This window comes from Hordeum vulgare, chromosome 2H, assembly GCF_904849725.1.
Source record: "Hordeum vulgare subsp. vulgare chromosome 2H, MorexV3_pseudomolecules_assembly, whole genome shotgun sequence".
In the NCBI taxonomy this organism is placed as follows: Eukaryota; Viridiplantae; Streptophyta; class Magnoliopsida; order Poales; family Poaceae; genus Hordeum; species Hordeum vulgare.
In genome coordinates this window covers 634153579-634225667 of record NC_058519.1, presented here as the reverse complement: position 1 = coordinate 634225667, position 72089 = coordinate 634153579, and the positions used below count along the sequence as shown (strand labels likewise).

The window sequence follows — 72089 nt, the reverse complement described above, 5'->3', positions numbered from 1 at the left end:
AACCCTACCGTTTTATTTTCTCTTTTAAAAGGCTCTTGTTTATCCTTTAAATGGAGAGGTTTTATTTAATTCCTTAAAAGGGGTTATTTTTATTTTCTTGTTAAAAGAGTTTTAATTTAATTCTTCAAAATGGTTCTGATTTTTAATTCTTTTAAGAAGGGTTTTATTTTAAATCTTAAAAGAGTTTCATTTTATTTGTTTAAGAAAATGCCCGAACTATCTTTAGAGTTGGGGTATAGTTTTTTTTTTCAAAAGGGGTGAAACATTTTTTATTTTATTTGGTTAAAAGCCTTTTTTTAGTTAAAAAACGGTTTGTTTTAAAAGTGTTTTATAAAAAAAATGTGAGAGGGGGCCCAACCGGCCAGGCCGAGGCCCAGCCAGCCCTCTCCCTTGACCTAGCGCCGCCCCCATCCCCTCGTGGCTCCCGTCCCAGCGCCTCCTCCCTCGCCTCCTCTTCCCCGCAGCGCCAGCAGCTCCTCTGCGCGCGCCTCCGCCGCCATGCCCCGTCCTGCCGCCGCCAATATGCCGCCCTAGCCCCAAGCTCCTGCGCCGCCCTCCTGCCGCCGCTTCCTCTCCCCCGCTCGCCTCCCTGCATCGCAGCGCCGGCCCCCCCCCCCCAGCGCCATGGCCGCCGCCCGTGCCGCTGTCGCCTCGCCGCCGGAGTCCCTCGTCGGCCCCGCGCCGGCCTCAGCTGGCCGCCGTCGTCTTCCCCGCGACCCCCTCGCCCCGCCATGCCCGCCGCCGCGCGTCTGCACCCCAGCCCCGCGTGCTCGCCCGTTCCCCTCGCCTGGCGTCGCCCTAGCCGCGCGCCGCCGCCTCCAGAGCAGCTGTTGCCAGTGACCGAAGCCCCGGCTCGCCCCGGCGCAGCGAGCTCCCCTACCCGAGCCGATCGACATCACCCCGCCGGCGACCTCGACCCGGCCGCCGCCTCCACCTCAGTCCACCCGTCGTCTCTGCGTTGCCCACTGTTACGGGACCTCCTCTGCGTCCCCAAGACCTAGCTTCATGGAGTTGCATAGCCTGCCTCTGCTCGTCAGATTGAGACGGACGCCAGCACCGCTCGTGGTCTTTGACCTCGGGTTCACGCACCTGGGATCCATCCGAGTGCCAAGGCCTAGCTCCAGCCACCGCGGCCCCACGCCGGAGCTCACCGCGCCGCCTTGGTCCCGTGCGCGTTGCCATGCCGGATGTTGCTGTTGCTGCATTTTGCTGCTGTCCCAATTTGCTGCCTGCCTGCGTTTTAGCTGCTGCTGCAATAGAGGCGGATGCATGCCAGGTTGTGCTGCTGCCAGTTGCTGTTGGTGATGCGTGCCTGCGCATCATGTTGGTAGTTGCTGTAGGTGCTAGCCGCTGCCTGCTCGCGTCGCTGAGTGTGCCTTGCTGTTGCTGTGCCGAGCTGCTGCCGTGCCAGTGGTTGTGCCTGTTACCGTTCGCTGCTTGGAGCTGTCCTGCTGCCGCCTTGCTGGTTGCGTCGCATTGCTGTTTTCCCGTCGCTAGTTATGTCGCCAAAGTTCGCTAGCTCCAACCCCTCCTTCATGGAACCAACAAGTTCGGCGAGTACAACGACGACCTCGACGACCCCGGACATCTACGGATACGTGAACGACTACCGACGCCGAAGACCGGGAACCACGACGCCGAGCGAACGACTACCGTCGACGAGACCGTGTACCACTACTTCAACTACCAGCGCGTGTACGACTACTTCCACGACGACCACGACGATCTTGTACCCCTTCACCGCGTCAAAGGTATACCGAGGGGACATGTCGTGTACCGTGTGCTAGTGATGTACGGATGTATGAGTTGTTTGAGTTGAATGCATGTATGCACCGTATGTATGCACCGTTGTTTGCCCGTGCACGTTGTCTTCCTTTCCGTCGTGCCCTCGACACATGGGAACCCGGTAATCGGGATCACCCCACCTTTATTTAACGTACCCGCACACGCTCCCAATTCGTTGGCACGTTTGCTCGCCAAGTTGTCGTGATAGGAACGTTGCCGTGGCATCATTTCCGATTTGCCGCCATGGTTTCCTCTCGCTCGCCATGGCGACACCATGCTTATTTCCCTCCTTGTCGTGATGTGTTGAACTCGCATGCATAATGCATCCATGGAATATTTATTATGTGTTGCTTGTTCTTGTGCCGTAGCTCCGTTCAAAGTCCGACGTGCTGTCGACTAGGTTGTCATGTAGGATCATCGCTCACCCCTTGCCATGTTAACAACATTTAATTTTGCCGTGATAAGTAACGGGAGTTAATTAAATATTTTAAACGTAGAGTTTCGTCGATATGCAACCCGTGGCATATCGAGCTTCATTTAATGTGTAGTGTATGTGTGAGGTGTTTTGCCGTGCCATCCCGTGCATCGATGACCTGTTCATGCATCATATTAGGGTATGCATCATGTCTTGCTTTGTGGTGGTGAATACTTGTGTTGATGTTGTTTCCGGTTTCCTCCGTCTCGATAGAGTTCCGCAAGCGTGTCGAAATGTGAGGACCGTTCGACTACGTCGGTTCGCTGACTTCACCGAGTTGTTCTTCTTCCAAGCGGGATCTCAGGCAAGATGATCTTTTCCCAGATACCATTACTATCATTGCCATGCTAGTTATTTCGTTGCTACCGTTTACGTCTCGTTGCCTACCACCTGTTAAATATCAGCCTCTCAACAATGCCATGATCACCTTCAACCTGTTCGACCTAGCAAACCACTGAATGGCTATGTTACTGCTTCCTTAACCCTGTTGATAGCGTTGCTAGTTGCAGGTGCAGTTGCTTCCATGCAAAGCATGGGTTCCTTGTTATATCACCATATTAATGCTATTTAATTTAATGCACCTATATACTTGGTAAAAGGTGGAAGGCTCGGCCGTTCTAGCCTGGTGTTTTGTTCCACCTTTGCCCCCTTAGTTTTCGGCTACCGGTGTTATGTTCCATAAACGAGCGCTCCTAACACGATCGGGGTTGTTATGGGGACCCCCTTGATAATTCGTTTTAGATTAAAGCTGGTCTGGCAGGGCCCAACTTTGGTACTACATTTGCCTAATAACTAATGAACTGCGTAGGGAGTAATTAACCCGAGGAAATTTAATCAACCCCCGGGCCAGTGCTCCTCATGAGTGTTGGCCCCACCTGAGCTATGTCCGGCGCCCCTCTGGTCACCCGGAGGTTTAGCGATCCCGACGTCTAGCTCATCCGCCGTGTCCTGAGAACGAGGTACGCGACTCCTATCGGGATCGTCGACACGTCGGGCGGCCTTGCTGGATTAGTTTTACCTTTGACGAGATATCTTGTGCATCGGGATTCCGGTGATGCTTTGGGTAATCTCAGAGTTGAGGTTTTCCACTAGGGAATCCTACGAGATCGCGAGCTTCGTGATTGAGGATTTCTATGCGGCTTGTGGTAATTTGTGATGGACTAGTTGGAGCACCCCTGCAGGGTTAAATCTTTTCGGAAAGCCGTGCCCGCGGTTATGTGGCAACGTGGAAGCTTTGTTTAACACTGGTTCTAGATAACTTGAAGTTAACTTAATTAAAACATGCCAACTGTGTGCGTAACCGTGACTGTCTCTTTCGTGAGTTCCTTCTCCGATCGAGGACACGGTGGGGTTATGTCCGGCTTAGGTAGGTGTTCAAGATCATTCATTTGATCACCAGTAGTTCACGTCCGTTATGCGTAGACCTTCCCCCTCTTATTTTTCTTGTACTCGTAAGTTAGCTACCAAACATATGCTTAGCCGCTGCTGCAACCTCACCACTTAACCTTGCCTCACCCATTAAGCTTTGCTAGTCTTGATACCTTTGGAAATGGGATTGCTGAGTCCCCTGTGGCTCACAGATTACTACAACACCAGTTGCAGGTACAGGTAAAGGTTACGTGACGCGAGCGCGTTGACTGTTCATTTGGAGTTGCTTCTTTTTCTTCTTCTTCTTCTTCTTCTTCTTCTTCGATCTAGGATGGGTTCCAGGCCGGCAGCCTGGGATAGCAAGGATGGACGTCGTTCTTCTTTTGTCATTTGTTTTCGTCCGTAGTCGGACCTTGCTCTTACTCTTGATGTTTATGTAATGTACTGATGTGACTCTGATGTAGCTTGTGGCGAGTGTAAGCCAACTCTTTATATATTTCTTCTTTTCAGTACATGTACTTGTAACGATTTCCATTCTTGCGACACGACGAGATGCGCTTCTATCCCTGACGAGGCCCTTGTGCCAAATTGAGGATAGGGTCGCATCTGGGCGTGACAAGTTGGTATCAGAGCAAGGACCGACCTAGGAGCCCCCTTGATTGATCGAACATGGCCGAGTCGAGTCTAGTGAAAAACTATTTGAGTCTTAGTTATATATCGGAGAGTAGGATTCTTTTTTCTCCTCTTCTATGCTCTGGTGAGGAATCTTGACGTAATAATTTACTCTACTTCTCTTCTCACTCAAAATTTTTTTAGGATCACGCGGATATTTTTGAGATCTATATGATGCTGATGTGACGGAGTTCTGTCTTGGTGCCTCCTGTCTGACTTGATCTTCTTCCGGGGAGTTGAGCTCCAGGGGATTCTCGAGCACATCGTTATCATTCAGATTTCTTAGTATCTCAGAACGAAGGATGTTCGTAATTGCTTCAATACTAGTAGTGGCGAGATAACCCCGATGTCCCCAGTACTGGTGCAGATTGTTCGGGGGTACTGCCATACTTTGTATCGTTGTGATCACGAGGGTCTGTTGTAGATGAAGGTTCGAGATTCTGGCCGTGTGTTGACGGATGTGATACAAGTGACGGGTTAGTATAGGAGTTGTGTGGTTATTACTCCTTGTATCCGTGTACCAGATTGCATGACCAGATATTTCGGGAATTCATAGGTGGGAATTCAAGTAGTTGCTTATAGGATAATCTTCCAACAAATGAATGATGTTAGGTTGGGGTTCGACATCTAGTGGATTCGTTTGTTCACGGTCGACTTACAGCGGTACACGTTGTGTCTTAAAGAGTCCTTGTAGCTTGCTACGACTCGGGGACGCTTCGTATGTCAGGTGCACTGCCTTGCACTTGGTGACTACTGTAAATCGTGCCCGTGCGATCCTGTCCACGAAAATATCGAACGAAAATCTTTCTCATGAGTTTGTTCTGGCTTGTTTCATAAGCTGCACCTTTTGTTTTGTTGAATATGGTAATTCGTGTTGCTTCGATGTCAAGTGGTGTTTTCAGATCTTTCCTAATTGGTGTTCTCATATTTTTATGTGAGCGCTAATTCGTTTGTTCAATCAGTTGTCTTATCAATTCTTGTCAACCGGAGTCATCGTATCAATTCTTTCCAACCGGTGTGATTCTCTAGTGAATTCTATCCTCTCCAATTTTTTGCAGATCATTCTCTCATCTTATTCCGGAGTTCATCTCATCCGTCCCAAGTTGTCTTTGTTTTTCCCCGCCCTCCCCGCCCTTTTCTTCAGTGATTGGATTTCATCCAACTGCATTTCATTTCAGTGATGCTTCCGCTATCTCTTCTTTCTTTCGTAACCGGTGATTCGTTGTGAAGATTCTCAGGAGTCGAGTTCTTCATTTCTTCTTTTTGTTCCTTTTCGGTGAATTTAATTCAGTTCTAAGTGTTCGTTATATTCCTTTCGTCCTTGTAATTCTTTCCTGTGTTGGGAATTCTTATCTGGTATTCTGTTGTCATTTATCTCTATTCTTCCGGCGCGTTGAAGATATCCCAGTAGTTTCTTGGTCTCAGATCTTTCTTTATTTCGAGGTGCTCAACCTCATCTAGTTCTCTTCATACCGGTGCAATATCAATCTTTCTAATAATCTTTCAACGGTGATTTCTTTGAGTGGGCCCATAACCCACAGGTTCTTTCCCAGGATCTTACATGGCTCCTTAATCTTTTCCGGAGGTCTTTAATTCTTTTCAACTATGACGTATGTGTGATTTCGCCAGTCATATTCATTCTTCAAGTTCAATTGGAGTTAATTTCTCATATTTGGCTCAACCTTGCATTCTTCATTATTCCGGAGGTCTCAGTAATTCTTGGTGTTGTTCTCGATCATTCTCAGCTTGCTATTCGAAGGAGTGTTTCTCTCGAATCTTGGTTCATTCTCTTGGATATTCTTCATTTCAGCTTGGGGTCGTCATCTTATTTGTTCCAATCATGAGTATCCCTTTCTTGCTATCCGGTGCATTTCTGAGTTGTTTTTATTTCTCGTTCCTCCGAAGGCCGTCATTTCAGAAGACTTTTTCGTTCTCAGCTTTCAGCTTTCATCCTCAAATCTTCTCAATTGTTGTCTCTTCGTTCGTCTCTCAATTATTTTGGTGTCTTGGTTAAATTTCTCTCTCAGGTGGGTCAAGATCTCTTCATTCTCATGTTTATCCATGCTTTCTTGGTATTCCCATTCAATTGGAATTCTTACCCGTGCTTCTTTCATTTTGGCTTCACGTGGTGCTTATCTCTCTGCCTCTTCTAGATTCATTTTTAGAGGAATAAGTTGTATGCTAGATCCATTGCTTGTCATCAATTATGCTTGATGAAGGATGAGCATAACATAATTCTTATTGTTCTTCCTTCTTCCAAGAGATTTCAATTCTTCTTCCGGAGTGGCTCTTGATATAATTGTTTTCTCAAGTGCTCATATTTCTTGTCCGAAGTTCCAAGTCTATCAGTATCTTTTTGTAAAGCTTCATCTATATCATTGCAAGGCCTTTAATCTTATTCATTTCTACCTTGATATCTTTGCATCATTCTTGTGTATACGGAGGTCCTTCATGGTGCTTCATCAAGGTTTCAATTCATTCTCATGTGTTCTTCAAGATTCTTGTTGGAGTACCTCTAGCATCCTTTCTCTTGCATTCATATGTGCAATTGTTCTTCCTTTATCCTTTGAGGTGGTATTATAGCCTTCTTGTTAGTGTAGGAGCCTCGAAGAGATTTCCTTTCAAGTATGAGATAATTTAACCCACCAATTCCTTGATCATGAGATATCTGCAACCCATGATTTCTTCTTTGAGCTATCTTGGTTTGGATTTCACCTAAAGCCTTTCCTATGGATTGTTGCTATCATGGTGCTTGTCATCAATCCAAGTTTTCAATGCATCCTTTTGGTGTAAGAATTGTTCTTATCTTGTTGCTCCCAATACGTCCTTGTTTCTTTTAGTGGTTGTTTGTCACCTCATATTTGTTGAGATGATTTTCATAAGCCCACTACTATCTGGTTCTTTCGTTGTTGGTTTTCCAACTACTCCGTCTATCCTTCTATCTGGAGGCTCTTAAATTCTATTGTGATGATAGTTGGCATTCTTTTCTTCATTCTCTTCTTCTGCTTGAGCTAGCTCATATTCTCTTGTTCCGGAGGCATTGTGATATTGCTCTTTTGGGTCTATCTTGTTGTTCTAGCAAGATCATGGTCTTCCCTTGCTCTATTTAGTTGTTTGCTATGAATATTGTCTATTTCTTCTACCTTTTCGAATTTTTTGTCCCATTTTCCTACCGAAGTGCTGCTGAAATTTTCCGCGAATTTTGGCTTCTTTCTCATATCATTCCTCATCTCTCTGCAACCTTCAAGGATCGTTGGTTTCACTCGTTTGTCAAAGAAGCGACTAAGTTTTACCTTTTACTTTTCTCTTCCTCTCCCCCTTTCATTCTTGGATCTCGGGACGAGATCTTCTTGTAGTGTGGGAGAGTTGTGACAGCCCAAGACCGACGTTCCAGAAGATCCCCCCATTTATTCCATTTTCTCGTGTGTTTAGTTTTTATTCGTTGCATCGTCATGTAGTTGCATCATCGCATCATGCATGGCATCATGTCATCTGTGTTTTATCGGTGTTGTTTGTTGCTTCGTGTTGTTGGGTGTTAGTGTTTCGTGAGTGGCGTCGTTTGTTGGCGCGATGAGAGAGGGAGCGAGAGAGCCACCGTTAAACCCCGTTGCACCGCCGACCTAAACCTTCTCCCCTCCTCTCCCCTCCTAAGTTGTTTTGTGGTTTTGCTAAAGATTTCTAACTTTACCCCTCTTCCAAAATATTCGTCTTCTTTTTAGAAGTCCTTTTATTAAATGTAGGGGCAACCCTTAGGTTTTAATTTTAACTCTCTGTTTGTCTTATTTTAAAACCCTACCGTTTTATTTTCTCTTTTAAAAGGCTCTTGTTTATCCTTTAAATAGAGAGGTTTTATTTAATTCCTTAAAAGGGGTTATTTTTCTTTTCTTGTTAAAAGAGTTTTAATTTAATTCTTCAAAAGGGTTCTGATTTTTAATTCTTTTAAGAAGGGTTTTATTTTAAATCTTAAAAGAGTTTCATTTTATTTGTTTAAGAAAATGCCCGAACTATCTTTAGAGTTGGGGTATAGTTTTTTTTTCAAAAGGGGTGAAACATTTTTTATTTTATTTGGTTAAAAGCCTTTTTTAGTTAAAAACGGTTTGTTTTAAAAGTGTTTTATAAAAAGAAATGTGAGAGGGGGCCCAACCGGCCAGGCCGAGGCCCAGCCAGCCCTCTCCCCTGACCTAGCGCCGCCCCCATCCCCTCGTGGCTCCCGTCCCAGCGCCTCCTCCCTCGCCTCCTCTTCCCCGCAGCGCCAGCAGCTCCTCTGCGCGCGCCTCCGCCGCCATGCCCCGTCCTGCCGCCGCCAATATGCCGCCCTAGCCCCAAGCTCCTGCGCCGCCTTCCTGCCGCCGCTTCCTCTCCCCCGCTCGCCTCCCTGCGTCGCAGCGCCGGCGCCCCCCCAGCGCCATGGCCGCCGCCCGTGCCGCTGTCGCCTCGCCGCCGGAGTCCCTCGTCAGCCCCGCGCCGGCCTCAGCTGGCCGCCGTCGTCTTCCCCGCGACCCCCTCGCCCCGCCATGCCCGCCGCCGCGCGTCTGCACCCCAGCCCCGCGTGCTCGCCCGTTCCCCTCGCCTGGCCTCGACCTAGCCGCGCAGCGCCGCCTCCAGAGCAGCTGTTGCCAGTGACCGAAGCCCCGGCTCGCCCCGGCGCAGCGAGCTCCCCTACCCGAGCCGATCGACATCACCCCGCCGGCGACCTCGACCCGGCCGCCGCCTCCACCTCAGTCCACCCGTCGTCTCTGCGTTGCCCACTGTTACGGGACCTCCTCTACGTCCCCAAGACCTAGCTTCATGGAGTTGCATAGCCTGCCTCTGCTCGTCAGATTGAGACGGACGCCAGCACCGCTCGTGGTCTTTGACCTCGGGTTCACGCACCTGGGATCCATCCGAGTGCCAAGGCCTAGCTCCAGCCACCGCGGCCCCACGCCGGAGCTCACCGCGCCGCCTTGGTCCCGTGCGCGTTGCCATGCCGGATGTTGTTGTTGCTGCATTTTGCTGCCGTCCCAATTTGCTGCCTGCCTGCGTTTTAGCTGCTGCTGCAATAGAGGCGGATGCATGCCAGGTTGTGCTGCTGCCAGTTGCTGTTGGTGATGCGTGCCTGCGCACCATGTTGGTAGTTGCTGTAGGTGCTAGCCGCTGCCTGCTCGCGTCGCTGAGTGTGCCTTGCTGTTGCTGTGCCGAGCTGCTGCCGTGCCAGTGGTTGTGCCTGTTACCGTTCGCTGCTTGGAGCTGTCCTGCTGCCGCCTTGCTGGTTGCGTCGCATTGCTGTTTTCCCGTCGCTAGTTATGTCGCCAAAGTTCGCTAGCTCCAACCCCTCCTTCATGGAACCAACAAGTTCGGCGAGTACAACGACGACCTCGACGACCCCGGACATCTACGGATACGTGAACGACTACCGACGCCGAAGACCGGGAACCACGACGCCGAGCGAACGACTACCGTCGACGAGACCGTGTACCACTACTTCAACTACCAGCGCGTGTACGACTACTTCCACGACGACCACGACGATCTTGTACCCCTTCACCGCGTCAAAGGTATACCGAGGGGACATGTCGTGTACCGTGTGCTAGTGATGTACGGATGTATGAGTTGTTTGAGTTGAATGCATGTATGCACCGTATGTATGCACCGTTGTTTGCCCGTGCACGTTGTCTTCCTTTCCGTCGTGCCCTCGACACATGGGAACCCGGTAATCGGGATCACCCCACCTTTATTTAACGTACCCGCACACGCTCCCAATTCGTTGGCACGTTTGCTCGCCAAGTTGTCGTGATAGGAACGTTGCCGTGGCATCATTTCCGATTTGCCGCCATGGTTTCCTCTCGCTCGCCATGGCGACACCATGCTTATTTCCCTCCTTGTCGTGATGTGTTGAACTCGCATGCATAATGCATCCATGGCATATTTATTCTGTGTTGCTTGTTCTTGTGCCGTAGCTCCGTTCAAAGTCCGACGTGCCGTCGACTAGGTTGTCATGTAGGATCATCGCTCACCCCTTGCCATGTTAACAACATTTAATTTTGCCGTGATAAGTAACGGGAGTTAATTAAATATTTTAAACGTAGAGTTTCGTCGATATGCAACCCGTGGCATATCGAGCTTCATTTAATGTGTAGTGTATGTGTGAGGTGTTTTGCCGTGCCATCCCGTGCATCGATGACCTGTTCATGCATCATATTAGGGTATGCATCATGTCTTGCTTTGTGGTGGTGAATACTTGTGTTGATGTTGTTTCCGGTTTCCTCCGTCTCGATAGAGTTCCGCAAGCGTGTCGGAATGTGAGGACCGTTCGACTACGTCGGTTCGCTGACTTCACCGAGTTGTTCTTCTTCCAAGCGGGATCTCAGGCAAGATGATCTTTTCCCAGATACCATTACTATCATTGCCATGCTAGTTATTTCGTTGCTACCGTTTACGTCTCGTTGCCTACCACCTGTTAAATATCAGCCTCTCAACAATGCCATGATCACCTTCAACCTGTTCGACCTAGCAAACCACTGAATGGCTATGTTACTGCTTCCTTAACCCTGTTGATAGCGTTGCTAGTTGCAGGTGCAGTTGCTTCCATGCAAAGCATGGGTTCCTTGTTATATCACCATATTAATGCTATTTAATTTAATGCACCTATATACTTGGTAAAAGGTGGAAGGCTCGGCCGTTCTAGCCTGGTGTTTTGTTCCACCTTTGCCCCCTTAGTTTTCGGCTACCGGTGTTATGTTCCATAAACGAGCGCTCCTAACACGATCGGGGTTGTTATGGGGACCCCCTTGATAATTCGTTTTAGATTAAAGCTGGTCTGGCAGGGCCCAACTTTGGTACTACATTTGCCTAATAACTAATGAACTGCGTAGGGAGTAATTAACCCGAGGAAATTTAATCAACCCCCGGGCCAGTGCTCCTCATGAGTGTTGGCCCCACCTGAGCGATGTCCGGCGCCCCTCTGGTCACCCGGAGGTTTAGCGATCCCGACGTCTAGCTCATCCGCCGTGTCCTAAGAACGAGGTACGCGACTCCTATCGGGATCGTCGACACGTCGGGCGGCCTTGCTGGATTAGTTTTACCTTTGACGAGATATCTTGTGCATCAGGATTCCGGTGATGCTTTGGGTAATCTCAGAGTTGAGGTTTTCCACTAGGGAATCCTACGAGATCGCGAGCTTCGTGATTGAGGATTTCTATGCGGCTTGTGGTAATTTGTGATGGACTAGTTGGAGCACCCCTGCAGGGTTAAATCTTTTCGGAAAGCCGTGCCCGCGGTTATGTGGCAACGTGGAAGCTTTGTTTAACACTGGTTCTAGATAACTTGAAGTTAACTTAATTAAAACATGCCAACTGTGTGCGTAACCGTGACTGTCTCTTTCGTGAGTTCCTTCTCCGATCGAGGACACGGTGGGGTTATGTCCGGCTTAGGTAGGTGTTCAAGATCATTCATTTGATCACCAGTAGTTCACGTCCGTTATGCGTAGACCTTCCCCCTCTTATTTTTCTTGTACTCGTAAGTTAGCTACCAAACATATGCTTAGCCGCTGCTGCAACCTCACCACTTAACCTTGCCTCACCCATTAAGCTTTGCTAGTCTTGATACCTTTGGAAATGGGATTGCTGAGTCCCCTGTGGCTCACAGATTACTACAACACCAGTTGCAGGTACAGGTAATGGTTACGTGACGCGAGCGCGTTGACTGTTCATTTGGAGTTGCTTCTTTTTCTTCTTCTTCTTCTTCTTCTTCTTCTTCTTCTTCGATCTAGGATGGGTTCCAGGCCGGCAGCCTGGGATAGCAAGGATGGACGTCGTTCTTCTTTTGTCATTTGTTTTCGTCCGTAGTCGGACCCTGCTCTTACTCTTGATGTTTATGTAATGTACTGATGTGACTCTGATGTAGCTTGTGGCGAGTGTAAGCCAACTCTTTATATATTTCTTCTTTTCAGTACATGTACTTGTAACGATTTCCATTCTTGCGACACGACGAGATGCGCTTCTATCCCTGACGAGGCCCTTGTGCCAAATTGAGGATAGGGTCGCATCTGGGCGTGACAAGTTGGTATCAGAGCAAGGACCGACCTAGGAGCCCCCTTGATTGATCGAACATGGCCGAGTCGAGTCTAGTGAAAAACTATTTGAGTCTTAGTTATATATCGGAGAGTAGGATTCTTTTTTCTCCTCTTCTATGCTCTGGTGAGGAATCTTGACGTAATAATTTACTCTACTTCTCTTCTCACTCAAAATTTTTTTAGGATCACGCGGATATTTTTGAGATCTATATGATGCTGATGTGACGGAGTTCTGTCTTGGTGCCTCCTGTCTGACTTGATCTTCTTCCGGGGAGTTGAGCTCCAGGGGATTCTCGAGCACATCGTTATCATTCAGATTTCTTAGTATCTCAGAACGAAGGATGTTCGTAATTGCTTCAATACTAGTAGTGGCGAGATAACCCCGATGTCCCCAGTACTGGTGCAGATTGTTCGGGGGTACTGCCATACTTTGTATCGTTGTGATCACGAGGGTCTGTTGTAGATGAAGGTTCGAGATTCTGGCCGTGTGTTGACGGATGTGATACAAGTGACGGGTTAGTATAGGAGTTGTGTGGTTATTACTCCTTGTATCCGTGTACCAGATTGCATGACCAGATATTTCGGGAATTCATAGGTGGGAATTCAAGTAGTTGCTTATAGGATAATCTTCCAACAAATGAATGATGTTAGGTTGGGGTTCGACATCTAGTGGATTCGTTTGTTCACGGTCGACTTACAGCGGTACACGTTGTGTCTTAAAGAGTCCTTGTAGCTTGCTACGACTCGGGGACGCTTCGTATGTCAGGTGCACTGCCTTGCACTTGGTGACTACTGTAAATCGTGCCCGTGCGATCCTGTCCACGAAAATATCGAACGAAAATCTTTCTCATGAGTTTGTTCTGGCTTGTTTCATAAGCTGCACCTTTTGTTTTGTTGAATATGGTAATTCGTGTTGCTTCGATGTCAAGTGGTGTTTTCAGATCTTTCCTAATTGGTGTTCTCATATTTTTATGTGAGCGCTAATTCGTTTGTTCAATCAGTTGTCTTATCAATTCTTGTCAACCGGAGTCATCGTATCAATTCTTTCCAACCGGTGTGATTCTCTAGTGAATTCTATCCTCTCCAATTTTTTGCAGATCATTCTCTCATCTTATTCCGGAGTTCATCTCATCCGTCCCAAGTTGTCTTTGTTTTTCCCCGCCCTCCCCGCCCTTTTCTTCAGTGATTGGATTTCATCCAACTGCATTTCATTTCAGTGATGCTTCCGCTATCTCTTCTTTCTTTCGTAACCGGTGATTCGTTGTGAAGATTCTCAGGAGTCGAGTTCTTCATTTCTTCTTTTTGTTCCTTTTCGGTGAATTTAATTCAGTTCTAAGTGTTCGTTATATTCCTTTCGTCCTTGTAATTCTTTCCTGTGTTGGGAATTCTTATCTGGTATTCTGTTGTCATTTATCTCTATTCTTCCGGCGCGTTGAAGATATCCCAGTAGTTTCTTGGTCTCAGATCTTTCTTTATTTCGAGGTGCTCAACCTCATCTAGTTCTCTTCATACCGGTGCAATATCAATCTTTCTAATAATCTTTCAACGGTGATTTCTTTGAGTGGGCCCATAACCCACAGGTTCTTTCCCAGGATCTTACATGGCTCCTTAATCTTTTCCGGAGGTCTTTAATTCTTTTCAACTATGACGTATGTGTGATTTCGCCAGTCATATTCATTCTTCAAGTTCAATTGGAGTTAATTTCTCATATTTGGCTCAACCTTGCATTCTTCATTATTCCGGAGGTCTCAGTAATTCTTGGTGTTGTTCTCGATCATTCTCAGCTTGCTATTCGAAGGAGTGTTTCTCTCGAATCTTGGTTCATTCTCTTGGATATTCTTCATTTCAGCTTGGTGTCGTCATCTTATTTGTTCCAATCATGAGTATCCCTTTCTTGCTATCCGGTGCATTTCTGAGTTGTTTTTATTTCTCGTTCCTCCGAAGGCTGTCATTTCAGAAGACTTTTTCGTTCTCAGCTTTCAGCTTTCATCCTCAAATCTTCTCAATTGTTGTCTCTTCGTTCGTCTCTCAATTATTTTGGTGTCTTGGTTAAATTTCTCTCTCAGGTGGGTCAAGATCTCTTCATTCTCATGTTTATCCATGCTTTCTTGGTATTCCCATTCAATTGGAATTCTTACCCGTGCTTCTTTCATTTTGGCTTCACGTGGTGCTTATCTCTCTGCCTCTTCTAGATTCATTTTTAGAGGAATAAGTTGTATGCTAGATCCATTGCTTGTCATCAATTATGCTTGATGAAGGATGAGCATAACATAATTCTTATTGTTCTTCCTTCTTCCAAGAGATTTCAATTCTTCTTCCGGAGTGGCTCTTGATATAATTGTTTTCTCAAGTGCTCATATTTCTTGTCCGAAGTTCCAAGTCTATCAGTATCTTTTTGTAAAGCTTCATCTATATCATTGCAAGGCCTTTAATCTTATTCATTTCTACCTTGATATCTTTGCATCATTCTTGTGTATACGGAGGTCCTTCATGGTGCTTCATCAAGGTTTCAATTCATTCTCATGTGTTCTTCAAGATTCTTGTTGGAGTACCTCTAGCATCCTTTCTCTTGCATTCATATGTGCAATTGTTCTTCCTTTATCCTTTGAGGTGGTATTATAGCCTTCTTGTTAGTGTAGGAGCCTCGAAGAGATTTCCTTTCAAGTATGAGATAATTTAACCCACCAATTCCTTGATCATGAGATATCTGCAACCCATGATTTCTTCTTTGAGCTATCTTGGTTTGGATTTCACCTAAAGCCTTTCCTATGGATTGTTGCTATCATGGTGCTTGTCATCAATCCAAGTTTTCAATGCATCCTTTTGGTGTAAGAATTGTTCTTATCTTGTTGCTCCCAATACGTCCTTGTTTCTTTTAGTGGTTGTTTGTCACCTCATATTTGTTGAGATGATTTTCATAAGCCCACTACTATCTGGTTCTTTCGTTGTTGGTTTTCCAACTACTCCGTCTATCCTTCTATCTGGAGGCTCTTAAATTCTATTGTGATGATAGTTGGCATTCTTTTCTTCATTCTCTTCTTCTGCTTGAGCTAGCTCATATTCTCTTGTTCCGGAGGCATTGTGATATTGCTCTTTTGGGTCTATCTTGTTGTTCTAGCAAGATCATGGTCTTCCCTTGCTCTATTTAGTTGTTTGCTATGAATATTGTCTATTTCTTCTACCTTTTCGAATTTTTTGTCCCATTTTCCTACCGAAGTGCTGCTGAAATTTTCCGTGAATTTTGGCTTCTTTCTCATATCATTCCTCATCTCTCTGCAACCTTCAAGGATCGTTGGTTTCACTCGTTTGTCAAAGAAGCGACTAAGTTTTACCTTTTACTTTTCTCTTCCTCTCCCCCTTTCATTCTTGGATCTCGGGACGAGATCTTCTTGTAGTGTGGGAGAGTTGTGACAGCCCAAGACCGACGTTCCAGAAGATCCCCCCATTTATTCCATTTTCTCGTGTGTTTAGTTTTTATTCGTTGCATCGTCATGTAGTTGCATCATCGCATCATGCATGGCATCATGTCATCTGTGTTTTATCGGTGTTGTTTGTTGCTTCGTGTTGTTGGGTGTTAGTGTTTCGTGAGTGGCGTCGTTTGTTGGCGCGATGAGAGAGGGAGCGAGAGAGCCACCGTTAAACCCCGTTGCACCGCCGACCTAAACCTTCTCCCCTCCTCTCCCCTCCTAAGTTGTTTTGTGGTTTTCTAAAGATTTCTAACTTTACCCCTCTTCCAAAATATTCGTCTTCTTTTTAGAAGTCCTTTTATTAAATGTAGGGGCAACCCTTAGGTTTTAATTTTAACTCTCTGTTTGTCTTATTTTAAAACCCTACCGTTTTATTTTCTCTTTTAAAAGGCTCTTGTTTATCCTTTAAATAGAGAGGTTTTATTTAATTCCTTAAAAGGGGTTATTTTTCTTTTCTTGTTAAAAGAGTTTTAATTTAATTCTTCAAAAGGGTTCTGATTTTTAATTCTTTTAAGAAGGGTTTTATTTTAAATCTTAAAAGAGTTTCATTTTATTTGTTTAAGAAAATGCCCGAACTATCTTTAGAGTTGGGGTATAGTTTTTTTTTCAAAAGGGGTGAAACATTTTTTATTTTATTTGGTTAAAAGCCTTTTTTAGTTAAAAAACGGTTTGTTTTAAAAGTGTTTTATAAAAAGAAATGTGAGAGGGGGCCCAACCGGCCAGGCCGAGGCCCAGCCAGCCCTCTCCCCTGACCTAGCGCCGCCCCCATCCCCTCGTGGCTCCCGTCCCAGCGCCTCCTCCCTCGCCTCCTCTTCCCCGCAGCGCCAGCAGCTCCTTTGCGCGCGCCTCCGCCGCCATGCCCCGTCCTGCCGCCGCCAATATGCCGCCCTAGCCCCAAGCTCCTGCGCCGCCTTCCTGCCGCCGCTTCCTCTCCCCCGCTCGCCTCCCTGCATCGCAGCGCCGGCGCCCCCCCAGCGCCATGGCCGCCGCCCGTGCCGCTGTCGCCTCGCCGCCGGAGTCCCTCGTCGGCCCCGCGCCGGCCTCAGCTGGCCGTCGTCGTCTTCCCCGCGACCCCCTCGCCCCGTCATGCCCGCCGCCGCGCGTCTGCACCCCAGCCCCGCGTGCTCGCCCGTTCCCCTCGCCTGGCCTCGCCCTAGCCGCGCGCCGCCGCCTCCAGAGCAGCTGTTGCCAGTGACCGAAGCCCCGGCTCGCCCCGGCGCAGCGAGCTCCCCTACCCGAGCCGATCGACATCACCCCGCCGGCGACCTCGACCCGGCCGCCGCCTCCACCTCAGTCCACCCGTCGTCTCTGCGTTGCCCACTGTTACGGGACCTCCTCTGCGTCCCCAAGACCTAGCTTCATGGAGTTGCATAGCCTGCCTCTGCTCGTCAGATTGAGACGGACGCCAGCACCGCTCGTGGTCTTTGACCTCGGGTTCACGCACCTGGGATCCATCCGAGTGCCAAGGCCTAGCTCCAGCCACCGCGGCCCCACGCCGGAGCTCACCGCGCCGCCTTGGTCCCGTGCGCGTTGCCATGCCGGATGTTGCTACTGCTGCATTTTGCTGCTGTCCCAATTTGCTGCCTGCCTGCGTTTTAGCTGCTGCTGCAATAGAGGCGGATGCATGCCAGGTTGTGCTGCTGCCAGTTGCTGTTGGTGATGCGTGCCTGCGCACCATGTTGGTAGTTGCTGTAGGTGCTAGCCGCTGCCTGCTCGCGTCGCTGAGTGTGCCTTGCTGTTGCTGTGCCGAGCTGCTGCCGTGCCAGTGGTTGTGCCTGTTACCGTTCGCTGCTTGGAGCTGTCCTGCTGCCGCCTTGCTGGTTGCGTCGCATTGCTGTTTTCCCGTCGCTAGTTATGTCGCCAAAGTTCGCTAGCTCCAACCCCTCCTTCATGGAACCAACAAGTTCGGCGAGTACAACGACGACCTCGACGACCCCGGACATCTACGGATACGTGAACGACTACCGACGCCGAAGACCGGGAACCACGACGCCGAGCGAACGACTACCATCGACGAGACCGTGTACCACTACTTCAACTACCAGCGCGTGTACGACTACTTCCACGACGACCACGACGATCTTGTACCCCTTCACCGCGTCGAAGGTATACCGAGGGGACATGTCGTGTACCGTGTGCTAGTGATGTACGGATGTATGAGTTGTTTGAGTTGAATGCATGTATGCACCGTATGTATGCACCGTTGTTTGCCCGTGCACATTGTCTTCCTTTCCGTCGTGCCCTCGACACATGGGAACCCGGTAATCGGGATCACCCCACCTTTATTTAACGTACCCGCACACGCTCCCAATTCGTTGGCACGTTTGCTCGCCAAGTTGTCGTGATAGGAACGTTGCCGTGGCATCATTTCCGATTTGCCGCCATGGTTTCCTCTCGCTCGCCATGGCGACACCATGCTTATTTCCCTCCTTGTCGTGATGTGTTGAACTCGCATGCATAATGCATCCATGGCATATTTATTCTGTGTTGCTTGTTCTTGTGCCGTAGCTCCGTTCAAAGTCCGACGTGCTGTCGACTAGGTTGTCATGTAGGATCATCGCTCACCCCTTGCCATGTTAACAACATTTAATTTTGCCGTGATAAGTAACGGGAGTTAATTAAATATTTTAAACGTAGAGTTTCGTCGATATGCAACCCGTGGCATATCGAGCTTCATTTAATGTGTAGTGTATGTGTGAGGTGTTTTGCCGTGCCATCCCGTGCATCGATGACCTGTTCATGCATCATATTAGGGTATGCATCATGTCTTGCTTTGTGGTGGTGAATACTTGTGTTGATGTTGTTTCCGGTTTCCTCCGTCTCGATAGAGTTCCGCAAGCGTGTCGGAATGTGAGGACCGTTCGACTACGTCGGTTCGCTGACTTCACCGAGTTGTTCTTCTTCCAAGCGGGATCTCAGGAAAGATGATCATTTTCCCAGATACCATTACTATCATTGCCATGCTAGTTATTTCGTTGCTACCGTTTACGTCTCGTTGCCTACCACCTGTTAAATATCAGCCTCTCAACAATGCCATGATCACCTTCAACCTGTTCGACGTCTAGCTCATCCGCCGTGTCCTGAGAACGAGGTACGCGACTCCTATCGGGATCGTCGACACGTCGGGCGGCCTTGCTGGATTAGTTTTACCTTTGACGAGATATCTTGTGCATCGGGATTCCGGTGATGCTTTGGGTAATCACAGAGTTGAGGTTTTCCACTAGGGAATCCTACGAGATCGCGAGCTTCGTGATTGAGGATTTCTATGCGGCTTGTGGTAATTTGTGATGGACTAGTTGGAGCACCCCTGCGGGGTTAAATCTTTTCGGAAAGCCGTGCCCGCGGTTATGTGGCAACGCGGAAGCTTTGTTTAACACTGGTTCTAGATAACTTGAAGTTAACTTAATTAAAACATGCCAACTGTGTGCGTAACCGTGACTGTCTCTTTCGTGAGTTCCTTCTCCGATCGAGGACACGGTGGGGTTATGTCCGGCTTAGGTAGGTGTTCAAGATCATTCATTTGGTCACCAGTAGTTCACGTCCGTTATGCGTAGATCTTCCCCCTCTTATTTTTCTTGTACTCGTAAGTTAGCTACCAAACATATGCTTAGCCGCTGCTGCAACCTCACCACTTAACCTTGCCTCACCCATTAAGCTTTGCTAGTCTTGATACCTTCGGAAATGAGATTGTTGAGTCCCCTGTGGCTCACAGATTACTACAACACCAGTTGCAGGTACAGGTAAAGGTTACGTGATGCGAGCGCGTTGATTGTTCATTTGGAGTTGCTTCTTCTTCTTCTTCTTCTTCTTCTTCGATCTAGGATGGGTTCCAGGCCGGCAGCCTGGGATAGCAAGGATGGACGTCGTTCTTCTTTTGTCTTTTGTTTTCGTCCGTAGTTGGACCCTGCTCTTACTCTTGATGTTTATGTAATGTACTGATGTGACTCTGATGTAGCTTGTGGCGAGTGTAAGCCAACTCTTTATATATTTCTTCTTTTCAGTACATGTACTTGTAACGATTTCCATTCTTGCGACAAGACGAGATGCGCTTCTATCCCTGACGAGGCCCTCGTGCCAAATTGAGGATAGGGTCGCATCTGGGCGTGACATAACATCACATGCAAATCATAAGTGACATGATATGGCCATGAACTTGTGCTTCTTGGTCTCCATCATCAAAGCACCGGCATGATGTCCATCGTCACCAGCGCTACACCATGATCTCCATCATTGTAGTGCCATTGAGGTTGTCGCGCCAACTATTCTGTTACTACTAAAGGTACTGAACTAGCGATAAAGCAAAGCATCACCAGGCGCAAAATAATTAAAGACAACCCTATGGCTCCTGCCGGTTGTCGTAGCATCCACTTGCAAGTCGATATTTAACTATTACAACATGATCATCTCATACATCAAATATACCATATTATGTCTTTGGCCATATTGCATCACAACATACCGTGCAAAAACAAGTTACACATCCTCTAATTTGTTGTTGCATGTGTTTACGTGGCTGCTATGGGTATCTAGTATGATCGCATCTTACTTATGCAAAACCACAACGGTGATATGCAAGTTATATTTAACCTTTTCCAAGGACCGCCTTGGTCAGATCAGATTCAACTAAAGTTGGAGAAACAGACACCCGCCAGTCATCTTTATGAAATAGGTTGCATGTTAGTAGATGAAACCGGTCTCTCGTAAGCGTACGAGTAATGTTGGTCCAGGACGCTTCATCCAACAATACTGCGGAATCAAGAAAAGATTAAGGAGGGCTCAATCTGAATATCAACGCCCACAAACTCCTCTGTGTTCTACACGAGATGTCATCTACGCATAGGCCTAGCTCATGATGCCACTGTCGGGGAACGTTGCATGGGAAACAAAAAAAATTCCTACACACACATAAGATCTATCCATGGTGATGACCATCTACGAGAGGAGAGATTGGATCCACATACCCTTGTACTTTGCTAAGCGGAAGCATATATAACGCGGTTGATGTGGTATAACATCTTCACGATCCAAATCGCAGCCCGTCCCGCGATCTCATCACGATCCGTCCCGCGATCCCATCACGATCCATCGTGATCCAGTGTCGAACGAACGGTACCTCCGCGTTCAACACACGTTTAGCTCGATGACGATATCGGCCTTCTTGATCCAGAAAGAGGGGAAAAAAGGTAGATGAGATCTCCAGCACAACAGTGTGGTGGTGGTGGTGAACTAATCTAGCAGGGCTTCGCTAAGCTATGTCGGACTAATCTAGACGAAGAAGACGATCTGTGGAGGAGAGGGCAGCATGTGGCTTTTCTCGTGTGTGCTGCCCTCAATATCTGCACTATATATAGGTGGAAGGGGAGGGGGAGCTGCCTTGGCTCCTCCTCCAAGGAGGAGAGGTTCGGCCGAAGCTAGGGGGAGAGTCCTCCTCTAATATGGTTTGGTGGAGGACTCCCCTTCCTAGTTGGTTTCCTCCTTCACTCTTTCTCTGTTTTGCACCTTGGCCGACATAGGCTTATTGGGATGGACGCACCAGCCCACTAGGTGTTGTTGCACCACCTTTAGGCCTACTAGGTCCTTTCCCGGGTGGGTGGCCCCTCCCGATAAAACCCCGGAACCCATTCGTCACTCCCAGTACGTTACTGGTAATGCCCGAATTTTTTCGGGAAGCCAACCGTAACTTCCATATATATCAATCTTTACCTTCAGACCATTCTGAAGCTCCTCGTGACGTTCGGATCTCATCCGGGACCCCGAACAACTTTCGGTCACCAACATACATAACTGAATAATACCGAAACGTCATCGAACCTTAAGTGTGTAGACCCTGCCGGTTCGAGAAGTATGCAGACATGACCTGAGATACTCTCTGGTCAATAAACAATAGCGGGACTTGGATGCCCATATTGGCTCCTACATATTCTATGAAGATCTTTATCGGTCGAACCTCGAGGCGAGAGATTCAGTTAATCTCGTATGCTATTCCCTTTATCCATCGGTATGTTACTTGCCCGAGATTCGATCGTCGGTATCTCTATACCTAGTTCAATCTCGTTACCGACAAGTCTCTTTACTCGTTCCGTAATACAAGATCTCATAAGTAACTCCTTAGTCACATTGCTTGCAAGGCTTGTTGTGATGTTGTATTACCGAGTGGGCCCCGAGATACCTCTCTGTCATATGGAGTGATAAATCCCAGTCTTGATCCATGCCAACCCAACAAACACCTTCAGAGATACCTGTAGAGCACCTTTATAGTCACCCAGTTACGTTGTGACGTTTGATACACACAAGGTATTCCTCCGGTGTCCGGGAGTTGCATGACCTCATGGTCATAGGAAAAGATACTTTGACATCCAGAAAACAGTAGCAATAAACTGTCACGATCATATGCTACGTTCATAGTTTGGGTCTTGTCCATCACATCATTCTCCTAATGATGTGATCCCTTTATCAAACGACATCTCATGTCTATGGCCAGGAATCCTTAACCATCTTTGATCAACAAGCTAGTCCTTCAGAGGCTCACTAGGGAAAGTGTGTTGTCTATGTATCCACAGATGTATTTGAGTTTCCAATCAATACAATTCTAGCATGGATAATAAACGATTATCATGAACAAGGAAATATAGTAATAACCAATTTATTATTGCCTCTAGGGCATATTTCCAACACCAATTATGTCTAATCGTCGACATCGATGAATATAAGAAGGTCTTTCATCTCATCTCATGTCATCATCATCACTAATGGTCGAACATGTTATTACAAGTTTCGAAGAGATAGCGATACAGGTTATTACAAGTATCGGATACATGCAACTAACCATGGTCACACTCATGTTCCATCATCTATGTAACCTAGCTATGATCTGATCACATACAAGAGAAGGGATATCACGATGAGCAAAAGCGAGATTATGTAGTAGTTCTTAAGGCGTTGGTTCTGATTTCTCTCTCGCGCTAGCATCCACCTCAAGTAACTAGCTTCTGCCTCAATTCTGCTATCAAACCCTTTATGGTTGCTGCCCGAAAAGCGATGCACTTGGGCCTCACACTCTAGCCACTCTTCATACACTCCCGGAATCCTCCCTATGTACACGGCATACCACCTCGCCATCGATGATCTATATACCTGTCAGAGATGCATATATCATCAAGTGAATTCAACGATAATATACAACATAATATACGACGTCGGCCTGGGGAGAGAAAGAGTTAGAAAATTCAATGATTCTAAAGAAGCTCTCTAATTTAGTTCTTATAATTCACTATGAACCTTAATTTTGGAGCTCCCCTATTCAATTCAGGTATTTGATGCTCCTTAGTTTAAAGTCCTCACAGTTAATTGAGGTCTTCAATTTGAAATTGGGTCACCCTATTTTAACCTGATCAACAATTTCTCAATGAGATTTCTCATTCAATTCTTTTAATTCACTATGCTCCCTTATTTGTAGATTCCCCATTCGATTAAGGTATTCCATTTTTTGATTTGGTTCACGAGTATCCAAATCAGTCGGCAACAATCGTCCTATTAAAATATATCAATCCTGCACACCCTCTCATCACCTAGAAAAAAGAAACACCAATCATGTGATATTGTAGCATCAACAAAGTCGATGCAACCACCGATGTTGAAGATTTTTTCACATAAATATGAATTGATTAGCAGATAACACAAAACCGTACCGTGAAAGACCCACCAAAACACCGCATTGTAAATAAAAATAAAACACACTCCATTTTCTCCCCCACTTGCCAAACCAAATACTATTATTTTTTAGGAAAATTCAATAATACCAATGACGCAGCGGAGGGCGTTCAACCCTTCGAGTAAAATATGAACAACAACACATGACACATGTAATACAAGGAGCCCTCTGTGCGGAGACCACACTACGAGGGTGTCTGTTCCCTTATTAGCAATATTTTTTTTTCACGTTTAAGTTGTTTGATTTCTTCGTTTAATCCTATAAAAAATAATTTATTCTATTGCAGAACATTTCATAGGAATTTTTTCATTGACTCAAACATTTGGGAAATGCTAACTTGTTTGCCTATGTTACACGTATGTGAATTTGTTGATAACGAAAAATATCGTGAGATGATACAAGATCATATTTACATGATGATCACAAGGTCATATCACGAGGTCTTACAAGTTGGCAGTTGTAATCTTCAAAAAGTGTGACAAAAGATTTAGCTACTGACAAAGTGCGTGATGATAAAGATGATACACTATTTAATAGCCTGCTGGGTTCTCTGAGAATACAATGCCAAAAGGCACACTAGTTCTTGAATGTAGGATTTTACACTTTGAAATACTGGAGGAAACCAAAAAGTTTCGCCTGATGATGAACAGCTCCCCGATTCCGAAGAACCTCCGGCTGCCCGACCTAGAGCTGGGGCCAAGGTACACACGTGAGGCCTCGTGGTGAGGGAACTATAGGATGTTTAGGGCCTCAACATGGGCTTTATATAATAAGGTGTACTCAGCGTAGTGGTTGGAAGCTTAGGCTAGAGGGCAAGTAGCTGGGGGTTCTTCACTTGAAGACGGAACATAAATATGTGTGACTCTTCCCGAGGTGATCACGGAGTTTGGAAGTTGGGTGTTCTTCTCTTTTTAGACGAAAGTTCAATATGTGTGAGGTATTCTCCACTTTTAGACGGAAGTTCAATATGTGTGGAATGTTCTCCCACTTTTAGACGGAAGTTTAATATATGTGGGATGTTACGGAGGTGTGGTGCTACGGCTCACTCTTGGCAGCTACGCGTACAGCGGCGGACAACCAGCTCTTGGCATGTTAAACGGCTCTCACACGGGGTACGCCGCCATGTGGCCGCCCGGGTGGTTGCGCTGCTCTCTTGATCGTGCTCTGCTTCGTTCGCCAGTTTCATGCATGTTGGCGCTGGCCCCGATCGAACGCTGCTCCGGCCGTCCGGCGACGAATTCTTTCCGCCATGAAGATGCATGTACATGCAATTCTCCTATGGCAAGGCACGAGTATATGGCGTAAAGCACCTTGACACATATGTGAGTCATACTATTTTTCAGATTATCATAATATCACGAAAGTTATGAGCAGAGTTAAATTCTTTGCTCATGTGAGCTAAGAAAGCACATTGGTTCCATCATTCACCTTCTTTCAATTATTAAATCCCCTGACTATGAATGCATCAGAGCCACATCTTCCATTTGTTTTTTTTAAGAGAAAACAAGGTAGTCAGTATGCACGATATGTTTCTTTCGAATACTCTAGCCAAGGAAAAGATTTTAAACAGCAATATTGAAATCGATGGTGATTTTTTCCTGTTTCATTGTATGAATATTTTTCCATGTATGGCTGTTAGGCTTCCTTCAAAATATAGAAGCGGCGTGCTTCTTCTTGCTTATCATGAGGGAGTTCCTAAATTTGATGACGCATACCGGGGTCCCTTACATATTTTGTGCTTTCAATTGTACCTTCTCCTCCTATAATTTCTTCCCGTGTCACAATCTGTTGGTCGTCAGTTTGCATATCAATAGGAATATCATTTGTTGTGTTATCTCCTACAGGTTGCTCCTCAGGTTCGGCATCAGTAATGTTGGAGCTTGAAGTCGCCCCGACTGGCTTGAAAAAGGAACTTATCCCCCTAGCTGTTTGTGTCTTTCGCTTCCTCATTAACTACTACTCCCTTCGTTCCTAAATATAAATCCTTTTAGAAGTTTCACTAGAAGATTATATACGGATGTATATAAACATACTTTAGAATGTAGATTCACTCATTTTACTTTGTATGTAGTCTCCTACTGAAATCTTTAAAAAGACTTATATTTCGGAACGAAGGGAATATATAGAACGAAAAACATGATAAATGGATTAATTCACTATTTTGTACACATCCCTAATACATCAGATTAGAATTGTAATCAGGTACGAGTACGTACATTACCTACTATATAGAACGAAAAACATGATTAACGAATTAATTTACTACTTTATACACATCTCTAATGCATCAAACTTCACTAGTACCCTTTTTATTGATCTTCCGGTAAAGCCACCTTCTTCTCCTGCAGACTTAGACAATGGACAAACAACAAAAGCGGCTGCGACAGCGAGTCGGCGCAACCGACGGCTGGACGGCTGCGGCAGCAAGGAAAACGACGCACGAGGAAACGATCAGGAGATTAGATCGATCAATCCCATGTGGTTATAGGGCAAACTAACAACACAAGGCAGCCACGTAAATGTGCTTCAAACGTGTATTCTATTTCTACGCGGCACTTCGTTTATTTGTAATTCTTCAACCGTGACAACGATTCACTCGCAAGTCGCAACGTATCTGGGCAACATGTTCGTTTCTGACAGTATAAATTGAAAAGTTACCATCCATCAATAACGATTACACATATTCACTCATATTGTTAATTTGTCCTTGATTTTCTTTTAGAGCTACTTTTCTTGCCAAAGGAGGCAGCGGCATCGCTCGCTCGCTGAGTCTGGCGGCTCAGTACCTTCTCATTCTCCTGACACGGCGCATATACGTGGGCGGCACAAAGCGGGTCGGCGTCCACGCGCGGTGTCGACTGGAGCCTGCCGGTAGCAGCCGGCGTGGTAGCTCAAAAGCGGCGTCAAACGAAACCCAAACTGCACCTGGACCTGGACAGTCGCCCGGGTCACCAGCACCGGCATCGGCATGTGCTTCAATTTGAGCCAGGAGTTGCAAACCACGGGGTTAGAAGGACTATGATATTCTCTGGCCACCACGGTTCAAGTATCAGATTTAACGTTGGTGCTTATATTTTTCTGGATTTATTTCAGTTCTTTCGATGATGTGCTTTAAGTGGGAGGAGACGTTTCCGTCGACTACGAAGGCGTCAGTGACGACTTCGTCAATCTTAAAATGATGTGTCGACTTAGTCTTTTAAAGGTACTTATAAAGGAAGGGTGTGTGTGCATGCGTTCATGGAGGTGAGTGTACGCTCGTGTATGTGAACGACTTCGATTGTATTCTGCTTAACAAAAATTGAGCAGGAGTTGGTACATCATTAGAGCATCTCCAACAGCCGCGCTATACAAGCGCCGCGCCGTAAAAAAGGCAGTTTTTAGCGCGCGCGCAACGCGGCGGCAGCTCCAGCGGGCGCGCAAAAACGGCGCGCGCGCCATTTCCAATTCAGCGCGCTGGCCGAAACGCAATCCCGCGCCCATTATTTGCTGCGCCGGCTCCCGCGCGCGCGACTCTCCCACGCTCGCTCCTACTCTCTCCTGCGCTTGCTCTGCACTCTCCTGCGCTCGCTCCGCCGCCCCCATCCGACCGCGCCGCCGCCGCCGCTCGAGCCACCGTTCGGCGCTTCCCCGGCCTACCCCCACGCCGCCCGCGCCGCCCGCGCCCGCCAGCGACCACTCAAGCGCTTCCCCGGCCTGTCTCCGCTGCGGCCGCCGCCCGCGCCCCCCGGTGACCGTTCAGGCGCTTCTCCGGCCTCCCCGCGCCGCCGCGCTTCCGCCCCACCCCCTCCTAGTCTGGCCGGCCCTCGCGCGCCTCCGACGTCCGAGGAACAGCGCCCGAGCGCTCGCTGCCGCGCCGCGCCCGCAAGGTGTTCGACAAAACGCCTATAAGGTATGTATTGCTTCAAACTTATGAATTTGGTGCATGTTTTGAATTGTAGTTTTTATAGTATAGTATTGAACATTGTAGATGAGTTCGTCGTATGCTTCTTTCGAAGAAGAATTTGATATGGAAGAGGAGGAGGATCTTGCAATGATCATAGCTATGCATATCAATAAAAAACCGAAGCACGGTGGTTCGGTTATGGGTCGGGAATTTTTTTGGAGAGATAGGATTGATGCCCATAACAGATTGATGAAGAACTATTTCGTGGAGAATCCCACATACCCGGAGTCGTATTTTCGTCGCCGGTTTAGGATGAGCACAGACTTGTTCAAGCGCATTGCAGAGAAACTAGCGAGCCATGACCGGTTTTTCCAGCAAAGGAGGAATGCCGCCGGAGAGCTCGGGCATAGCACCTTTCTGAAGGTGACAGCCGCTTTGCGTATGTTGGCATACGGTATCCCGGCTGATTTAGTTGATGATCACTTGGCTATGGGTGAGAGCCAAGCCATCATGTGTGTCAAGCGCTTTGCAGTGGGAATTGTGCAAGTGTTTGGCGAGGAGTATTTGAGATCTCCCACTGCTGAAGACGCCGCAAGGCTATTGGCGATGAACAAATCTCGCGGCTTTCCTGGCATGCTTGGCTCAATAGATTGCATGCATTGGAGTTGGAAGAATTGTCCAAAGGCATGGCATGGGTAATTCCACGGCCAAAAAAGGGTTCCACTATAATCCTTGAAGCGGTGGCCGATCATGAGACTTGGATTTGGCATGCATTCTTTGGAATGCCTGGATCTTTGAATGACATCAATGTTGTCAATCAGTCACCACTGATGAATAAGATTGCGAATGGTGAGTTGCCACCGGTGCAGTTTGTAGCAAATGGCCGTACGTACAACTATGGCTATTATCTAGGGGATGGCATCTATCCAAAGTGGCAAACCTTCGTGAAGCCGTTGAAAAAGCCAGAAGGTAAGAAAAATCTTGATTTTCACAATGCTCAGGCGGTTGCTAGAAAAGATGTGGAGAGAGCATTTGGGATTTTGCAAGCCCAATTTGCTATTGTGAGAGGACCGGCTAGATTTTGGGATCAAAAAATGCTTTGGTACATCATGCACGCTTGTGTGATCATGCACAACATGATCATCGAGAATGAGCATGGCCAAGATGTAGACTACTCACAGTATGAGCTCTTGGGACATCCCGTGCGAGTGCGGCGGAGGGCTGAAAGGGTAGCCCGTTTTGTTGCCTCGTATCATGCCATTCGGCGTCACGCAACACATAATGATCTTCAGAAGGATCTGATTGAAGAGTGGTGGGCATGGCATGGACGACAAAGAGCATGATTTGATTGCATTATTTGTATTGTATTGTTCATGAACTATTGGTTGTGTTTATGCATTATTTGTTGTACTGAACGATAAACTATTTGTTTGAGTTGTAATAACTATTTATTGTTGATTTATTTTGTTTGTTTGATCGTTTTTCTCCTATTTTTTGAAATGTATATGTGGTTTGTGCCTGCTGCGCGCGCTGCATTTTTGGGCACTGCTGGAGCGGCGCACGCGCGCTGCATTATAGCGCGGCTGCTGGAGCCAGCGCCTATCCCTGCGCTAAACCAGCCGGCGCGCGCTGTAAATACATTTTCTGGGCACGGCGCGAAGCGCGGCTGTTGGAGATGCTCTTAGCTTCGTATATCCCCACCCCACCCAGCTATGTAGCGATCCCATCGATTTTCTTTCCCGAAATATACCACCACCTCTCGTTCTTGGTTTTTTCTGGATTTTTTTTCTTACCAGAACCGAGTGCTACAGCCGAAATAATCCCACCAGTTTCCATTATCTCACCAATCGTTGTCTCACGGCCCTAGGGTTCCCACATTGCCACCTCCATTGCCCCGTATGCCACCGCCGTCACCGCGGCATATGCCCTCAAGTTCGTGCGCCGCCGGCCATTCTCCTCCATCACGGTCTTTCCATGGCCAGCCCCACCCCAGTTTCTTCCCTAGCCTTCTCATCCGTCGCCGCTTCACTGCTGCCTCCCCGTCACCCGACGCCCTCGACGGACACCACCACCACGATGGTTATATCTTGGACAGCAAGCCGTACGATAGCAAAAGAAAATAAGAGGGGGTGTCCAGGTTGGCCGCCCCGACGAAGATACTGGCATCGTACATGTCACTACAACAAATGTGATAATCTGTGACGCACATTCTGTGACGATTCAGTGAAAAAACGTCAGGGAATCACCTTAATTTCACAAACTGTGACGTTTTTTCATTGAATCGTAAATGGAATGAGCGTCATAAATTATCACTTTTGTTGTAGTGATGTGATGATGGCATGGTGGCATAAGAAGGTCGTCTTCATGGCGTAGCGCGCCCTTGCCGTTGTCTCCACCCGCGTCTACGCCAATAAGACAGGTACGCTGCCGCACCATCGACATACTGGTTGGTGTTCTTCCTCCCACTATTTATTTGTTGACACACAGCAAACGAATCTCTCGCAACCGTTCGGAGATTAACATGGAGATGTCGTCCGTTCGGCGCTGGATCGGATTGGCGATTGGATCGTGAAGAGTACGACTACATCAACCGCATTGTATATGCTTTCGCTTAGCGATCTATAAGGAGATGTAGATACACTCTCCCTCTCGTAGATGTTGATCTCCATAGATTGATCTTGGTGAGCGCAGGAATTTTTTTGTTTTCCATGCGATGTTCCCAACAAATATTGTGGTAATTTTCTACTTGAAAGTCATGTCATTTCTGGAGTCCAAAATAATGAGGAGGAAGGACTCCCAGATTACTGCATCCACCTATATAGGGAGACGGCAGTCCCAAAGGTCATCAATGTTACTCGTAGGAGAGAGCCCAATCCGCTGCCATACCAGCTGCATGAGCGGGCAATCGATGAAGATGTGCGAGCTGGTTTTACAATCGAACCCGCAACACGGGCATAGTAAGCCTGAGACGATATTGCTTTTGCAGTTGAGTTGATCACAACACATAAACCATGCAAAGATCTTCACATGGTTAGGAATGCATGAAGACCAGATGGATACAACATGCATGTCATTATCGTCGTCGTTGCCCATGGTTAGCGCGTAGGCGGGCTTTGTGGAGAAGTGCAGGCCACCGTTGAGGTAGCGCCCGTCCGGTCCCGGCGACAGTTGGAAATCGTGCAGGAGAGACAATACAAAGCACAACTCGGTAGCAACATTAGATGTTACATGGTTCTGTAGGATTGATTCTAAACCGTGGTTCAAAACATCAGCCACACAAGCGAGTGGTATAGTGGTGTGTGAGTAGAGATAGGGAAATAGAGTAGCAAGAGGTTTCCGATGTAACGAGGTATCCAACCAGAAATAGATATTAGTGCCAGAGTTTGTGAGTACAAAGGAGATGGCATGGAGTGATGGCAGCTGTTGGTTTATAGTTCGACAAATGAAGGAGTGGCTATTTTAATTGTGGCGCGATGAAAGCATTTGGGTGTTGCAAGGCGATCCAGTCTAGCCAAGGTGTTTGGTTCGTCAAGAGTGCTTTTACAGCAAATTTCATAAGTAAACAATTGCTCTGCTCATGTAGGTTTTTTATACCTAGACCATCATATATTTTTTTTTGTTTTATACACATTTTTTCAAGCAACTAAACATTGAGGAGAAGTGCAAGTTTCCTACGCAACCCAAAAAAGGTTCGTTGTATAGAGTCTAAGGTTTTTAAAACGCTTTTGGGGATGAGAAAGACATACATAAAATAAACCAAGACTGATTCGAGGATAGCCGAGAGTAGGATGAGCCTATCCCCTTTGGAGAGGATTTAGGCGCGCCAGCCCGTCAAGAATTTTCGATATTGTTCGATAATAGGTAGGGAGGCGTTTGTAGGTAAGTGTGTGAGTGCTAGGGGTAGGCCTAGGTGCATCTCTGGGAGGTTGAGGTTGGGCATTGCATGGTGGAGACAATGGAGGCCGTTATGGGAGGGCAGACATGCATAATATTGTTTTGCGAATTTGATAGTGAGGACGGTCATCATGGCGAAGCCATGGAGAATGCTTTTGAATTGTCGGGCAGCATCATTTGATGCCTTGGCGATCATGAGGGTGTCGTGGGCATATTGTAAAATAGTTGACGAAAGATGTGTGAACAAAGGGTGGTTGAGGTGTAGGAGATCACAATCTTTCTGGATCATTTGTTGTAAATTTGACCTCTCAATCTAACAAGAACCACACTAACTAACTAGGACATACTAATGGTTGTGTTTATTTACTTCTTTCTCATATTTGACGTTACTTCACTTCGCGGCTTGGCCGGCCCATTATGGAACCAGTCCTTTTATCACTATTCTTTTTTGTCTTTTCTATTCGTTTCTTCCTTTTTTATTTCTTATAACTTTTTCAAAAAAAATCTCACACTTAGAAAATTTTGTTCAAATTTCAAAAAATGTGTGCTTTAAAATTTTCTTCATAAAATACAAATATTCACATTAAAAAATATAAAGATATGTCAAAAATATATATTCATTTTAATAGAAAAATGCTCACATCATATAATTAGATTTCTGAACATCTATTAAATGGTAAAATTGTTCGTTTAAAAGATAATTTTTATTGCTTGTTTAATTAGAAACACGCTCACATAAAAAATCAAACACAATCAAACAATTTTAAGTTTTGTAAATATTTATTAAATAGAAAAGTAAAAATGAAAAAATATAAATCAGTGACTTGTTTATTATCCATTTTTTGTTCCTTTTTCTTTCTTGTTGTTCTTTGTTTTGCCTTTTTTTCTTCCTTTTCTTTTTCAAAAAATGATCAGATCAATAGAATGTACCTAAATGTTTCCACACACACACTAGCATCATCATGCCAAGCATACATCATAAAATTTATTGAGTTCTCACATTTTACGCATTTTCTAAGGTTTTCCGAGTGGAAAACCCCAAAACACTAACCGAACGCATGTTGCGTCATGTTCAGCCAGTGTTTTAGGGAATTTTCCTCTAGAAAACTGTAGTGAATACAGACAATGTAAAAAATTATTAAAAATCGACATGGATGCTCGTGATGATGATGACAGCGTGTGAAAAAAAATTGAGTGCATTTCATGGATGTGAAACGGAGAACGTGCTGGACACATGCCCTACCGGCACAGTAAGACGCTACTGCTTGTACATGGTTTACGTCACGTTATTCATGTAATGACACCAACTTTTGGCATCATGTCTGAACATGCATTCTAGCCCCCACACAAGGAATGAACGAATTTGAACACCGAACACACGTTACGTCACGTTCGGCTGCCCTTTAGGGCATTTTTCTTTGGAAAACTGTAGTAAATCTATACAATGTAGAAAATTGTTGGGGATTGACATGGATGCTTTTGATGATGATGAAAACGTGTGAAACAATTTGAGTGCATTTCGTGGATGTGAAACGGAGAACATGTTGGACACGTGTCCTACCAGCATAGTAAAATGGTACTGCTTGTACATGATATGCGTCACATTGTTCATGAAATGACATCAACTTTTGGCATCATGTGTGAACGGCCATTCTATCCCCTGATGCAAGAAATGAACGAATTCAGACACTGAACGCACGTTGGGTCATTCGGTCGGTGTTTTAGTGCATTTTCGTGTGGAAAACCGTAGTACATGCATACCATGTAGAAAATTATTGAAAATTTACATGGATACTTGTGATGATGATGCTAGCATGTGAAAAATAATTGAGTGCGTTTCATGGATGTGAAACGTAGAACGTGTTGGACACGTGCCATACCGACACAGTAAGACGGTACTGCTTATACATTTTCCGCGTCTCGTCATTCATAGAATGACACCAACTTTTGACATCATGTGTGTACATCCATTCTAGCTGCACAAGCAAGGAACAAATGAATTCGGACACCGAACGCACGTTGTGTCACGTCTGTCCGGTGTTTTAGTGCATTTTCCTTTGGAAAGCCGTAATAAATGCATATAATGTAGAAAATTGTTGAAAATTTACATGGATACTTGCGATGATGATGCCATCGTTTGAAAAAAAATTGAGTGAATTTTATGGATGTGAAACGGAGAACATGTTGGCCACGGACCATACTGCTTGTATATATTGTGCGTCATGTCATTCATGGAATGGCACCAACTTTTGTCATCATATGTGAACATCTATTCTAGCCCCCCCCCCCCCCCACAAAAGGAATGAATGAATTCGTACACCGAGCCCACGTTGCGGTCACGTCCAACCGATGTTTTAAGACATTTTACTCTAGAAAACCGTAGCAAATGCATAAAATGTAGAAAACTGTTAAAAATTAACATGTATGCTTGTGATGATGATGCCAATGTATGATTTTTTTTCCACACACTAGCATCACCATGCCAAGCATTCATGATAAATTTAGTTGATTTACATCAGTTTATGCATTTTTTGGGGTTTTTTCTGTAAAAAATCATAAAACACTAGCCGAACGTGACCCAATGCGCGTTCGGTGTCCGAATTTTTTCAAATTTTGCATGGGGGTCTTTTATGAGCATGCCCACATGATGGAAAAAATTGATGTCATTTTATACACGTCAAGAAGCATAACGTGTTAAAAGGCGATGATTAGGGTAGACCCATAGGGCAAGGCTTTTGTTATTTGCAATCTCTGTCATTGTCAATAAAAAAAAATTATACCGTAATTACTTTTTGAATTTTGTCAACAATTTTAGGATATAAAATTGTGTGTGAAAATTTTATTAATACGAACACTTTTTCCAAAGTTGTTATTAAATCCCATATATTGATGTTGTACGCAAATTACAAACTGCATACTTCTTAAAATTTATCATCACTTTTCAAACACAAACTTTTAATAAATTTATGATTTTTTTTCAAAAATTGGTAGAATTTTTAGAATTTAGAAAATAATCTTGTATTCAAATTGTTTCTACACAAATATTGAAAGTGTTCACGGAAATTTAAAATAATTTTTATCAAGTTTTTGTTCATATTTTCTGATTTTTTTTTAAATTTTAAATTTCATACTCCCTCCATCCCAAATTTCTTGTCTTAGATTTGTCTAGATATAAATGTATTTAGTCATGTTTTGATACATTCATTTCTAGACAAATCAAAGACAAGAATTTTGAGACGAGGGGAGTAGTATTCTTCAGAAAATGTGTGTGTCAAAATATTTTTCGCTGTTTTCAAACTATGTTCGTGTTATGACGTGCTGAGCAATTTTGAAACGCATGAACAATATTTTGACATATCTATACATTTTTTTCAAAATACAAATATTACTACTTTATGAATAAAATTTCAGAAAATCAAACTTTTTTTAGAAAAAAATAAAAAAAGTATAAGCGTGAGTATTTTTTGAAAAATAAGAGATGAATTTGGGAAAAACGAAAAAGAAATAGTGATAAATGTGCAGATTCAACAATGAGCCGGCCAGCAGCGAATTTAAATAGAACAAAACAAATAAAAAAAGTAAATATTAAAAAGCATTAGGATGTCTTAAAATTAGTGTGTTTAAGGAGGATATACCGAAGCAAAAGTGATAGATAAAATGTCTTAAAATTTTCCACCGTCTCCCAGTCACATAAGGTGAACAAAACATCCATACAGTACGATAACAACAACTCAAAATGATAACAAGTTCAGGCATAGAACCAAAACACATGCATCCGATCTATGAAATTATTGCAATGAATTAAAAAGTCCTGCAAGGAGATCACACATCACAATATCTGGCTATCCTCGTCACACCGTGCGCCAGGTCGAGACGGAGAACATCGGATCGTCGTTCCGGTAGATGAAGAGGCACCCGTCTTCCTCACGGGAAACCCTGTACGCCGTGCTGCCACCAGCCAGAATGTGCGCTAGGATCCCCGTTTGCGCGACAATGTCGGGGCTCATCACTGCAGGCACGAATCCTGCGGCGTCCATCCGCGCCGCCCACTTCAACATCGGCTCGTGGCGCTCACGGCGCTGGGCGCCTTCACAGGCAACGATATCCCTGATCTCTTCCAGGAGCAGACACCGCTCCACGCCCGCCCGCTCCACCGCCGACCCGCGCGCAGGTACGCTCTCCTGTAGGGCGTCTAACAGGGCCCCGTAGTATTTGAGCGCTTTCCGGTACCGGCCCGTGAACTCCGCGCCGTTGTGGTCGGCCTCCTGCTCCGTCACCACCATAAGCTTCGGCGACAGCCCAGCTAGGTCACGGAGGAGCGCGTCGGCCCTTGTCATGGTAGCATGCACCTGCTTTTTTCCTTTCCTGTCGTGAGGATTTGCAGCCACTTCTGCGAACTCGTCGGCGAGCAGACGGTGGAGCTGTAGGGTGGAGACGATGACCAGTGCTTCGCCGGTCCTGACACCGAGGGGCTCGATGCTGAGCAGCTGATTGATATTGAGTTTCACCGGGTGGAACTGGAAGCCGACGTGCAGGCGCGCTGCTTCCGAGGCGAGGAGCGCAGCGGTGCCGGACAGAAACTCGTCCTCCTCGTTGACAATGGTGAGACGGAGGATTTGGTCGTGTGCGCCCGCCCTGGGGCGTGTGGTAGCAAACAGACGGAGGAGCAGAAGCCACTGGTCGGGGTTAGCGCCGCCGAGATCGACGACGTGGAGGACAGCATTGTTCTTTGTCTGCGTCGCCTTGATTATGGCGTAGTTCGCCGCGGTCCCGGCGATGCGGAGGAACGGGCACATTACGGCGAACTGGCGGCGTGCCGCGGCGGTCTCCGGTGCGGGGGTAGTCTTCTGCAGCCCGAGAGCGCGGCACACGCCCTGCCACGGCTGGACCATGCGCAGCGCCATAGCGTCGGCGAACAAAGACGCGAGGCGATGCAGGGGCTCGCCGTCGTCCGACGCGAGACTGCATATCATCTGCAGCCCCTTGTTTACCAGCTCCTTCTCCCCTTTGTCCAACGCGTCCGCGCAGGCATTTAGAACCTTGATAAGGTGTATCGCGCGCTCCTCGTACTGAGTCTGCGCTGCAGCAGGTGCCGTCGGATGAGTAGGCGCCGCTGCCGACCTCACCTCCGGCAGCAGGAATGTTGCAGTACCATCGATGTTGGAGTGTACGAATGTCCCGTTCAGTCCGTTTCCGAGATCCACCGACCACGCTGTCCTTAGAGGTACCGGCGCGTACACTGGCCCGGTCGTTTCCTGACCTCTGTTCTCAGGATTCATGATCGATCTACACACATGGACCATGGATTTGAATATTTATTAGCAATCAACATGCGAAAAACAACAAAGGACATATAAAAAATCACATTACGCATGAGAATACGCAAAATTGAGTGTTGCCAGTTTCTTTGACCTCTCTAGTAATCTAGGTAAGCGCGCCCGCTAACAATCCAAAATAGTATACGCAAAATTGAGTGTTGCCAGCTTCTTTGACATATACTCCCTCTGTCCGAAAATATTTGTCCTAAAAGTAGATTTATCTAGACTTATTTTAATTATAGATACATTCATTTTATACATTTCTAGAACAAGTATTTCCGGACGGAGGAAGTAACGTATAAGACGCATAACTAAGTGTGCTGTCAACGTTCTAAAACGCCGACCTATCCCTTAAAAAAAGCTGACCTATGATGCACACGTTGCACGAATGAACAATTTGATAGTATTTTGAGGAGCTTTACCTCCTTTTTTTCCCACTCCCGTAAGTGCATGGATGTTGGATAAGTATTGGTTCTTGACAAATATGAGCTATATAATGTATCAGTGTTGTTGTGGTCACTTCAAATTTATGAAGTAAATTTTAACATCAACATTTATACATAATTTATGAAGTCACCCCAAACCAAAGTGTACCTAAGATTCTTAGTAAACTCATATATAAAGGGCTTATTTTTCTTTAACAGTAAACATCTCAACAAACCGTGAGACAATTCACCACGTTATCGATCACATTTGGATTTTATGTGTAAATTATTTCACAAACCCGTTAATCTCTAGAGAAATGTTGCATTTTTGCATGGCTACACATTAATTACACCTTTATAACATGCATACACGACGAACCTTTCTCATTGCTTTGCTAAAAGGGAGGCATAAGATATGTCAATCTCTTAAACTCGAAAATGGTTCAAATGGAAAAGTGCAACCCATAGGTGCATTGAAGAAAAAAAGCTAAAGAGACCACCCATAGGACATGGAAATGCCAAACCCTCAAGGAGGATCAAAGGCAAACCTCGGTTAGTTGGCGACATCGATGGACTTTAATGAGTCATCATAATAACTCACCGAAATGTTTTATATGTAGTTATAGATATTTCACAACGAATAAATGATCATCCATCAAACTTATATTTCTTGTTGTCACAATATGGAGCCTCTTTAAAGCAACTGTTGAGGTAACTAAAGTTCCACATTGCATAAATGGCCATCGAAGCTGATATGTTAATTACGAAGTTTTTAGGCTTATTTCACTAACACACAGGACCTCTAACATGACCCCTCATCAAACATGATTGGTCCAAAATATGTCTAACAACTCATGGCAAATAGTTGTAGCACACGGAGACCCAACTATACGTGTTTGTGAAGAGGTCGACCCTGAACGCTATCACACCCAATGCAGATTATAGAACACATATAGTACTTAATGAGCGTGTATGGCATTCCTAGGTGTTATGTAAACCTTATCACTCCTCACTGACCCTAACCCTTATCATGTTGGAAATATGCCCTAGAGGCAATGATAAAAAATAGTTATTATTATATTTCCTGTTTCAAGATAATCGTTTATTATCCATGCTATAATTATACTGAATGAAAACATAAATGCATGTGTGGATATATAGACAAAACTATGTCCCTAGTAAGCCTCTAGTTGACTAGCTAGTTGATCAAGGATGGTTAAGGTTTTCTGACCATATGCAAGTGTTGTCACTTGATGACTGGATCACATCATTGGGAGAATGATGTGATGGACAAGACCCAAACTATAAACGTAGCATGTGATCGTGTCATTTTGTTGCTACTGTTTTCTGCATGTCAAGTATTCATTCCTATGACCATGAGATCATGTAACTCACTGACACCGGAGGAATACCTTGTGTGTATCAAACGTCGCAACGTTACTGGGTGACTATAAAGGTGCCCTACAGGTATCTCCAAAGGTGTCCTTTGAGTTAGCATGGATCAAGACTAGGATTTGTCACTCCGTGTGAAAGAGAGGTATCTCGGGGCCCACTCGGTAATACAACATCACATATAAGCCTTGCAAGCAATGTGACTAAAGTGTTAGTCACGGGATCTTGTATTACAGAACGAGTAAAAAGACTTGTCGGTAACGAGATTGAAATAGGTATAGGGATACCAACGATCAAATCTCGGGCAAGTAACATACCGAAGCACAAAGGGAATGGTATACGGGATTATATGAATCCTTGGCACAGAGGTTCAACCGATAAGATATTCATAGAATATGTAGGATCCAATATGGACATATAGGTCCCGCTGTTGGATATTGACCGGGGAGTGTCTCAGGTCATGTCTGCATAGTTCTCGAACCCGCGGGGTCTGCACACTTAAGGTTTGGTGATGTTTCAGTATAGATGAGTTATAGGTGCTGATGACCGAAGGTTTGTTCGGAGTCCCAGATGAGATCACGAACGTCACGAGGGTTTCCGAAATGGTCCGAAAACGAAGATTGATATATAGGATTGTTTCATTTGGCTTTCGGAAAGATTTCGGGCATTACCGACAGTGTACATGGAGTGACGAATGGGTTCCGGGTTTTTACCGGGAGGGTCCACCCACCCGGGAGAGAACCTAATAGCCCATGGGTGGCGCACCAGCCCTTGGTGGGCTGGTGAGGCCAGCCCAATAGGGCTATTTCGACAAAGAGAAAAATTAAAGGAGAAAAAAAAGAGGAGGTGGGAAGGAAGGAAGGAACTCCTCCCTCCAAACCGACTTGGAGGAGGATCCCTCCTCCCTCTCAGCCGGCGCCCTAGGGCAAGCCCCACCCCTTGGCTCCTCCTATATATACTTGAGGTTTAGGGCTTTTTGAGACACAACTTTGCCACGTGCAACCCTAAACGTCTACTTCGTAGTTCTTCCTCTAGATCGGTTTTCTACGGAGCTCGGGCAGAGCCCTGCGGGAATAGATCATCACCATCACCGGAGCACCGTCACGCTGTCGGACAACTCATCTAATTCCCCGTCTCTCTTGATGGATCAAGGAGGCAAAGATCGTCATCGAGTTGTACATGTGCTAAACGCGGAGGTGCCGTCCGTTCGGTGCTAGATCGGGACGGATCGTGGGACGACGGTGATTTGAATCACGAAGCTGTTCCACTACATCAACCGTGTTTCTTAACGCTTCCCGCTTAGCGATCTACAAGGGTATGTAGATCCGATCTCCCTCTCGTAGATGAACATCACCATGATAGGTCTTCGTGTGCGTAGGAATTTTTTTGTTTCCCATGCAACGTTCCCCAACATATCACTCTCTCGCCCTGTCCTAATATAAATGAGAAAGTGATGGCCTGTCTCTCTCCACCTCTCTTTGCCACCCCTCCACCCACAAACACCGCTTCCATCTGCATTCGTACCTCCACCTCCCAATTGCGGCTCTCCTCCTTGCACTCCTTCTCCACCTTGTTCGTCTCTTCCTAGTTTCCACCGCTCCACCCTCACCTCCCCCCACCCCCACGTGCGACTTGCGTGGATGCCATCATTTGAATATTACTGAGGTGGTGCAAAAACTGAAGGTCCACGGAATTCATCAGATGGGTACCATCCTCGACACGAGAAACATGAAGCAGAGTCCTTCACCAACAATGTTTTTTGGTCCCAATTCTATCACGTACAATTATAGTTTGTTTATTATTATATCTTTATGATTTATGTGATCATGGTGGTACATCCCTCTTCAGATCTGTTGCCAAGAAAACACGAAGTCTCCTTAGATATGTTTGTACTAAATCAGTGATAACTAATATGGAATGGAGGGAGTGACAAAGAATAAAGTTCTAAAAGTGGAGAGATTTTATTGTCCAACTAGGTGTTCCTTTGGTAGTGAACCAACTGAATGCACCTGATGAATGGAGAGAGGGGCAAAAGTATGAAGATCACTTTATTTTCATTCAATTGTGTTGCTTCAAATATGAATGTGCCATAACTTATGTTGGTTCATGTATGGATGGTGAATGTATTATGTAGGTTCATAGAGTTATCTGTTAGTTCATCCTATGGATGAATGGGTGGGCTATATGGATGTAACATATGCAAAAGTGAATCGATGATTGTGATATATCTATGTAATATATGTGAATGTGCATGAATGGATGGTTGAAAAGGCTGGTCGTGATCGTTTACAATGAGATCTGCATCATGGACGGTCGTTCGACATTCTTTGTTTGTGATGTGTGAAAAATTGCAAGCATGCATGTCGTTTTATGTTTGCGATCACATTCTCACATCAATGATATGTCGTTCGCAATGAAACTATTTAACCATTAACGACATGGGAAGGTTCTTTAGTTATGTTTCTACCAATTGAGAGTAGAATGATTGGGTCGACCTAAGTAAATTTGCCAAATTTATCGGGCTAGAGTTGGTCGATTAGACTTCAGTAAGATGTAACACAATAGTATGGCATAGACTTGGCTATACCTCATGGTTAGGGTTTCACCACAAAATGAAAGATACGTTCAATGATGACGTGAAAACCCTATGACTATACTTGGAATGTTAGATGATGTGTTGATGTCATGTTTAACATTGACATGTTGGCTATGTGCTGAAGGACAAAAGTGAGTTCAACATGTCACCACAGTATTTTTTTTGGGTGATGTCCCAAACTAAAAAATTGCACTTAATCCAAGATATGTCGTAGAAGAAATTATGGATACACTAAATTACATGGGATATGAAAATTGGGCCATGGGGTTGGCCTTCAAAGGAGACGATTATGAAGATTGAAGGAAGAAAATGTCATCCAGTTACATACTTTAGCACGATAAATAAAATATCATCACTAGAAGAACGAACATATTGAAAAATCTCCACTTAATCGTCATGGTGATATATATGGGTATTGGCAATTCATGGCCAAGAATGTCGATATACATTGGACGAGGCAAAGATGATGGCATTCAGGGATCTAAGAGGGTTAAGCATGGAACGTGGTGGTGGGTAAGCATAAACGATGGAAACCATTCTAGCCATTCATCTTCATACTTTTCCCTTTCAATGATGTCAATGATGGTGGAGGTAGCGAAGTTATTTTGGTCCCAATTAAAGGTATGGTGGTACTTATCTTGTCCCTTAACGACAAAAGGGGCGGGCAAAATGACCAGGTGTGTCTATGCCCAAGATGGTAGATGTTTTTAGTCTACCAAACATTTTTAGTTTGATACAACCTCAACATATCAGTGTAATGCTTTCCCCTCCATTGGAATTAGCTCCTCATTTTGTACTTCTTATTGTTCCCAATTAGGAAAGACACTTGTGAGCTATGTTTGAATATGGAACAAATGATGACAAACCCTGTCACGACACAGGGAAACTTTCTTCACCCTTTTGAGCAAAAAGCACCCTTTTGTTGATGATTGTCTACATATGAACTTTGGTCGGCCATTAGATAAGCAACCAGTAGTTGGAACATATGTACAATACATCAACGCAGAACAACCTACCATAGTATCTTCATGTTTAGCCAAATTAAATGATATGTTAATATTTTATACTTTGAAATGTGAATAAGTATTGGCCCAAAGTCTATCCTACTAGTGTTTCTAGGATTCTAAATTTTAGGGGATACATGTAAAGTTTGTTTCATTGTTTGTTGGTTTAACCGATATTTAAGACGTATATACTTAGCTACATTTTTTGCTAGCCCTTTTGGATATACGTACAACAATCATCATCTCCCGCTCTACATTCTATCAAAAACACCCAGATCTACAAATATATATATTAAGATACATACAAATATATTACAAGAGGGGTGTTAATGTGGGAACAAATGCCACACATACAAAACTCCATAAAGATACAAGAAAGGGTATAATCCCTTGAAATACTAAGGTGTTGCTTAGTTCTCCGCACACAGAAGTTATCCTAGAATTGCTTAACGACTCGGTCATTAATGCATCAATTTATCACTGATGACATGACATTGTACTCAAGCCATATTTTCTGAACCATAGAGGAGATTTTCAACTTAAACTCATGCCTTCCTCCATTGGATGGCACTCCTTGAGGCAGCATTGTGGGGAGTATATCACAACATTCTCTTCGAGAAGTCAAATTAGCCCTCATGACTTTGAACAAGAACTCACATGCAAATATCTAGAAGTCTTAGGATGCTCTCCTTAAACTACAGAATGTCCATGGGTTGGAACATCATACTCTCTCAAGACAGTCAACTATCCAACAAAGGTCCTTTCATGTGAAGTGCATGAAGAATAGTGCCTCGGTGGTGCCTAGTTCTTCAGATAAGGATTGCTCTTTGACCATCTATGTGATAGCACGATGAATGCATGGAACTATCCACGAGCTGCATGAACCATTTTATGTCCACTTATATATCATCACATCTTCCATGTCCACTTCGGTATGCCAATTCTGTAGTGAGATCTAAAGGAGCAATAAATGTTTGATAGTTTGGATGGACAACTTTCACAAGGATGATTCATGTGTGTGTGTGTTACTCTACAAGGTAATAGTAATTTATTATTCCTCGAATAACTACTTAATCAACCACGAATTGAACACATTGGTTTCGACACATTTGTGTCATCTGGCCAAAAATCGTCCCATACTATAATTCTTTGTCCCATTCCTAAGAAGAACTTAACAAGCACGCAAAATCACTTAAATTAGCTTAGAAACATAAACTTAAACCTTGGATTTCCTTTCCTCACTGGATCATTTTAGCCAAAGGCACTCGGAATTATTGTGAAATGTCAGGTTGTGGAGGCCAAGCTTCCTCAATGATTGTATCCCAAGTAACTAGAGATCAGCCACCCTTGCCACCATGCCCTATCTTCCACAAAAAATCCCTATGAGAGGCGTCGATAGTACTTAATTAACCAAGGATAGAGGTTCCCATAGACTATCTATAGCTATGGTTGACAACATTAGTGTTTGCTCAAAGACAACTACTTGTCATTGGACATCATTAGAGGTTTCTCTGGTTGATAGGCATGTGATGTTCTCCAACATCGTACGAATGCTCAGATGGCAAAAGAATACATTGAAATGGGGATGTCAATCATGTTCAAAGAATGAGTAGTTGGTCATAGATATTTACATGATTAATGTCATAATTGGGTGTTTATAAGTGGTGAATGACTAATAAGGAGATATAATGTATGACCATATCATAATCATAACATAGAAATTCATGGGCTCTCTCAAGACAGCAAGAAGTCATACTAGGTACTTACTTAGAGAAAATAAGGATGATGGTTTAGGGAACACATGATCATAACTTATCTAGCAGATTTTCCCTAGTTGGTGACCATGGCGATACCATATTGAAGATTTAATACTTGCCAACGAAGAAGGTCACTTTATAAGGACCTAGAGCCCCATGCCAAAATAAGAGACCATTTTAATTAATCAACAATTTAATACCTTGTTATTAGTTCAAATATAGACCATGCACTTATTTTAAACGCATCTAGATATCAGTACAAACTATCGATAAATAGGGCCATTAGTCGTCTCGGGGTCCTGGATGGGGGTAAGAGTATCGTCTCCTTAGTCTCCTACGCAATCCTCTTAGATTCCAAACCACATTTCTATTATATCCAAATGATCATTTCCATGATCAAAACATTGGTGCTGAACTCATCACTGACATCAAAGGCTTAAGAATAAGTATTACAACTTAGGGTCTCAGTATCAAATAGTTCTACGTTTTCCTTCATGTAATTAATGGTGTCTTCCACATGCTATAGTAAGGTAGGCTTATACCACCATTACCCCACCAAAACCACCATTGGCATCTTACCCTTATATTTTGGCATGCCAAGGGAACTCCTGAACTACACATCGCCACCCCTTCCCTTACCAGGCTCACCTTTATACTCTCACATTCTCCATACATAAAAGTTTTCCCCCTTTGTAAGATAGAAAACAAATTAATTATTATTTTTTAGTAGCCATGATTAAGACAATAACAAGGTAAACTACAATGGATCAAGTATGGATTCTATGAGGGGCACATTTGGCTAAAAGGTCACTTGGCGTTGAAAAGTTTCTGACCAATTCTCGGTCCTCACTGTCTAGTGATTGGAATGATTGTTTCTTGAATGTCCATGCATGTGCTGAGATGCGTAACCAATCAAATCAACAAATAAATACTATGTAGGAAAATGGTCAAGGGAGCACAAGAGATGTGTGCTCTAAAATATTACATTGGTTTAGGATGATAGCAATTGTACCACACAATGCACAAAAACAACAAATTCTATTAGAGCGAATAAACAAATGTCGATTCAAAGATCTCAAGCGACACCTACAATCCATCCCATGGTTGGCATTTGTTACACAATCAAATCCGTTGTTTCTCTATATACCTGCCACTACCCAGGTTGTTAGCATGGTCTTCGTAGTGAAAAAGAGGAGCACGGAAAGGCCCGACGGGTGCAACACCCGGCCTACTATGTCAACAGAGTGTTGACCCGTGCAAGACTCACTATCCACACTACCAAAAAATCAAGTATGGAGTGTCCATGGTGGCCCACAAGTTGCACCACTACTTCCATGCTAACCCTATCGTGGTTGTCAGCCATGCCTCGTTATCAGGGATCATCAACAACAAAGAAGCGACATGCCGCATATCCAAGTGGGCACTCGAATCCTTGTCCTCTGAAATCATGTACAAGTCACACTCGATGGTCAAGTCCTAGGCCATCAGCTACTTTCTCATCAAATGGACACAGGTACATCTGATACCATAGAATGTCGACCATGAGTACTGGCACATGTACTTCAATGGCTCTATGACCATCGAGGCATTAGGAGCCAACATGGTCCTCATCTCCCCATGCGATGATAGATTGAGTTGCGTCCTATAGATACACTTATCTAACTCCAACAATATTTGAGAATAAGAAACCCTCCTCTACCGGCTTCGCATCACAACCTCCATGGGCATCTGATGACTCATTATTTGAAGTATGATTTCGTCCTCGTTGTCAAGTAGGTGATGAATACATTAGACACAAAGTACGCAAATATGACCACTTACTATACGATGTTCCACGGGTTCGAGGAGAGTTGGACGACATGGAGCTACACCATGTCAAGTGCACTAAAAATGTGGTTGTGGAAAATTTGGCATGCATGGGAGCATCCCGCGAACTAGTCCAGGCTGACACATTCCTTGATGCCCTCCACAAACCATCCATAGGGATATGATACATCATGGTGACACTCCGACAGCCAAGAACCCATGGACGGTGAGGCTGAGACCGGAATAGATGAACCAACGGAGGAGGTCCTCATAAGCATTCCGGTCCAGACACAGCCGTTGTTGGCGTACCTCATCCATGGAAAACTCCCAGAGGACAAGAACAAAGTCCAACACATTGTATGCAGATCCAAGTCATATATAGTGATTCACGTAGAACAATACAAGTGAAGCCTCACTAGCATCTTCTAGCGCTACGTGTTTGGTGAAGAATATAGCCACCTCTTGCAAGCAATTCATACGAGGGCTTGTGTTCATCAAGCAGCCCTACGAACATTGGTGGGCATGGATTCTTGAGGCCTCCCACATCTCGCGGTACTAGAGAGATCATCTGCAAGTGCGTCGGTTGTCAACAATTGACACATAAGTCACAAACGCCGACCAACATGCTCAAAAAAATACCTCTAATGTGGTCATTTGCTATATGGGGCCTGGACATGCCAGGGCCCCTCATCACAATTCCATGCCGCTTCAAGTTCTTCTAGTCGCCATTGACAAATTCAGAAAGTGGATATAGTCCAATCCTCTTACAAATGTCAAGGTCCACACAATGATTAAATTCATCTTCGGCATCACACACAGATTCGGCGTTGCCCGAAATATCATCAAGGATAATGGTTCACACTTCACGCACAGACATTAAAGGAATTCTGCCAAAAATGAGAGAATCCAAATAGACTACCCTTGGTATCACACCCATAGTCCAACAAATAGGTAGAGCGAGCCAACGAGCTAATCATGCAAGACCTAGAACCTTTGAATCATCACACCTCTACTTCAGGCAAAAGGAAAGTGGGTTGTTGAGCTGCCATCAGTTATGTGGAGCCTAGGAACAATGCCAAACCGCTCCATGGGCTACACACATTTCTTGAAGGTATATGGGGAGGAGGCCATAGTATCTTCTTATATAGAGTATGAATCTCTACATGTCCATGCATACAACAAGGAAGCCACAAATAATCTAGGAAGGACGACATCAATGCCAAAAAAGAAGCCAAGCTCATTGCCCTCGAGTGCACAAATGTCTATCAGCAGAAGTAGCGCATGTACAAAGAGCGTCATGTCCGGGTTTGTGAGTTCAACATCAGCTACATTGTCCTTGTCTCAAGCTGGAGTCCTTGTCTCAAGCTGGAGCTGCCAAAGAACAAGCTCTTCTCGATGGGAGGGACCCTACATCATTCATGAAGCCCTCTACGATGGGGCCTACTTCCGTCACAATGGCAAGACAAGCCAGGTTACGACGCGTCCGTTGAACGTTGCCGAGCTACATCTCTTTTTTGTGAGTTGCCTTTAGCAATCATATTTTTAGCATATATGTTTTAGCTTGATCAAAATAAATTGATGAATAAAAGAATAATTTATATGCTCCCATATCTATCTACTATCTCAATTGCTAAATAAACAACGAACCGCCCTAGAGAGACCTAGAGGTGAAAACAAATGTAACTCTCTGCTCGCCAAGCTCATGGACTACGTCACATGCAACTAAGCTCCCGACGACCAACATAGAGGCTACATCATGTGTTCCCTCTACTTGTCCAGATCCACGGGTTACATTGCCTTTACCGTCCACCCGGTGTTACCGACATGGGGTTGCGTCGATGTAAGACATAATCATGGAAACTAACGGCAGTTCCCTCCCACAGAGCATAACTATGGGAATATGGAGACTCGCTCCTAACATAAACATCAAGAAAAACACCTCATACAATATCATAAGCTTGAACAACTGCAAAACAAGTTTCACACTATTGAATTCGAGTGCTCTAGAAATGTATAAAAATGAATATTTACGGGTATAACCTTGTGAGTGCATCTAGTGCCGCTTAGTAATTTTGGTGGTTTGAAGAATTATAGGTTAAGACACTAATATATTTGTAAGTGTACACATGCTCTATAAGTCACTGAGGAGTTTGAGTTATTCGATGAATATCGAGCCCGAAAAGTGTATGCCTTCGGGTGAAGACTTTCGTCCTTGTTGAAGACTTCGATTGTGAAAAAATTGTGAACGAATTGATATTGCTCATGAAGATATTGAAGATGAGGAATTCGGTGTGTCCCGAAGAAAATACTCTGAAGACTTTGAAGATTCTAGATTTACTCTTTCTGTTTCATTTTCTTTATCCTTGAGTCATAGGAACACCGTACTGTTAAAGGGGGTCGAGGTAAAACTATGGAAAAAATTTCCTCATGATAGTTAACCCAAAGCTACACCTACAAAATCTTCAAAGTGAGGAACATGAGAGACATGAGAAATTTCACAGTTGAAAGTTCCGATTGTTGTCGCGCCATGCACCACTTGTCCCAGATCTTATCCACCCAACAATCATATTATTAAAGGGCATTTATGTCAAATCATGTCGGGATGCTCCGAGGCTATAAATAGCCGCCCCCACAACCACTAGCTGGTTGGCTGCTCCGTGAGAAACTGACACTAGTCATTTAGAGCAACCCAAATTCCTCAGAGTCTTCGAGCGAAAATCATCAAGTGAGGAAATACCCCAAACACCCAAACCCAAACCAAAACCCAAGTGATTGAGCATCAATGAAGAAGTTATTACTGTGTGGAACCGATGCTTGTTACCTTTGAGGACTATGCATCTTCTAGACGGCTAGGCATCATGGTCTAGAGCATCGAGCAGTCAATTGTGGATCGCCGTGTGACCGAGTTTGTGAGGGTTTGGAAGTCTACCCTGAAGACTTGCCACGAGTGTTGGGCGAGGACTATGTGTCCTTAGCTCAAGGAGAATACGGTAGGTACTTTGTGTTCCGGGATTGTGTGTCCTTTGGTTTCAATACCAAGCCACTCCAAACAAAACGTACAAGTGTCACAACTATTGGAACTGGGTCATCAACAACTGTCTTCATCAAGCTACGAGTTATATTTCCTTAACACTCTCATTTTCCCAATTGCATGTTGAAGACTTTCATCTGTAATTTGACTGAAGACTTTCTCTGAATTACTCACCTCAAATTCTTCACCTGCTTATCCTATACTTACGACCTGTGCAAACTGAATCTGTGAAATCACGCTGAGTACTTTGATGTAGACGTTTTTGCACTTCTGACTTTGTACTATTTCCGCTGCACTCAGTTCATGACTCGGGACTTTCCTCACTAGGAATTTCCTCAGTGATGAAATTGTAAAAATTGCCTATTCACCCCCCCTCTGGTCGATATAACGCACTTTCAATTGGTATCACATCAAGGTACTCCCTTGTTCTGTGTGATTTAGGTTTAACCGCTTGGAATTTTAGTTAAGTCGACAGCAGGTATGATCGAGGTTACTGCAGGATGTCCTACCTTCGAACGAAAGGACTTCCCCTACTGGAAGACCAAGATGCAAATGCATCTTCAAGCAATTGACAATGATGTCTAGTATATTGTGCAAAATGGCATTCCATCCATCACTGCTACCGTCTCTGCCGCTGATTCGAAGAAGTTTAAACAACTTGACTCGCAAGTGAAGAATATCATCTGTGGCCACCTGAGCAAAGGTCAGTATGGCAGAGTTAGTGCTTTGGGCACATCTAGGCTTATTTGGGATAGGCTGTCCAAAGTCAATGAGGGAGTCTCAACACAGCGTGACTCTCGTGTCGATGCTCTTCGCAATCCCTTAAATCATTTCAAGAGGCTTGACAATGAAAGCTGCCAAGATATCTTTGATCGCCTCACTGATATCTCAAATGAATTGCAAGCTGTTGGAGCTAGAGACATCACTGACCATGAAGTTGTGAAGAAACTTCTATGATCTCTTGATCCATCATTTGACACACTCGTTGTGATGATCCAAGAACGAAGAGACTACAAGATGCTTGATCCTGCTGATATATTTGAGAGACTCAATACTCATGAATTCCAACAAGAAGAAAATAGAGATCTGTAAGGACCAAGCTATTCAAGACCTTGTGCGTTGAAGGCTAAGGCTGTTTCCTCATTTGAAGAAGAAGATGCGGATTCCAGTCTTGGTGACCCTGAAAAACTTGGACAGGAACTTGCAAAGCTCGTGGGGAAATTTAAAAAGTTCACAAAGCATGGCTAGTTCAGAAAATCTTCAAGAAAAGATATGAGGAAATCAGAATCTTCATCTGAAGACTACAAGAAAAGAACCTGCCACAAATGCAAGAAGTCTGGTCATTACATTGCTGACTGTCCTCGCTGGGTGAAAGAATCAAAGAAGAAGAAATACAAGGATGAAAGTTCTGATGACTCGAAGAAAAATAAGAAATCTTCAAAATCCTCATCTTCAAAGTCCTCATCGCACAAGAATACTAGTTTCAGAAAGGCTCGGGCACTCATTGGCATGGAAATGGATTCTGAAAAAGAATCTCAGGAATGTGATGAAGAGGAAGGTTCTAAAGTGGAGTCAGAATCTGGTGTGGCAAGCCTTGCACTTGCTACCACATTCGTCAGCAAGTCGATCTTCAACCTTGAAGAAAATGGCAACGCCAACTACACTAATGAATATGCTGATGACTTTGCTCCAACCTATTGCTTCATGGCAAAAGGTTCAACGGTACCAAACCACACTTCCTCATCTGATTCTAGTGACTGTGAACCTGATGATTATCAAAAACCTAGTTACTATAAACTTGACAACATTGCCACTAAGCAACAAAGTGCTATTGAAAAGCTTCAGAAACTGCCACACAAAAGCGATGATTAGTTGAATGATGAAATGAATCGTACTCAAGTCCTCATTGAAGATGTTCAAAGTCTTCAGTCTAGATTTGATAGTCTTCAAGATCGCTATGGCACACTCTTGGCTGATCATGATAAACTTTCCTATGAATTTCTTCAAAGGAAGCTTGATCTTGAGAAGTTAAGAATGTCTCATGATGACCTTCAAATGGAAAATGATTCATTACTTCCTCAACAGATCAGTACCACTCAGGTAGAATTCATTCCACCATGTCTGAAATGCATCGAGCGTGAAACTGCTAATTCTTCACCTGAATCATAACATGCTTCTATCACTACAAATTCTTAAACTATTATTGTGGTATCAAATTCTTCACTTGAGGAAACCACAAATGCTACCGACGAAAATGCAGGATTGAAGGAATTGTATGTGACAGGCTTATACAAAAGTCTCAAAGAGCAGATTCTGAATAGGAACCCGAGGAAAGAGGGCATTGCCTTCGAGAGGAAATTGAATGTTGATGGGTCATACTGGAAACCTGAGCAGTACCCCAAAACCTCATGGGTTACTGCTAAAGGTCCTCCCATTGATCCATCTACTCTAACAGGCTTTGCATGTGAAATGTCCTATTCCTCTTATGAGTCATTTGACTCCAACTACAAACTGTTCAAAAATCAATCTGATGAAGTATTTTCTCGATATGTTGGAACTAACTGCAGGAATGGACCTCCCCTGAGGAAAATCTGGGTCCCCAAAAGTTGCTTGGAAAATCTTCAGGTGAATGTCCTCATGACACCACTAGTGAAGAACCAGAACCCCAGATCAAATTCCTCAGGTGGACCAAAGTCTTCCCGAGGATCAAATTCCTCAAATGGTCAAAATTATTCTCATACTCGCACTAATGCTTCTGATATGCACGGAAACCACAAGGGACGTGAATATGAGCATTATTCCTCAAATCATTATGTTCATAAGTCCTCAAAGAATTTCCCTGGGTGGTGAAGAAATCGAACTACTCACTTCTGCAGGACATGTCTCCAGATGAAAGTCATCATCTCAAGAATTTGCTGGAGACCTCAGGAAATTGCTTGATTGGACGCAAGCTAAAACATGTTGAAATGATTATATTTCACACGTCCTCAAATTTACTTTTTATGATGAAATTCTTGTCTGATGAAATTGATATCATATTCTTCAAGTCTGAAGCATATGAGATGGTAAGGAGTACGAGTACTAATTCATCTGCAGGATGACAAACCCAAGAATACAGAGTGGGTTCTCGACACTGGTTGCACAAATCACATGACTCGTGATAAAAGCTTATTGATGAATATACCACTGACTCCATCACCACTAAAGCAAATCACTTATGCTGATAAAGGTAAAAGCAAGGTATTGGGACTTGGTAAAGTGGCTATCTCCAAGGATCGGCACATGGACAAGGTCATGCTTGTAAAATCCCTTGGGTTTAACCTCATGCCAGTCTCAATGCTTTGTGATCTTGATATGATTGTCATCTTTGAAAAATATAGATGTGTAGTCATCATGGAATCTGACAAATCCAAAGTCTTCGAAGGCTTTAGGAGGGGAGACTTGTACATTGTTGATTTTTTCACGGGTCCTCAACCAGCCACGTGTTTACTAGCAAAAACCTCAGAAGGCTGGCTATGGCATCGACGACTTAGTCATGCAGGCATGAGGAACTTTCACACACTGGCAAAGAAGAAGCATGTCATTGGCATCGAATCTATCAAATTCCTCAAGGACCATCTCTACGGTGCTTGTGAGTCTGGAAAAATGACCAGATCCAAACACCCATCGAAGACTATCATGACTACTACTTGTCCTTTTGAATTTCTGCACATGGATCTATTTGGACCAACACATTATGCTACTCTAACCAATGTGACATCCTTATATGGATTTGTCATCGTTGATGATTATTCACGATATACATGGGTGCATATCATTCTGTATAAAACTGAAGTGCAGGAAGTCTTCAAGCGATTTTCCTCAAGGGCCTCGGCTCACTTCGGCATCAAGATGATTCAAAAATATTGGTCTTGATGATTATCTTGATGAACTTGGTATTACTCACGAATTGTCTGCTCCTTATACTCCTCAACAGAATGGCGTCATTGAACGCAAGAACATGACTCTGGTTGAAATGCCACGGACTATGCTTGAAGAATATTAGACTCCTCGTCGCTTTTGGCCTGAAGCAATCAACACTGCTTGCCACATCATCAACAAGGTATATCTTCACAAATTTCTCAAAAAAACCTCAGATGAACTCCTCAGTGACAAGAAACCCAATGTAAGTTATTTCAAAGTCTTCGGTGCAAAATGTTGGATTAGAGATCCTCACCATAACTCAAAGTTTGCACCTAAAGCACATGAGGGTTTTATGCTGAGTTACGGAAAGGACTCGCACACCTACAGAGTCTTCAACACCTATCACAACAAGGTTGTTGAAACTATAGATGTGCGGTTCGATGAAACTAACGGCTTGCAAAGAGAGCAACTGCTTCGTGTGCCAGATAAATTGACTCCTGAGGAAGCTATTAAGCACAAGGCTACTGAAGATATCATTCCTACTGAGGAACAAACCCTTGTTGAAGAAGTCATCCCCAACACTGATGAAACTCAAGCAGGTGCACGTGAGGAAAATGCTACAGATCAAATTCCTCGGCCCAACGAAAGTCTTCAACCAGCTCATCCAAGGATTGCAAATCAAGTGGAAGTTGACAAAATACTCGATGACATCAATGCTCCAGGTCCTCTCACTCGCTCAAAAGCTTCACATTTAGTTAACTTTTGTGGGAATTCCTATTTTGTGTCTATCACAAAACCCTCAAAAGTTGCTGAAGCCTTCATGGAATCTTAGTGGATTCAAGCCATGCAAGATGAACTTTTTCAGTTCAAGCTAAATGACGTGTGGGAACTCGTCAAAAGACCAGATCCTCGCAAACAGAATATCGTCGGCACCAAGTGGATCTACCGAAACAAACAAGATGAGGATGTTCAGGTTGTGAGGAACAAAGCACGACTTGTAGCCCAAGGGTACACACAGGTTGAAGGAATTGACTTTGATGAAACTTTTGCACCTCTTGCTAGACTTGAAGTTATTCGAATATTGCTTGCTTATGCTAACCATCACAATATTACTCTATATCAAATGGATGTGAAAAGTGCATTCCTTAATGGTAAGCTTGAGGAACAAGTATATATTGCTTAGCCCCTGGGTTTTGAAGACCCGAAGCATCCTGACAAAGTCTTGAGACTCAAAAAGGCACTCTATGGCCTCAAGCAAGCCCCTCGGGCGTGGTATGATACATTGAAGGAATTCCTCATGAAGAAAGGCTTCAAACTCGGTTAATTGATCCTACCCTTTTCACAAAATCCTATGACAATGAATTATTCGTGTGCCAAATACATGTCGATGACATTATTTTTGGTTGTACATACAAACATTACAGTGATGAATTTGCCTACATGATGGGTCAAGAATATCAAATGTCCATGATGGGGGAGCTGAAATTCTTCTTAGGTCTGCAAGTTCGTCAACAACGCAATGGCATCTTCATTTCTCAGGAGAAATACCTCAAGGATGTTTTGAAGAAATTCGGCATGCATGAATGCAAAGGCGTCAAGATTCCTATGCCTACCAATGGCCACCTCTGCACTGACGAAAATGGTATAGATTTCGATCAACAGGTATATCGTTCTATGCTTGGCTCTTTATTGTATCTATGTGCATCTAGGCCAAACATTATGCTTAGTGTTTGCATGTGTGCACGTTTTCAAGCAAAACCGAAGGAATCACACCATAAGGTTGTGAAACATATTCTTCGATATCTAACTCACACACCAACACTAGGATTATGGTACACCCAGGGCCGAAATCATCACCTCATTGGATATTCTAATTCTGATTATGCTGGTGACTGTGTGGATCGCAAGTCAACATCAGGCACATGCCATTTCCTTGGACGATCCTTAGTATGCTGGTCCTCAAAGAAGCAGAACTCTGTATCACTCTCCACTGTTGAAGCTGAATACATTGCTGCTGGATCTTGGTGTGCTCAACTGCTATGGATGAAGCAAACCCTGAGAGACTACAACATCAACATGAAGAATGTGCCCCTCTACTACGAGAATGAGAGTGCAATCAAGATCGCCAACAACCCAACACAACACTCAAAGACCAAGCACATCCAGATTCGTCATCATTTTCTTCATGACCATGTGAAGACTGATGGCCAGCTAGCAGATATCTTCACAAAGCCCTTGGATGAGAGAAGGTGTGTGAGCTAAATATCCTAGAGTCTTCAAATGTTTTGTAAACATGCACACATCCTAACACTTATGCAAATTTTATGACTTAGATGTGCAACACACGAAGTAACGATTTGGCTCAATCAATGAAGAATATCACTCTAAGTGTGAAGAAATTAATGAAGAATTTGGTTCTCATGGCCGTACAACAATTGTACACGGTGCTTGAAATCATCATTCTTATATCATGGGTCACGCCACCACCAAACTTTGAAATTCTTCAAAATTGAAAATTTTCAATCTGAGACTTTTCACAAATTCTTGAAATTTTTCAAAGTCTTCAAAATTTTCAAATTCTTCAAAAACTTTCTATGATGACCTTCAAAAAATTTCAAAATCTGCCAGGCGTGACACTGCTCATGTAATGCCTGATGAAAATGCTCCTTCACCAATGTCTTCAAAGGTGAAGAAAATGACTCTTCCATCTGCATCGGACGTGAAGAAAACAAAAGTTGCTGAGAAGAAAGCTAAGAAGAGAAAGGTATGAACACCTTCAAAGTCTTCTGAGGCAAAACGCCTGAAGACTCTGCCTACCACATTATCAGCTCCAGTGGATGCGAATCCCCTCAGTGTTGCACCATCATACATCATAGTACCATTTGGTGAAGAGCACATTATTCCATAACAGGATGAGGAAATGGATGACAACCGCTCTGCTGCATCCACACCAATAGATGAGGAAATTCAAGCTGATCAAATTCCTTAAGTCTCAACACCTCCTCCTCAAAACCCATAAATGACTGCTGAAGAAAAGGAGGTCGATGAAGACATTGGCAGCAACACACATGTTATCAATGATGAGTTTTGGGAAAAGGCTCACGCAAAATCGCCAACGACAGCTCAAATTCCTCAAAGTCCTGCTGCTACAGAAATTCTGACTAGATCTGGAGAAAAGATCTCACATGTGAAATCAACACCAGACCAAGAATCAACTTCATCAGCTGAAGAACCTGAAAAGGAAACCGTTGTACCAGAAACTACATGTGCTCCTTCGGCACAACAAATTACTCAAATTGAAAAACAAGCCCCTAGTGAAAATGCCTCATCAAAGGATAAAGATACCACTGCATAAACTGCAATTGTGGTTACAAATCTTGAATCTGCAATTGTGGTCGCCAAAAATCCTCAAGATGATGAAATTTAACATCACAATCTTCAACTAAAGCCTCATCATCCCTTCTCAAAGAGGACAAAGTTTCTGAAGGCATACTTCTATGATGAACATCATTTCTTCACTAGAGAAATTCCTTACGATAGGCTCCGTATCAGGCACAAAAAGTTTTGGACCAGAACTCAACTTAATTACTATGTTGTTATGCTTTGTGGGAAAATGAAGATATTTCAGCACACGCACATTCCTCATTGTGATATGGAGGAAATTCCCTTCTTCACCCCAGTACTGAGTATTCTTCATGAAGCCGGGCTATTGCCATTCTACGCATATATTGATGACTTGAATACAGATATTCTTCTTCAGCACTATGCCACACTGCATATCTCAGGTGACCCCAAAACATCAACTCTTGGGTCTTGGACTGGATGACACAGCACACTCACTACAAAGCTCCAGCCACAGAATTGCTTCGTGCTTTACCAATCTCAATTCCTTCAGATGGAGCAATTGACCTGTATGATGAAAGAGAGCTATCAAATCAGCTAATGGAGGTCCTAATGAAAGCTTTGGCTCCGGGCCAACCTCCAAGGACTAGATTCCTGGTGAAGGACCTTAAATATGTGCCCAGAACTGTCTACAGAATATTGGCATATTCCATTGCACCTATCAAAAGGCATGATAAGGAAGAAGATGTTGTTGGAATCATGAAGAACATCGTGTTCAACTTCATTCATGGCATCAAAATAAACCTTCACTATTTCTTCTTGAGGACTTTGGCTGACATTGCTTTATCACCATTTGAGCTAAAGATTTATGTGCCTTGGATCATGAGATTCATCAGGAACAGATCCACCATCAACTACCAAGCTGACTATCAAAATCACCTCGGTTATTGATGAAGGAAATCTTTTGAACAAGTTGAGTGCAAAGGCAAGTCAGTGATTGATGAAGGAAATCAGCCACTGTATGGTCAATTTTGCAAGGCTGCCTCCTAATCCTCATATGATGACACTGCCACTCAAGAATTTGATGGCAGAGCAAAACCTCCAAGCCCACTGCCCCAAGGGTGATGATTAACAAAGAGCTTCTCCTCAGTGTTCACCAGAAAGTCAATCACAACCATAAGTGGGTGAAATGCGAGTTTGGCTCCATTGTGAAAACCCTCAATGATACTCAAAATGATGTGAAGAAAAATCACCATTATCTTCATTAGGTATTTGATCGCACTTGGGCGATATTGTCTCACCTGAAGACTGCAAAGGAACTTGAAGAATTGGAATTCACTCGGGACTTTGATTGGTCATGGCCACCAAAGAAGAAATTCAAGAATATTCCAATTCCTAACCTCGCGACAACTCATTTTCTTCATTCCGCACTGCTGATTCAGATGAAAAACCTGCGGATACTGCAACTGGCCCAACAAGGAAGTCTGACTCTAAAAATGCGTGCGCCTCTCCTTCAACACAGAAGTGAAGTTCTTCATGGGCGTTAGTCCTCGGTTTCGTCCCATTTCATCACTTGATGACAAAGGGGGAGAAATCTGAGAGTTAGACTTCAAGCGGGTTACATTTATGGGCTTATAAACTTTATTAAGTTAAAAATTCTTGGTTCCTGTGAAGTTTTTGATGTAATGAGTTGTAACTTAAGCCTGATGGTGTTCTGACACTTTTTGAACGTTTTTCCACGCATGCTTATTCCTCAAGTTAATTAATGCATGCATGGTGAATTTCGTCAGACACCATTTTTCACCAGGCATTTCAAATTCCTCATACTATATGTCAAATGCAAGCAGGAATTACAAGATACAGGGGGGATCTCCGTGATATATATCATCAATGTGCATTTGTTGTTCAAAGAAAATTCCTCAACACATGCACATCTTCAGAGGGAGTTTCTCCGTATCTTGCCTTCAAATTCCTCAAACTCAGTACTTACATTTCATATTATTATCCCTGTTGAAAACTTAACCTACTTGTCATCAACCACCAAAAAGGGCGGACTGTAAGTGCATCTAGTGCCCCTTAGTGATTTTGGTGATTTGAAATATGCTCAATAAGTCGCTGAGGAGTTTGAGTTATTCGACGAATATCGACCCCTAAAAAGGTATGTCTTCGGGTGAAGACTTTGGTCCTTCTTGAAGACTTTGATCGCGAAGAAATTGCGAAGAAATTGATATTCCTCATGAAGATATTGAAGATGAGGAATCCGGTGTGTCCCGAAGAAAATACACTGAAGACTTTGAAGCTTGAAGATTTACTCTTTCTGTTTCATTTTCTTTATCCTTGAGTCATAGGAACACCGTACTATTAAAGGGGTCGAGGTAAAACTATGGAAAGAATTTCCTCATGATGCTCAACCCAAAGCTACACCTATCAAATCTTCAAAGTGAGGAACATGAGAGACATGAGGGCTTTCAGAGTTGAAAGTTCCGATCGTTGTCGCTCCATGCGCCACCTGTCCGAGATCTTATCCACCCAACGGTCATATTATTAAATGGCATTTATGTCAAATCATGTCGGAATTCTCCCACGCTATAAATAGCCGCCCCCCACAACCACTAGCTGGTTGGCTGCTCCGAGAGAAACTGACACTAGTCATTAAGAGCAACCCAAATTTCTCAGAGTCTTCGAGCAAAAATCATCAAGTGAGGAAATACCCCAAACACCCAAACCCATACCAAAACCCAAGTGATTGAGCATCACTCAAGAAGTTATTCCTATGTGGAACCGACGCTTGTTACCTTTGAGGACTGTGCATCCTCCACACAGCTAGGCGTCATGGTCTAGAGCATCCAACAGTCAATTGTGGATCGCTGGGTGACCAAGTTTGTGAGGGTTTGGAAGTCTGCCCAGAAGACTTACCACGTGTGTTGGGCGAGGATTGTGTGTCCTTAGCTCAAGGAGAATGCGGTAGTGACTGTGTGTCCTTTGGTTTCATTACCAAGCCGCTCCAAACCAGATGTACAACTGTCACAACAGTTCGAACTGGGTCATCAACAAATGCCTTCATCAAGCTACTCGTTCTATTTCCTCAACACTCTCATTTACTCAACTGCATGTTGAAGACTTTCATCTGTATTGTTTGAAGAATTTGACTGAAGACTTTCTCTGAATTCCTCACCTCGAATTCTTCACCTGAGTTATTCTTCACCTCCTTATCTTGTACTTGTGACCTGTGCAAACCGAACCTCTGAAACCACGCTGAGTACTTTGTTGTAGACGTTTTTGCACTTCTAACTTTGTACTATTTCGACTGCACTCAGTTCATGACTGAGGACTTTCCTCACTAGGAATTTCCTCGGTGATGAAATTGCAAAAATCGCCTATTTACTGCCCCCCTCTAGTCGATATAACGCACTTTCAAACCTAGGTCATTCTATCTTTTCAGACTACTCCATATCTACATCCATTCACAGTCTACCGCCGCCATCAAGGAGGGCTCCTTTTCACTTCCTCGAAGAATCCAAAAACATGGAATTCCACGAGAACCATCATGGAAATACCCGGATGGCGCACCTTAATCCATAGAAGGCCAATCCAGGATCCTTCAAAATCAGTAGCCTCTTGCAATACATTCACGTGATTCACGACTCTTTAACAAGGTCAATTATAGCTCACACGCAAACGTCTACCACGCGCGGCTCCACATTGACCCCGGTATCTAGAGAAGGACCTTTTCCATCCGCTGCAACAAGGGTACAACCATACTCAGTATCTCCTCGCGAGAGACGATGTCCATCTCTGGGAAAATACTTGCACACAATAAGGGAATCAGGAAGCCCCTAACATAAAACTTCTCCACACAAATTGAGGAGGAGGAAACTTACATACGTTTTGCACAGCTTCATAAAGATTTTTATCACGCAAGTACAAATTGGTTCTCCAACTCCAGGGAAGCTTGTCAACGGACCTTTTGAATGGAATCCGCCTCCACAACATCTAATGCATGATCGTGAGCCTCTATAGTAGCCAGGTCGGTTCTAAGCGACACGGGGCACTGCTGGAGAACAGCCTTTGCACATCGCTGCTCTTTGATAAGGTCACATATGTTGGAAGTGATCTTTTAGTTGGACTTTGCTAGTGACTTCGCCCCGGGCAATGACTCCAAACACGAATGGGCCTCTCAAAGATCTACACTATAGATTGTGCATATCATTGGCCTCTTTCCAGGCCAGTCATAACCATTGTGGCATTTCATTGTATTGTTGTTTTGCTACTTCATAAAAAAGAGATATTGATGTCAGCTGCAAGCTTAACACACAATAAGGTAGCATAGGCAACTGTACTCATTGATGTGATCAGCAATGACTTTCTCCATGACAAAGGTCTGGGACCTCAATTCAACTAGCAACCATCGAAGCTCTTCAGCCTCAGCTTTAATCTGGTCCTTCCGCTGATGCAACACTCGCTGAAGGAAAGCAAGTCAAAGATCCATGCTTGAGGGCTAACAATTATAAAGAGCAAAGTTCTATGCGGAACCACACTCAAGGCTTGGGTCCTAATGGGTGTAGGAAGCACTACTATCATAGATTACCTCCATCCTAGGCTTGATTATTTGCCCAAGTCTCCTGAAACATTTTCTAAGGCCCGGGTGTGCTTGTTGCTCTCCCGTAAAGTGGCTTCCATCTCCCCGGACATGAAAGGACTGTCAGCTTCCTATTCAAGCATAAAGGAATGGCTGATAGATGGTGTGGCCCCAGAACAGGTCTCTCGCTCCGATGAAGCCCCCACCACTTCAGTAGTAGCCAGGAAGGAGAACTCGCGAGTGCCCATGCATGTGGTCCCTTTCCATATCTCATGGCAGGCGAACACTCTCCGTTCCCCCACACAGCATGCGGGCTCTAATGCAAGGTTGTTGTCAGCCTCAAAGGGCCTCATGACAGGCCATACTATGCGCCTCACAAAATGGAAGGAGGATGATCATGGGAAGGAGCACCTGTGGATGCTATCGGTTCACAAATTTATTCTTTCGTCGAGGCAACGTGCAACAATGCTTTAGCATCACGGTACCGGAGAAGAGGAGATGACTCAAAATAATGATAAGGGCATACTTGGTAGTGGTTTCTAAGCTCCAGCCTTGGGGCATTGTCGTGAAACCTTAGAACAAAAAGGGAAGAACACATTTTAATTTATCGCATCAGCACGCAATGTCGATGGGCGCGTCTCAAATGAAATGAAATGTTTCGACAATGGGCGAGTGGAGACTTCTAGTCAGGGCTCTAGCGCTGACAGGATTCTCCGGAGGGGTCCCAACGACCTCCTTTCGTACCTCTGCCACGATGATAGGCTAGGTCAATTGGACCACCAATGACTCCCTATGGGCCCCTGCGTTGCTTGTGGCCGTCGCCGACGAAGTGTACATCCTCTTCATTCCCTCCCGTGGTTTCTTGAAAAGAGTCATGGTATGTGTAGGATGCTGCTGCAGCATACATGCTAATACCGCAGAGACCTCGTGAATAGGTTGGGGGCTCCGAGACAAAGTCTTTGAGAGATTCAGCATGGGTAGAAAGGAAATGTGAATCAATCGGGTGAAAGTGCCCACGTAGTAAAGCAAGAAAATTGCACTGACCTCGCTAAGACGGTTACCCCCAATGAAAGGGTTATACCAAGACCTCCAAGAAGATATCATACATGTGTATGTAGTTCACAAAGTGCATATGTGAATTCAACTTGGAATATGAGACCTTGTAGCTATTGAGACGGATGGGGTCATTCCGACCTTTGTACTCATACATTGGAGCTCCTCCCATACCACGAGCTAGATGTTCCTCTCTATCCATGGCTTCAAGATCTTCATACATGTAAGTTTGGTGTCCATGAGCTCGCAGATCACCTCCACCAACTTAGTGCCTTCCATGGAGAGCTCGGCCACCAAGCTCCAAGAATGCTGCTCCCGGGGCAGTTTGTTTGTCAAAACAGGTAAGCATGTCTCTGTATGAGTCGTCGGGAGGTCTATAGCATAAAATCATTCTCATTACCATGACTCTGCCATCTGTGGCATCAGTAGCTTGAAGTATCCGAAGCTCGTATGAGGTTGAATGACCGATCCACCACAATTCGGAATCCAACCATTCTCCTTGTGAGGTGTCACCTCAAAGAAATAGCACCAGAAGGCCAAAATGTGGCGTTGTCCCAAGAAAGCACTCGCACATGGTAATGAGACATGCAAGCTGTAAAACCTCGTTTGGCATGAGATGATGGAGGTGTCACCCATAGTAGGTCAAAATCTCTGAGACAAAGTTGTGTATTAGGAGAGATAGGCTGCAATAGATGAAATTATGGACAACCAAATTCCAATGTTGAGGCCCCGAGACCTTGTCCGATGGCCACATGGAGAGCCATGAAAAAACACTTAGTTTGTGCAAAAAATCCACGTACAACCAATCCCTCTAGATTACTGAAGTTGGTCATAGAATACCTCCAGTTCACCGGTCCCTTGGGCCAAGCAACCATCCTAGTTGGGGGAGGAGACGGGGAACTTGAGGATTCCACAGCCAAGATGCCCCCGCGGTGAGTCTCCGTGTCGCTCCCAGTCATCATGACTACCCTCGGTCTATAGTTTTCCCCCACATTGGAGGAAACATCTTAGGATAATTAGAGGAAGGGGATGTGGTATTAGCGCTTACCTTCCTTGATTTATAAACGCATGTGCGAACACAAACCGGCGGTATGACTCCTAAAGATTGTGCCGAAACAAGGAGCAACACTTGGAATGTTGGATCAGGAGTCGGGCGCAAAACTTCCACTACCACGTAGTTTGGGCCTTGGCATCCATGTGGCCGAGTGCCTCTTTAGCAGCCAAGTTGAGGGATCATTGTTGAGGAAATCGTTAATTGGTAGCTACTCGGTTGGCTAGCGAGTAGGGGACTAATAGGATAATTGGCAAGTTAATCGGCCAATTAATCAGATAATCGAGCGATTTATCAGTTAATTGGCTACTCGGTGGCCCAATGAGTATGGATTCGTCGACAAGTTAACTAGTTAATCAGACGAACTCTTGAACATGGTGAGGGATACTATGCGGGGACATTCTTGCAAGCAATGGACATAATGGTCTCGCGACTTCAAGCCGGACAAGATGAAGGTTGTGAACCTAGGGGCTCAGGGCCAAAGACCCAAGAAATCACTATGTCTGTAACATTACACTAAAACCCAGAATTTTTAAGATGGACTACGAGGCCACACATGCGCCGATCCCCAAAAATGCTAGAAGCCGTGAAAACGTTGATGCTCTGGATATATGAGGATCCTGTCCGGGTTCTCGTCCCCCAATATACTAAAACATTCCAACTCAAGACACACTCATGTGCTATTGACGGTGTGATACACCATAGTGGCTTGCTTAAGGGAAGCCCACCATAGGTCTAGCATGGCATAAAAGGACAATAGGAGGTAGCGCGAAGGCCTGGAAGGAGATCACAATCATCTTGGAATGTAATCCAAGCAAGGCGGCGGCTGAAGGTTGGTTAGATTCATGTAAACCCTAGCCCTCATCATATATATATAAGATGGGGGATCAGGGTTAGCAAGGGCATCTACCCTCATGGAAACATACTCTCGATACTGACATATCATCCCCCCCCAATTGTAACCCTCTCACGAGGTACTTCAACATAAATACAAAACAAAAGAAGGATGTAGGGTTTTACTCCTCAAGGGAGGCCTGAACCTAGGTAACTTCTTCGTGCGATCTCCGATCTGGTACTCTCGTCCATGTTCGTCACCCTATCGATGGTACCGATGGTTTCACCTACCGTAATTTAGTATACCAACTGTGAATAAGTCAACTACAATCCCGAACCAAATGGAGGAGGCACGCCCATGTTAAGTCTAGATACATAACATGCAAATTTAGTGCTGGGGATACATGCAACTAATCACATGGCCAAATCTTAGTTTCATGCCCCGAGTGGAATAGAATTCCAATATGCACATCAACAGAAAAAACATGAACTAAAGGACATTTTCATGAATTTCTATGAGACATGTTATCACTAGAAATATAACATGTTATCTTCAAAATGGAAAACTATGGGAACTTCAAATTGTGAAGAAGATTAAGCATGATATAAGACCTCCATCTTATTATTTCATCTAAATTCTATAGCACTTCATGAATTCTCATTGTATATTAATTTCCTTTGATCTTGTATAAACGGATTATTAGAGACCATCCTCGTTATGCATTTTATTACGGATATGTCTTAATAAATTCAAATCATCTAAAGTCCCATCATCAACTATTCAATGAATGGAACCCAGCGATGAGAATGGGTATGTATTGTCATTGGTTCACTTCTTTGCAAATGGAAAACTATTGACACATTGTAAATAATAGCAATGCCTTAACACGTGTATGTTGTTGAAATCTGGGATGGGCCTTATGCCCATAAGAGAATTTCAGAAATCTCCAAGGGGCCATGTAGGTGGTGGCATGACAAGGTGGTGGTGGGAAGTTTATGCCCACCCCGCCAGTGGAGAAGAAGTTGGACCCCTTGATCAGATCACCTCTGCCTCACACGCTTGTTCCTTTGTTGTTGCTGCCGCCGGTGACTCCGTCCCATTCACCGCGTACATGGTTGGCGGGAGAGCAGGCCTCCGAAACCCTGCCTCTCTGGTTCCTGTAAAGGAGAGGGGCGATTAGGTTTTTGGGGACCGAACACGCGACTGCTTGCCTCCATCCGTCTACTTCGTCTACGTCCGCGTCGCCCTCGTCATCGCCATGTCTTCACCAAGCGAAGCTGGTCGTCTCGTCCGCGAGAAGTCCGAAGCCGAGAAGAAGGCAGTAGAGGATGCCGCCGCCGCCACCGCTGCTGCTATGGCCAAGTGGCCGATCAAAGGGTATAACTCGTCTATCCCGCTCCTGTTTATTTTAGCCCTAGTAGTACTAGCTATATGCGTAGTATTTGCTAGTTTGCTCCGTGATCAGTATGTCATGAATCTAGTCAATGCCATGTTAGTAATTATTTCATGGATTAATCTACTCGGAAAATTGTCTATTTACTCAACAATCCAAAAACCTAATGTGTGTAGTAATTTTTCGAGTAATGGTTTTGCTGCTGCACTGAAACCGGATAAGTTTACCGGTACTTATTTCAAGCGTTGGCAAACGAGAACCACCTTATGGCTCACGGCTATGAATGTGTTCTGGGTAGCCCGTGTCACTCGTACGAAAACGATCACTCCTGAACAGGAGAAGATGTTCGCGGATGCCACCGTCCTATTCCGAGGAGCAGTTATAAGCGTGATCGGAGATAAGCTGGTTGATGCATATTTACATATGCATGTTGCCAAAGAGTTGTGGGAGGCGCTCGAATCTAAATTCGGGGCCACAGATGCTGGGAGCGAGATGTATGTTATGGAGCAGTTCCATGATTACAAAATGGTTGAGAACCGTTCTATACTGGAACAAGCTCATGAGATAATATGCATTGCTAAAGAACTTGAGGTTCTAAAATGCAATTTACCGGGCAAATTTGTCGCGTGGTGTATAATTGCTAAGCTCCCTAATTCCTGGAGGAACTTTGCTACTACTTCGAAACATAAGAGGCGTGAATTCTCAATAGAGGACATCATCGGCCATCTGAGTGTTGAGCAGAACTTGAGAGCAAAGGACTCGCACGGAAAAACGATCGAAGGTCCTTCTACTGCCAACATGGTACATCAAAGGAACTTCAATTCCCACAAGCCCGAGGGGAAGAATTATGTCCAACAGAATACCGACTTTAAGAAGAAGGGTAAGAAGACCTTCAAGAAGAACAAGAAGGGAGATGGCTTCTTTAATTGTGGTTCCGAGGAACATTGGGCCAATAAGTGCCCAAAAAAGTACAAGAAGCCGGGGCAGGACTCCAAGTCTGCCAATATGATTGTGAGCAACAATGAAAGTGTTGCATCTGGGTATGGTAATTTGTTTACTGTATTTTTGGTTTGTCAACCCACCGATTGGTGGGTAGACATAGGTGCAAATATTCATGGGTGTGCTGACATATCATTGTTCTCTTCTTACGAGGTCACAAGCCAAGGGTCCTTATTGATGGGGAATGGCGCGAGTGCTTCTGTTATTGGTGTTGGCATGGTCGATTTGAAGTTTACTTCGGGAAGGATCGTGCAGCTAAAGAACGTGCAACATGTCCTCACCATCAAGAAGAATCTTGTTAGTGGCTCCCTTCTGCCTAGAGAAGGGTGTAAGTTGGTCTTCGAGTCTCATAAAGTAGTTGTTACGAAATATGGACTTTTTGTTGGAAAAGGTTATGAATGCGGAGGTCTGTTCCGCTTTTCCCTTGTAGATTTTTGTAATAAAGTCGTGAACAATATTCATTCGAGTGTTAATGAATCTGAAGTTTGGCATTCATGTCTTTGTCACATAAGTTTCGGTGTTATCTCGCGGCTAGCAAAACTGAATTTAATCCTGAGTTTCACTTTAGCCCAAGGTTCTAAGTGCCATTTGTGTGTGCAAGCAAAGCAACCTCGCAAGCCTCACAAGGCTGCAGAGGAGAGACACTTGGCGCCATTAGAACTCATACATTCTGATCTTTATGAGATGAATCATGTGCTGTTAAAGGTGGAAAGAAATATTTCATGATATTGATAGATAATTCCACTAGATATTGCTATATGTATCTGTTAAATACTAAAGATGAGGCTCTACACTACTTTAAAATCTATAAGGCAGAAGTTGAGAATCAACTTGAAAAGAAAATTAAACGAGTCCGGTCTGATCGTGGTGGAAAGTACTTTTTGTGCGGAACACGACATTATTCATCAGAGCACGCCTCCCTATTCACCTTAGTCAAACGGGGTTGCTGAGCGGAAAAATCGTACTCTAACTGATTTGGTTAACGCCATGTTAGATACATCGGGTTTATCTAAGGCATGGTGGGAGGAGGCTATATTGACTGTGTGGCATGTCCTGAATAAGGTTCCTACAAAATATAATGAAGTCACTCCCTATGAGGAGTGGTCAAAGAGAAGGACGATGCTCTCATACTTACGTACTTGGGGCTGCTTGGCAAAAGTGAATGTGTCGATCCCCAAAAAGCGTAAGCTTTGACCAAAGACTGCGGACTGCGTTAATTTGGGTTACGCTAAGAATAGCGTTGGCTATAGATTTCTAGTAGTGAAATCTGAGGTACCTCACGTGATGGTCGGTACAATTATGGAGTCGAGGGATGCTACATTCTTCGAGGATATTTTTCCCATGAGAGATATGAAAAGCACTTCTAGACAGGAATCTGAGGAAACTCCTGAGCCTGCCATTCCTATGGAATATTATGAACAAACACATGATGAAAATCCTAAGGAGGATGACGAGGAATCCTTGGTAGGGGCAAGAGACAAAGGACTGCAAAGACTTCTGGTGATGATTTCTTCGTATACCTCGTGGATGATAATTCCACTTCTATTTGAGAAGCGTGTGCGTCTCCAGATGCTAATTACTGGAAAGTTGTGGTCCGTAGCGAGATGGATTCCATCATGGCTAATGGGACATGGGAAATTACCGATCGTCCCTACGGTTCCAAAGCATTGTGATGCAAGTGGGTGTTCAAAAGGAATCTTAGGCCCGATGGTACGATTGAAAAGTATAAGGCTAGGCTTGTGGCCAAGGCCTATGCCCAGAAAGAAGAAGAAGATTTCTTTGATACTTATTCACCTGTGGCTAGACTGACCACCATTCGAGTACTACTCTCATTGGCGGCCTCGCATGGTCTTCTCGTTCATCAGATGGACGTTAAGACGGATTTCCTGAATGGAGAGCTAAACGAGGAAATCTATATGCAACAGCCAGATGGCTTTGTGATAGAAGGTCAGGAAGGAAAGGTGTGTAAGTTGCTGAAATCTTTATATGGTCTGAGACAAGCACCTATGCAATGGCATGAGAAGTTTAATACAACACTGACATCTTTTGGCTTCGTTGTTAATGAAGCTGACAAATGTGCATACTATCGCCATGGTGGGGGCGAAGGAGTTATATTGTGCTTGTATGTTGATGACATACTGATATTTGGAACCAACCACAAAGTGATTGAGGAGGTTAAGTCTTTTCTGTCTCAAAAATTTGAGATGAAGGACCTTGGGGTGGCTGATGTTTTCTTGAACATCAAGCTTTTGAGAGATGATGAGGGTGGGATTACACTTCTGCAATCCCACTATGTTGAGAAGATTTTGAGTCGCTTTGGATATTCAGACTGCAAAATTTTTCAAACACCATATGATCCTAGTGTGCTGATTCGAAAGTTCAAAGGCACACCTATAGATCAATTGAGATTCTCTAAAATTATTGGTTCGCTTATGTATCTAGCTAGGGTAGCGAGGCCTGACATCGCGTTTGCTGTGAGCAAACTTAGCCGGTTTGTTTCCAATCCGGACGATGTTCATTGGCGTGATGTTGAAAGAATCATGCGCTACATGAAAGGTACTGTCAACCATGGACTTCACTATATGGGATACCCATCGGTACTTCAAGGGTATAGTGATGCGAACTAGATCTCTAACGCTGATGAGATGAAGGCCACTACTGGGTATATATTTACTCTTAGAGGTGGTGCTGTTTCCTGGAAGTCTTGCATGCAAACGATCTTAACGAGATCAACAATGGAAGCAAAATTAACATCATTATACACATCTGGTGTCGAAGCAGAATTTCTTCGAGATCTTTTGATGGACTTACTTGTGGTTGAGAAGCCGGTTCAGGCTATCCTTATGAACTGCGATAATCAGACAGTTATTGTCAAATTGAAGAGTTCAAAGGACAATATGAAGTCCAACAAACATATAAGAATGAGATTGAAGTCTGTCAGACGTCTGAGAAACTCCGGAGTGATAGCGTTGGATTACATCGAAATGGCTAAGAATCTGGCAGATCCCTTTACTAAAGGGCTATCACGTGTTGTGATAGATAGTGCATCGAGGGATATGGGTATGATACCCACATGAGTTGCCATGGCGGTAATCCAACCTATATGATCGGAGATCCCGTGAAGTAGGACTTGGAAAAACAAGCCAATGGTGAACTGAGGAGAGTAATTTTACTAACCCACTCCGTTAGAGATGCAATGCTCTTGGATACTATATGGTAGGATGACTACTGTCTTAATGTGTTCTAAAGCTTATGTGTAAGCAAGATGATGTCTTACAGAGCGATCTTTGGAGGAACACACCTATATATATGAGCCTAACTGCTGGTCACAGTCTATGAGATTGGTGTGATCTCTAGTAAACTCATGAATAAGCCAGGAGTGTGACTAATATGCTCCACCCGAGGGGTCAGCCTTCGGTAGCCTAGTACTAGTAAGACTTGTGGTGAAGCTTCTTTACGTCAAACTGACAATTCAAGGCATAGTCCATTGTTCAGTTGTAAAGGGGTGTAGCTGCTTGTTCTAGGTGAAGCTCAACCTTAAAAGGTCTTCACTGAAATGCTAGTATATCAAAACAATGATTGGAACGAAGGAACACGATGTGCCCTTGAGATCTGGTGGGGGATTGTTGAAATCTGTGATGGGCCTTAGGCCTATAAGAGAATTTCAGAAATCTCCAAGGGCCCATGTAGGTGGTGGTATGACAATTTGGTGGTGGGAAGTTTAGTCCCACCCCGCTAGTGAAGAAGAAGTTGGACCCATTTATAATGGTCTCTCTTCTACATGCTATTGGAGAGTGGGAAGAGAAGAGGCCCTTGCGCACTCCTCCTCCGCCGCCCACCACGCCACGCCCCGTCTCGCCGCGGGTTGCGGGAATGAGCCGAGCCGAGCTCATACCTACGCGCTTATTTTTGTCCGTCAGGAACGGAGAATACGTAACGGATGCGCCACGATCTGAGACATCGGATCGTGTGCTGTTACCGACTCGGGCGTGGGTTCAGCCCAAGTCTCTCCACCCGACCGCCAATATAAGCAGGGCTAATGCCAACCCCGCCTCTCCGGTTCTTGTACGGGAGAGGGGAAATTAGGTTTTTGGGAAGCGAACACGCGACTGCTCACCTCCGTCCGTCTGCTTCGTCTACGTCCGCGTCGCCCTCGTCGTCACCATGTCTTCACCAAGCGAAGCTGACCGTCTCGTTCGCGAGAAGGCTGAAGCCGAGAAGAAGACAATAGAGGATGCTGTCGCCGCTACCACTACTGCTACGGCCAAGTGGCCGATCAGAGGGTATAACTCGTTTATCTCGCTCATATTTATTTTAGCCCTAGTAGTAGTAGCTATATACGTAGATGGTTTTGCTATATGCGTAGTATTTGCTAATCTTCTCCGTGATCAGTATGTCATGAATCTAATCAATGCCATGTTAATAATTATTTCATGAATTAATCTACTTGAAAAATTACCTATTTACTCAACATCTGTGCTGCTACATATTACAAGGATAAGAGCCACGTACCCAAGTGATGGGGTTTTCTTCGTCAAAAGTGTTCCCCGTGAAGGAACCGACCCCCTACAGGAACGGCAACACCACTGTAAGTATTATGGTATACTTGATGCATCGATATATGAATGTTTGCTTGTTACCCTAGCAAATAATCCCTTCACTTTTGTTGTGGTTATTTCGTTTGGGAGTATAGAATAATAAATTAAACACTTCTTTTTGTGCGTCTAGATTTTCATGGACTATGCATTTTGCACGATCCAAGGGCTAGTATGGCCGTTGCCTCAAATAAATAAGGATGTACATACTTATGGAATATACTCATTAAAATCAGGTTAAACGAGGTAAACACTTAATTACTAAAATGTTCATTGGAATAAATATAATACTATACTCTATTTAAAACGGATATTTATTATGGGCATATAATTATTGAATATTTAAGTAATAATTTAATGATAGCAATCTCAACATGGAAATTTATATATTTGAGGCATTCATTTATGAGATATCCAGATTCAACAACTTTAAATGTGCAATTCGATATATATTGTAAATGGACTATGGGGATCTTTCTCTTTCAAGGAAAATCTTTTTGTGGATGTATCCTATTAAAATCAAATCATCTAAAGATCTATCACAATAATGCACTAAAAACACTAGAAGTCGTCCATAAGGATAGTTGACCCAGACAACGGAAAACAATAAGAGCTTTTTTCAATAGGTTTACAATAACCAAAATTGGGGTGACTTTGGTAAGGTGAATCCAACCTACTCTAAAACTTGTAAACTATAACAAATAACTTTCAGCTAAATTTTAGAAACTCCCAACTAAATTTCGTAAATTTAAACGACTTACCAGTTAACAGCCGTCTGAGACAAATCGAGATGGAGGTCTTTAAAATCACCAAAAATATCTTCAGGAGAATCTATTAAGAACAACACTTACATAATGTTAAAAAAGGCGATAAATATCCATAAGGACTGATCTATATGGAGTAAGAAATTCACACCTTTCTCCTTGCAATGGTAAGTGATAGATAGAACAAAGAGGGAGGAAGGGAGGGTCAGAGAGAGCTTGTGTGTATGAGAGAGCAATATGGAAGTAAATAAGGTAAGGGAGGGTCAGAGAGAGCTTGTGTGTATGAGAGAGCAATATGGAAGTAAATAAGGAACTGTGTGTGGATATACTCATGAAACACATATATACTCATTAAAAGGATACATATAGTAATTCAAAGCCGCTATATATATACTCATTACAAACATACATACTTACTAAAAGTGTATATATACTCATTAAAAGCCACTATATATACTCATTAAAAGCATATATATGTATATACTGAGTAAAAGCACCATTGATAAGGTAGACATTTTATAAAAATATTCCTTCATTAAGAACAAGATTGTTTATAAGATATACATTTAATTATGAAAATATTTTAGTAAACATTAAATGGTAATAATTTAACAAATGTATATATATTGGAGACATTAATTTTATAGGATATACCAATTCATGAACTTTAAACCTTCAAATATAATTATTGTTAAAAGATTAATTGTGGGCACACCGTTGTTCTAGATTGATTGTGGGTGTATCCTATTAAGTTCAAATCGTCTAAAGATTAATCACCAACTATTCATTCAAAGACACCATAACTCATCCATGAAGTTTTTGAAATGTATTGACATTATAAGACTTATTTACAAAAAAACAACTTACACGATGCAAACAATTGTATTGTTGTCACACATGCATGTGGTATCGGGGTGTATGTTTTCATCTTCGTGCGCATA

At 44.1% G+C, this 72089-nt stretch overlaps 1 protein-coding gene across 2 annotated transcripts; it reads right to left on the bottom strand.

The window, feature by feature from the left end:
• Nucleotides 1–34983: 34983 nt before the first annotated feature.
• Nucleotides 34984–71462, bottom strand: LOC123431030 (scarecrow-like protein 3). Of its 2 annotated transcripts, XR_006623006.1 has the most exons (5): nucleotides 71300–71462; nucleotides 71146–71215; nucleotides 70302–70355; nucleotides 46243–46364; nucleotides 45773–46171 (listed from the first exon to the last, which is right to left on the bottom strand). XR_006623006.1 is itself a non-coding variant. In XM_045114849.1 (4 exons), exon 4 carries the CDS (start codon nucleotides 36582–36584, stop codon nucleotides 35157–35159), a length of 1428 nt encoding a protein of 475 aa, XP_044970784.1. In that variant the 5' UTR covers nucleotides 36585–36591; nucleotides 70302–70355; nucleotides 71146–71215; nucleotides 71300–71462; the 3' UTR covers nucleotides 34984–35156. The 2 variants fall into 2 exon arrangements, 1 of the variants encoding a protein (XP_044970784.1); XM_045114849.1 differs by lacking the exons at nucleotides 45773–46171; nucleotides 46243–46364 and adding an exon at nucleotides 34984–36591.
• Nucleotides 71463–72089: the final 627 nt, after the last annotated feature.

Bases quoted from the DNA above. Each gene is read 5' to 3' on its own strand.
- LOC123431030 (XM_045114849.1), bottom strand. From the start codon at position 36,584: ATGAATCCTGAGAACAGAGGTCAGGAAACGACCGGGCCAGTGTACGCG.